Genomic DNA, 72,089 nt, shown 5'->3' with positions numbered 1-72,089 from the left:
ACTATCGTTTTCGAAGAATGCAGTTGTGGCCGTGAAGATGAGTTTACGGCCGTAAACTTCTAGAAACTTTGATTTCGACTGAAATAAATCCCTCTATACTGCTGTGAATGTCGATTTAGTTGAAAACGCAGCTGTTGAACGCCTTTGACACTGGTATTGCTCTGATACCAATTGTAAAGTCCCGAAAAATAGATCTACCAATGATCAAAGATAATAACAGATGCAAACACGAATTAATAAACAAATATAGAGCAAAAGACCAAGCTTGCATACGCTTTAATACTATAAAACGTCTTATACAACTTGGAAGTATACGAGAGCATCAACAACTCATAATGACTGACACAACTCGCTATTTAAAGACCTGACTAGAGACTGTAAGGTGTTTACGGCCGTAAAGAGTTTACGGCCGTAAACCCATTCTGACCGTAAACACAACACAAATCACGAACAATTACATATCTACTGCTATCTACGACTATGCCTAGACCAAACCATTGTACAGGGTCTTTCAGATTGCAAGCTATTCAAATCAACAGATCCAAGAAATATAGTTTCATTAGTAAAGTAAAATGAATAACCATTTTCTAAACTCACTTGGCCTCATGTATTATCATGTTTCTTGGTTAGATGTTTAGAAAACAATAGAAACATCACTCATAAATTCAATAACTGCTAGACCTAACAAAACACCATATATAATGCATTAGTTAGTCCACTACCAAAAAAAATTTAGTTACCTTTTAACCAGAAGACCAGAAGTATATTGCAAATTCTTGTTTAAACCATGTCTTTTTCAAGAACCTGTAGCCAATCATATCATAAAAAAAGCATTATTTGTTGCCTTAGGCCCTTAGCCATAATCAAATCTTGAAATAATAATATCAAGAAAGAATGACAATTACCTCTTTAATACGCTAGTGACATTTATTGTGAGTTTAGTTCCAATTCCTTTCAATTTAAAGGGTATTTTTGTAACTTTAAACCAAATACAATAGGAAATCATGCATATAAATTATAAATGTTGATACTTTTGTAAATTTAAACCGAATCATTGTTCACCATCTTCATTATCACAACTCATTCTCACAGAAAAACATGTTCTTCACACCTACAACATTATCAAAATCCCACAGATTATTTCACAAAAATAAAGATTTGTAAGCAAAAGTATACCTTATTTAGTAAGCAATAATATTGGTGGCATTTAACAACATCACAGAGATCAAGAGCTTGAGATATAGAATCCATGGCATGAACCTGCATCTTCAATAGCATATCTATAGAAACAGAAGATAAGATCCACAAGCAATTCCCAAAGAGAATACAATAGCATAAGAAAAATGAGGATATAAAATTGATGCTACAAACAATAACATACCATAAAATAACCTCTTATCAGCAACATAATGAGCTTACCTCACACTGTAAACCTGTATTTTCAAGAAGAAAAACAAACTAAGATTTTGTTAAAGAACTTACAAATAGGAAAAAAAAAAGGTTATGATTAAGAATTAGTTGGTTCCCTCATTTAAAGAAAAGATACTGAAATTATCAAATAGAAGAAGAAAAAGAGATTAAGAGAAAATGGGTGCATTTCTACCAAAAAAAGAAATTGAAAGAAGGGGGTCACCGGGAACTGATTTTGGGAAGGATAGTAGACAGTGGGTGGCTAAAATTGACAACACCTTTGTTTTTTGCTTCAAGCATCTTCTTTCTATAACCTGAAAAACAGATCCTATACATAAAAATCATTAAACAAACACACATAACCAAAGAAACGATAGAGAGAATGAGAGATAAATGTATTTTTGGTCATGAAGAGAAATAAAATACCTCTGATGTGATATTGTTTGCAGGTGTGTGTGCAGCGGAAGAGAAAGGGGCATATAAGTATATATCTAAGGTTTTTGAAGGTTTCTGGAAGGAGACGTGCAATACTGCAATGGTGGTATGCTAGTAGCAAAAAAAGGATGGTGTTGTGGTTGATGGCGGTTTTCCTCTAACACCCTGAAATATAAGCATATACTGACTGAACTTTCCAAAGACAATTGTAAGGAAGAAGAACAAATGTCAAAAAAAGAAACAAACCTGATATACCAGTGGTGAAGCGGTGGCAACGATGAACGTAATGGTTGGAAGACTTTGAAATTGTTTGAGGCAGTAGAGAGTGCAAGGGAGGTGAATTTGTGTTGTGCGATGGTGTTGATGTTTATGAGATTACTATGCATAAATATAGGCGCGGGAATAGGGGATAAGAGAAGAACGCAACAAGTTTTTTTGTAAACTATTGAATGATTCTTCCCATCGATCAGTAATTAAGGAACTTTGAAACTTTTTTTGACCTTTTCATTTGTTGAGGATTCGAAAAAAAGTTAAGTCGTTGACCACATAGATTTCATAAATCATAACAAATTACACTAATATAAGTAGATAATTCAACAAGATTGAGCAAAATAAATCAATACTTACTAGGGATTCGTTAAATGTGGTGGTAAAGGCTTTGATTAGGTTTCATACATCAAGATGGAAGCAACAACATTCGATCTAGTGTTATTGGAGAGAAAGTGCACGACTGTGTAATGCTTCAAAGTGAAGGCGATAGTGGTAGGTGAGAAATTTGAAGAAATCTACGAACCTAGATGGAGAGTTTGTATTTCAAATCTTGAATTCACATGAGAAATTAAGGGAGGCGTTTAGGATTTATTGGGATGAAGGTAGGCTATAGGAAACGGTGGTCGGCGTAGGGTTTCTGCATATCAATCTTATCTCCATCAATAGGAGACCTATTCAATTGATCGATTCAACTGACCAAACTCTGAGGAATATTGGGTCATATTTGACCCATTCAATTTGAAGACAAGCTTAGAAGACCTATTCAAAATCTGTCTTTGATCGGATAAGATTTATTATTCTCCGATGCATAAAGTTATTGTATATGATGCTTAAAAGGTTGTACCTCTTAAAATTCAGCAAAATCTAGTAAATGCTTTTTAAGATATATATATATATATATATATATATATATATATATATATATATAAACTTAAAATTATAATAGGGGTATAATGGTAAATTAATAAAAACAAATATTTAAAATGATTATATATAGTAGCAGGGTAAAATGGTTAATTTTTTATCGGTCAGTACATTCAGTCAAATGTATAATCAAACAATATGATTTCTTACTCAGTCAAAATTTATTACCCAGACAGACCTTTCTCAGTCAGCATTTTTGCGGTCAGCAACTATCAAGCGGGGCTTAATTATTTTCCTTTGTATTTTCATTATTTGATTCAATTCTCTTTTATCTATATCGAACACATCCTTGTGGCCCTCGTTGGATTTTGTTGATTTTCCCTTGATATATATATATATATATATATATATATATATATATATATATATATTAAAAAATAAATATATGATCTAATACATTACTAGAAAATCAAGCATTATGTACAGATACAACTGTTGTAAATCTATCCTTAAACATTACCGACCATGTGACATCCCCAAAATCTCGGCCAGAAAAGACCGGTTTCATTTATGCTTTTTAAACATTTTCAAAGTAAATCCTTTTGATTTTTAAAAGAGATGCGAAATTTGTTCCCAAAAACAAAACATGATAAAATAGATTTTTATCAAAACATTTCATAAAGAAATATGATTTCATTTCATAATCAAAAATCGAGATGTCATGTTCCGATACAGATCATAAAGCATAAACAATAACATTACAAGTCATTCAACAAATATATACATATACAAACTTGTAAACAAAACAACTTGATGATTCATCCATCTTATGCCCTTGCGCCACTTCCTGTAATACAAATAAACTGAGTGGGTCAGGCTTGGGAGCCTGGTGAGCATATAGGGTTTTCAACCCACAATAAATAATTATATTTAATTTCAACAATCAACAATAACACAATTACCCATTCCCGTTATCCTCACTTTACGTCCCTAAAACAACATCTATTATAAGGAACTTAATTTAGGATTTTCATCGGGACGAACATTACTGCAAAGGGGCTTCCTTAGCAATAAATATCCTAAAGGCAACCATGTGGGGGATAGAGTACACCGGTGAACACATCGTTCACAACACCTATAGGTTATGAGCCTGCTAGCGTTCCACAGGACTGTCTAGAATAGTCCGTGGTCGTCACCCATACTCTGCTGAATGACTAGAATAGCACCAACAATGAGGCCTCTCATCAATTTATTTCATTGCACACCAACTATCTACCCATGTTCTACCCAACATATTAGTAGATACAAATATACATGTTTTATACATAATTTAAAAGAAAACTGTATAGCATGCTCTTTCAATACTCCATCCAAATAGCAAGTAATACGTAAACACATAACAAGAAATTTCAAAGAGAGTCATATAAGTCTATGTGTTAGAAGGTAATAATAATAATACCCTCACACAACCCATATTCTTAAATACATTCAACGATTACTTGTATAATATCGTGTATTGTAAGGGACTATACACTCACTTGATCAGAAGATGATCGGGCAGCACTACAACTTGCAGAAGTAGTGTTTCTCCGTAGATCTGGAAGATCTTCACAAAAACCGAGCTCCTCGTGGGCAGGGCTTCGGCTCGGAAATCTCACTTCTCGCGATCCTCGGGGCTTCAGATCTTGCTTCGGGGCTCGGGAATGATACCGGGGCTTCGAGATATGGTTGGCACGCAAATCGAGGCAAAAACTAGAGAAAAGAAAGAGTTTGAACAAGAGAAAATGACTGATCTCGGTTTCTATTTATAGGCTGCTGGGTCTGGGATTACGTTGGGTGTAATTTCTAATTACGCTGGACGTAATCTCCAAGTACGATGGGCGTACTCAGTATGCTGGGCGTACTTCGATGTCACTGCATGCGTCATTTGGTTGCACTCGAGTATTGGTCAGACAAGTTGCACCCCTCTGAGTACGCTGGGCGTACTCAAGTTACGCTCGGCGTAATTTGACTCGTCAAACTTCTAAATTACGTAACTTTCGCATACGGGCTCCGTTTTCGACGTTCTTTATATCCACCCGTAGATCAGACCATACTCTACAACTTTAATTTAGACTTCGTCAGCTAATTTTGACTTTTATTTTTATTATTTATTTTTAGAAGGTCGGGATAGAAAAACTTCGTTATAAATTCATAACTTCTTCGTCCGACGTCCGTTCTCGCCTAACTTTTCACTGTTTCGCTACTAACAACAAGATCTTCGATTCTCGTTTAGATTGTTTCGGCTAAAAACCGCTCGATCTCAAATCGAGTATTCGGGTTGCATACTGTCAAGTCGAAACTTCAGAAAATCATAACTTCCTCATACGAAGTCAGATTTGGGCGCTCTATATATATTTGGAAACCTCGTTTCAACTACTACAACATTTTAGAATCAACATCCATAACTTGAGGACAAGTTATGGAGTCATAAAACCATTCAATGAGACAAGACTCTTCATTTTTGTAACCTTTCCCAACTTTTATGAGTTTATGAAACTTAAATGTGACTTTTCATATAACTTGAGGACAAGTTACAAAAACACATTTTAGAATCAACTCTTAGATTAATTTGGATTGAAAACACATAATCAATTAACTTTTCTATTAATCTAAGCAACTCATAAGAACAAGATAATTCAAATCAAACTTTTTCATGTAATTAGTCTAAACCTTAAACTAATACAAAACATGAATCTATTGACAATTATCTTTGAAATTGGATTAGCATGAACATTACCACATCAAAAACAAGTTTATAAGTCCAAAATCATCTTAGGGTAATGTTCCTAGTCCAATTCCAGCCAAAAAGGTCGAATTTATGCTGTCTGGGGGTCCAACTCGTCGAGTGCATGAACCAACTCGGCGAGTTGGATACATTTTGCCTTGGACTCGGCGAGTCCATTCATGGACTCGGCAAGTCTGCTGGGCAGACAGCATCACAACTCCATTTTCCAGCTTCTTTTGCAAGTATAACAAGAAAACAAGCCTAGACTCTAATACCACTGATGAGTTTTGAGCATTCTAACACTCCTAAGTGTGCATGCAACCCTATAAACCTTGGATCTATGTTTTTCTCTATTATACATGCAAATAAGAACTTTCCAAGGATTTAATCCTAACTAGCATATTATGAAGCTCTTAATCTACAAAGTACTAGTTAGATGACATACCTTTTGATGTAGCTTGATGTCTTCAAGCTTTAAGAGCTTAGCCCCAATAGTGTGGAAGCCTCAAATGGAATCACAAATCACCAAAACACCTTGGAAGACTTTAGAGAATATGAATACTTGGTTCTCTCTAGTGAAATCGGCTAGCCCTTCTTAGTGTACCCATACTAGTGCCAATTTAACCAACCAAGGACATCTTTATATAGTATGGAGACTAGGGTTAAACCCATGACCTTTCATTTCATATGATCCATGGGTTAAACACTCCATGGACTATCCATGAAGGCTTAGCCCAACCTAAATGAACTTGGCCCATTCCATATATATATATATATATATATATATATATATATATATATATATATATATATATATATATATATATATATAAGAGTCCATATTTAATTAGTTCATTTTGATCACTTAATTAATTATAAATTAATTCTTGATCAATACTAATTAAATAATATGATTCCATATTAATATATTAGAACTTATAATATATTAATATTAATCATAAATATACTATTCTTAAAAGACTATCCATATAAATTGTGTCGGTGAAGTGCAACCCAAATGGACCATGTCGGGTCGGGTCAAGTACATACCAAATATAGTTATGGACTTAGACATTAATCCAACAGTCTCCCACTTGGATAAGTCTAAACCTATTATTGAGTATGACTTCAAAACCTAACTGGCAATCGTAGCTCTTAAAGCCGTTGTCGAACTCTGATCTTTGTCAACAAACTTGTCCATTAGATAAGGGATCATATATTCCTCCATTCTAGATATCATATGGACTGAGACATGGATTATAGTCATTCTCTCTGTCCATTTGTTGTTTCCCGATTTCCGATTCATGACGAATGACTGATTGAACAAATCAAATCAGTCCTGGCTTGGCCAAGCACTCACATGTGTCATCATTAAATCATCGAGGGGCCCACATATATCGCTTTTATCTCGAAGGTAAAAGGAACGGATAAACTTCGATTCATATGGCTTGTTCTGCTACTTGTTGAATCATACACAAAGGCACGTTTTATAACACCGAGTTACCGAATGCGTTTTCGTGCAATCAATGTACAACCAACTCATATCTCTAGGTTTGAAGAGTATAAGATATTATCGTCTCATGATCACTTGTGATAAAATCCATGAAGTGATTCCAATGAGCGCGGGTTGAATCCAATACTCAGAACTTATGAGCATTCATGAGTGTTGTATCCCTTTGTCCAACATCTTAGACCTCCACAAGCCAACCCATGACAGTCTTAATTCATATCTACTTCCAACATATGACCGACTGTGGATGGTTTGAATAACTTAGTCATTCCGGAAGAATAACCTAGTTTATTCTGGAAGTCAAATCATGCAAAGTGAAACACAAGAATAAATGAATCAAATATGGTATTAAACCCTATGAATATAAATAAACACTTTTATTTATCACCATACTGATTACTCATTATTCATTGTTTCGGTTTTATCAACTTTATACTTGAATTAAAAACACTAGTTGTCCCATGCTCCAATCATGTACACTATGTTTTTCTTAAACAATAGCTTTGCCATACACCAAGTATGCACTCTATGTTTGTCTATGATCCTTACTTTGTGACTTAGATCGATTGAACATAACTCCAATGATCATCTTTTCATAGTCCCAAACCCTTACTGCAAATGCAAGAATTCCAAATTCATGCCATTTACCGAAATCTGTTAGATTCTAAACTTATATGCATTGATCCTCTTGTAATGATTATGCACAAATTCACTTGGCAACAATCATTATAGAGTATTCAAAGGAGATCAACTCCTTGGAAACATCCTTCTTACATTAAGTTTCTTAATCTTACACAGATTGATTGAACAACTTTCTATCTTTGAACAATTTCCATATTCCATTTTGACTATCACTTCTGAACAGTAGTTGCCTCCTTACAGATTATGTCAATATGGTCCTTCCAGAATTAATACTATACTTCCAACTGTCCTTGAGCAGCCAATCTTTGGTAAACCTTAGATTGTCCTCGACAATTGCTTAATCATTTTAGTCATATCCAATTCTAGACCTTTTCCCTTCTTAATGCCCCAGACATTTGGAAAATTTTGGAAAGGATAAATATAGCACATGTAATCGATCATATATCCAAAGCATATGGGACACGATCCATGATGTCTCAAATAAAGACTAAACCAGTCTTTTGCTATAATATTTCCATTTCTATTTGCCAAGTTCTCATAATTTAGATTATGAAAAGGGATGCCGTAATCATAATCGAATTTTAGAACGCAAATAATGAACTCATATATAGAATTTCCTTATGTTGAGCCATTCCAACATGAAATTCATATATATTCTTGACTAAATACGATTAAAACCTCAATCTAAGCTTTAGATTTGAGATGAAGTATAACTTCCTCTCCCTTAATTATAGCAAAACAACTTTTTCCCAATTGAGACCTTTTGTTTTTTTATAATTAACATTGCTAACTTGCAACCTTTATCATAATTATCATGCTCCCACTGACACGATGATTATTAGCATAACACTTATGCTCCCACTAGCTTTGACATGTACATAGAAATTAGCTGACTTTCTTACCAAAGTTCAGATTTTTGATACTAGATTGCTTTGATAAAACTTTATCAAAAACATACACCTTGCCTTAGATAGCACACTTGTATGTCTAAACAATTATGAAGAGGGATGCCGTAATCATAATGGTTAGACCTTTTTGCCACTTCTCACAAGTCTAGGTTAGTGTGCCGGTAAACCACACACGCTCCACTAACGACTTTGAGAATGCAAATATTACAATTGCTATCTAGCTAAAAATCTACTTAGTGAAAGTGTTTCCTCGCCATCATTTTCATGAATCGGAGAGAAACCTTATGACCCTTATATATACTGGTGTATGTGTTCTTATCCATGTGAATTGTCAAAACCATAGTCACAAGACGAGGGTAATGACCAATCCAAAGTTCTGAAATTGTTTAGACACAATCCTAACTCATATGGATTGAACTCAATCTCAATTTCTTGCCATCTGGCAGCTCAAGGGCCTGTCATTGCTTCCAAGTTGTTATGCAACCAATTGAGAACTCTAAGAACTCATATGCAAAGCCAACTTTAATTGGAATAGGCACAGAATATGTCAACACGATAGGTTATAAACCTCAAGTCGTGTGCTAGTGAAGAACTTTAGGTTTTATTCTTAATTAGTTCTTGAGGCTTTCAAGACCTTTAGGACTCCCACTGTCCTCTTGACATATAAGACTTTCTTGTCAGATATTCAAGAGATGGTGTGGATTCTAATCAAGACAAACACTTCACACAATTGACCTTAGTTGGTCTTTGTTTTATCCAAAACATCACAACTTACCAATTTCAAATGTACAAGAGTAGAAAACTTTTACTCTTACATTTGACATGTGTTTTAAACCTTCTCTAAGACATGTCACTCAAGTTACAATCTTGGAGTATGACTCTAAGACTTGTGTTGGAACGAAGTATGACTCATCTTCTTGATTTAACCATTTCAAAAATTCAAGTTCCTCTTCTTAGTCATAAGATTTCCTTAGAGAACTAATTTTGATATGGTTTCTTAATCATTAAGATGATCACAAACATGATACTAAAGTACTCTCCCATCTTTTCAGATTTGAGAAACTTTTATCTTTCTGCCTAAGTTGATTCTTCTTATTCGTTCTGCCTTACATTGGAACCTTTTTCCAATGTCTCAGAGTTACACTTAGGCTTGTAAGTATAACCATATTTACTGAACCTAAGTAAATCATGACGAATAATCTTATCGATCTTTTTGTGGTGGACTTGACCAGTGCACAAGAATGTGTACTCGATCCCTTAGTCCGTTACTTGACTCACACATCCATGTGAACAAATAATTAGTCTTAATTTTCCAATACATGAAAGTTCTCATTCATCATGCTATACAATTTGCGTGACTCCAAGTTCCGGTCCAATTGAAACTTGTGTGATGAGAATCTTTCCTTATTTGGTCAATTTAGACATTACCACAAATGAAAGAATCAATTTCATATTTCCAATATTGCTATCAATGGAATCATATAAGCAACATCTTTTCCTTTTTCTACAAATGCCATTGTAAGGATATTTTAAAATAAACAAAAATAAAACTTTTCTTTTATTTTAAAACTTTGCGGAAAAACTAATCCTTACAATGCAAATGTATATGAAAACTTGTTGTTATCTATTCCTAAGCAATCTATCATAACTCTTAAGCACATGCTCAAAATTCTGATCACCGAACCATGCGATCCATCTTCGCGATCAGAATCAGCATATACTTCCTTTAAGTTTCTTTACTTTTCTTTGATTCTTAAAACATCAACATGTGACCCAACCACATCATGTAATAAGAATCTCCAAGTAGGAACTTAATAGAGTTAGACAATGGAATTTACCTGAAATAAAGTCAAACTTATTGACTTTACCATCCTTAGGTAAGTTTGGCAGCTTCATAACCAAAGCCCCTTCCTTTGGCAATAGAAATATATGGACCCTTAGGTAATAGTACATGGGACTATCTCAGACTGAGCCTTTCTCTTTACCATTTGGTCAACCAAGTTGACTATGGCCAATCCCTTTCCATTGGGAAGAGAATGCATTTTTGGATTTCCTGTGTCGCTATTGTCTTTGTCCATAAAGTTTTGGGAAGTTGATCTCCTAATCAAATTTGATTTACTAGTACACTAAATCATTTCTGATTTAGCAGCACCAAGCAAATAGATAAGATCATTAAGGGTCTTGTCATAGTCTATTTCATAGGAGTCCCAAAGGAACTCACTATGTGAATTAGAAAGTCATTGAACCACTAACTTTCTCAAGACTTTGACACCCAACTCTCCCGGCTTGTCAATATGTGACTACATCTCCAAGATGTGACCACACATAGACCTTTACTTGCCAATAGGGCTTGAGTGACCTTAAACTTTTCAAGAACTTGTGGGTTAGGGAGAATAATTGGAGGAGGTGAAAGAAGTATGATTTCCAAGGGACATCATCTTCATTTAGGAAAGCTTGTTTCAAGAAATTTTGGAAGATCATAGATGTCTAAACCAGACATCTTTTGGGAGATATTCAAGATAGTTGATCTAAAGTCCTTAATATGACACCCAATATGAAATATTAAGGCTAGGACCCTACAAACAATTTTATAACTTAGAAGAGGGATGTCGTAATCCAAGCTATAAAATATTTGAAGGTAGGTGAATGACGATTCACCAATTTCCACCAAGATAAACGAAAAGTATTATTAGGTTTTAATTGGATTTGAAACTCCTAGATCTTTGAGATTCATTGAACTGTTCAATGGCATGTTTCAATCTCGAGTGTGCCCTTCAAGTTTTGTGACTGGGATGCCGAGGATCACAAAACAAGGTGTGAAGTAACCATGCAAATTACTTGGTACCCTTAAGTGTTTACCCCTCAATCGATGTGCCGTTTAACCACACACGCTCCATCGATCCTATGATAAACATTAAGTTACCCTTTGCCTACCTTGTTAAATATGAGTTAGTGTGTCGGTTAACCACACACGCTCCACTAACCGACTTAAACAAAATGCAAAGTGTAATTTCATGGATTAGCACCTTATTCACATTTTCCTAAGTAAATAAGATTGGGTATTTATAAAAGGTTTAGTTACTTAGTATTTATCATTAATACTTTTAATGAAGGGAGAATTATAGTCCTGTCAAACCCGATCGGCTAACGACCCTCCACCAGTCAAGGAAGCGGTGGGTGAGAGTGGACACCCATTAAACTGCCATTTTATAGGCAGTAACCTTATACCCCCCTTATAGACCGGCTTCGTGAATGAAGCCTACTAACGGTAAGACTGACTTTACTCTTATACAATATATATATATATATATATATATATATATATATATATATATATATATATTTAACTTATAATATTATAAAGTATAAGGGTTGAATTTTAACTTTTAAAATTCTAAGGGCTAACTTGGAATTAAAGTATTCCTAAGTGAAAACTTTTTTAAATTCCAAAACTTGAGGGCAAGTTTTGAAACTATTCAAAACTAATTAATTCCATAACTTATGTGTTTAAAGTAGTTTTAATCCAAAAACTCTTCAAGTTCCATAACTTGAGGACAAGTTATGGAAGACTTTAAACTAATAAAAGAATTAACTTTTCTTTATTTTATAACTTATGGAATTAATTAAGGTTACATATTTTATTACTTAATGAAGTGACTCTTGAACATCCATAACTTGAGGACAAGTTATGGAGTCATAAAACCATTCAATGAGACAAGACTCTTCATTTTTGTAACCTTTCCCAACTTTTATGAGTTTTATGAAACTTAAGTGTGACTTTTCATATAAATTGAGGACAAGTTACAAAAACACATTTTAGAATCAACTCTTAGATTAATTTGGATTGAAAACACATAATCAATTAACTTTTCTATTAATCTAAGCAACTCATAAGAACAAGATAATTCAAATCAAACTTTTTCATGTAATTAGTCTAAACCTTAAACTAATACAAAACATGAATCTATTGACAATTATCTTTGAAATTGGATTAGCATGAACATTACCACATCAAAAACAAGTTTATAAGTCCAAAATCATCTTAGGGTAATGTTCCTAGTCCAATTCCAGCCAAAAAGGTCGAATTTATGTTGTCTGGGGGTCCAACTCGTCAAGTGCACGAACCAACTCGGCGAGTTGGATGCATTTTCCCTTGGACTCGGCGAGTCCATTCATGGACTCGGCGAGTCTGCTGGGCAGACAACATCACAACTCGATTTTCCAGCTTCTTTTGCAAGTATAACAAGAAAACAAGCCTAGAATCTGATACCACTGATGGATTTTGAGCATTCTAACACTCCTAAGTGTGCATGCAATCCTATAAACCTTGGATCTATGTTTTTCTCTATTATACATGCAAATAAGAACTTTCCAAGGCTTTAATCCTAACTAGCATATTATGAAGCTCTTAATCTACAAAATACTAGTTAGATGACATACCTTTTGATGTAGCTTGATGTCTTCAAGCTTTAAGAGCTTAGCCCCACATGGACCATGCCGGGTCGGGTCAAGTACATACCAAATATAGTTATGGACTTAGACATTAATCCAACAGACTCCCACTTGGATAAGTCTAAAATTATTATTGAGTATGACTTCAAAACCTAACTGGCAATCGTAGCTCTTAAAGCCGTTGTCGAACTCTGATCTTTGTCAACAAACTTGTCCATTAGATAAGGGATCATATATTCCTCCATTCTAGATATCATATGGACTGAGACATGGATTATAGTCATTCTCTCTGTCCATTTGTTGTTTCCCGATTTCCGATTCATGACGAATGACTGATTGAACAAATCAAATCAGTCCTGGCTTGGCCAAGCACTCACATGTGTCATCATTAAATCATCGAGGGGCCCACATATATCGCTTTTATCTCGAAGGTAAAAGGAACGGATAAACTTCGATTCATATGGCTTGTTCTGCTACTTGTTGAATCATACACAAAGGCACGTTTTATAACACCGAGTTACCGAATGCGTTTTCGTGCAATCAATGTACAACCAACTCATATCTCTAGGTTTGAAGAATATAAGATATTATCGTCTCATGATCACTCGTGATAAAATCCATGAAGTGATTCCAATGAGCGCGGGTTGAATCCAATACTCACCTATTCTAGCGAAGACCAAATGAAGCAAAAGTACCCTCACCTATTCTAGCATTCTCAAATCTAGCTTTCAAAAGAATTTCGGGACGAAATTCCCTCTAACGGGGGGATGATGTCACAATTAGGAATTTTTGTGCCTTGTAACCACCATTTAGACCAATTTATGAATCAAAAACATAAGAGCATGTATGATGCATACTCTATGTCAGCAAAATTTCAATCAAACACCCCATGCAAGCAATTCAAATAGTCATTAAGCAATTGGAAGCCCTAGAAGTTCTTGTTTAAGTCCATTTTGGACTAGGACTTCCTTATTGGGCCCAATGGACCAATAAGCTTCCAATTTGGCTATCTTGGGCTTAGAGATCTTAAATGGGCTCTAATTGGACCCACTTCCATTTAATTCCATATTTTGGGCCATATTGGGCCTAGAATGAGATAGATTAATTATATGAACCATTTTGGACCATAATTAACCTAATCTAACCTAATGGGTCATAAAAATCATATTTATATTTTTTAGGGCCAAAAATCATCCAACCTAGCTATAATATGGGCTTAAGGGCAAAAAGCCCAAAAACCTCCTCTCACCCTCCCCATTCTCGGCCCAAGCCCAAAAGAAGAGGAGAGTTGACTTTGTGAGTGACACCTCACAATTTTTCAAGGGACATCCATGCATGAAGACTCAAACATCCATGCACTCACATACTTCCAAGTTTAGCTACTCTTTTTCTCCCTCTCTCTTGCTCTCGGCCGAGTTCAAGCACACACAACCACACACATTTCACTCACTTTTCTCTCAAGGAAACACTCTCATAACTCATCCATACTTCGAGATCTAAGAAGGAATCAAGGGGATTTTTGCACAAAAATCATCATCTAAGGTAAGAAATCTCTTAGATCCTTAATCTAGCTACTTCATTTCATCCAAAAATCACCTCTTAATTCATTCAAACTCATGATCTAGCACCTAAGAAGCATCCAAGTTCGAAATCTTCCAAGGAAGGTTGCTAAGGCCGAAATTCTTCTCATTTTCTTCCAAAAACCGAAATCACACCCAAAGGTGAGCTTCATACCCCCTCTTTTTCTGTTTTTATAAGTTTTGTGGGGGAGAATACAAGCAAATGTGTAGATCTATGAGTAAATGTATGCCTTGTGTGATTTTTATGCTTATATGTATGATCTTATGTGATTGTGATGTTTATACTAGCCAAAAAGAACCTAAAAACCGAGATCTACAATATGAAGAATGAAATAAGTATAACTTATACCATTTCACACTAATCAAGTCTAGAAAAATAATCTAGTTGGTTAATATGAACATTTTTGGACTTAAAACCCATTTTTGGGCTCAAAATGCCAAAAATACAAAACTAGGGGCCCAAAACGACAAAATATAAATTCTGAAGGTTGAGATGAGTCTAAACAGTTTCTGATATGTATTTTCTGAATATCAACACTTTTGAAGGGTTAATAATGTGAATTTTAAACATAAAGGGCCAAAATGGGCTTTTCGGCCCAATAAAGCCCCAAATTGCGAGATTTTTGAATTATAGGGGCTGAAACTGCACAATTCTGTAAAACAGGGGATTACTAGTATACTAAATCTATTTCAAGGGTCAAAAATGCTTTTCAAATTAAAAAGGGACCAAAGATGCAAAAAATTTCCATTTTGGGCCAAAATTGTAAAAGTTGCGAAAATAGAGGTTTCAACCGAGAACATTTCAGTTTTGAGAGACTTAAGCTGTTTATCATGTAAATTTGTGCTAAAAATGTCTTTCCAAAAGTTTTGATACTAAAGTGTCAAGAAAAATAGTTTAAGGACTAAAATGGAAATTCTTTTATACACAAAGGGTTAAAAGTGTAAATTTATTTCAAGAAGGGGCTTAAAAAGATAAACTCTAATTCTTAAAACAATAAATCCCTTAAAATAAAAATACGAGTACTACGTCTACTGGCGGAACGTAATAATAAACACACTCTCAACACCAATATCGTTACCAAACGAATTGATTCGGTCTCGAATCAATAACGAATCAAAAATCAATAAACAATGGTACTTCAATAAACACGCGGAAATTTACGAGAAGTCAATACACAATCTTTGGGCTCGAAAGTTTCAAATCGTGCTTGTTGGGCCTAGCTAGCCCAATAACATGATCTTTAGGCCCGAAGGGAACTCGCTTACATGTTATTGGGCCTTATATGACCTAATTCCGTGTAAAAGGACTTTCAATAGCTTTATTGTGATGTTGGGCCCCAAGGGTCCTTTGGTACTGCTAGCAAAGTCGAGAAGTCAAATGCGAGTCGGACCAAGTGCCTTTCGCATTCACGATAGCCTTGAACGACTTATGGAAATAACGGGGGCTTCGCACCCTCCTTTCTCCTCGGTTGTGGGGCTATGAGAAGTCAGGGTGGTTGGATTAAGTGAGTAATGCGGACGACGCCTAAGGGATCGTTTGTATTTGTTAGTTGTAAACTAGTCATTTTCATTAATGCGTGATTATAACGACTCACAACCCATAATTAATCCAATGTCACCTGGAATTATCGAAAACAACGTCGTATCGGAATAACATAAACTAAGCCACGTAATTTGATGTATTGGGAAAACATCAGGTTTTCCCCGGGGAATTCAACACTCTTAACTATGTGATGTGTACAAAGTCTATCAATTATTCACGTTTACAATAATCAACAAGCATACTTACGGATCTTCACACTTTTTCTCATATACAACACTTTTTTTTAGAAAATATCGGATTTTCTGTGGTTTTCAAATTTATACAAATCATTTCTTTTCAAACCTTACTTATGAAATCACCAACATTTCATATGTTGACGTTTTTCCAAAATACTTGTATTCTCAGGTAACAGGTAAATCGAAGAAAAATGTATCTAGTGATGTCAGGATGTTTGTTTAATTAATATCGAATGGCTTATGTTTTGGAAATGTAATGTTTTGAAACAATGTACTGAATGTAAACAATACCGGTTGTAATATTTCAATGCATGGTGATGAATGATGTTATGATTCATGTATATTCATTGTGATGGTATTCAATTGAGTCACAATAGCCCTCGGACGTTTCCACCGTCTGGTTCGGGGGTGTGACAGGTTGGTATCAGAGCTCTGTTTATAGTGAACTAGCATATCTAGCCACACATTGATATGCAACTATAAACCAAAATAGGGACTAACACAACTCTGAACAAAAAAAGTAAAACATAACAATAAAACACCCTTGCTTGTATTAGGAACGAGAACCTAACACTGAATCAAACAAGATAATGCTAGTATCTCGGTTAATACAGGATTGTTCTTAGTTGTATCAAGGAGCGGATGTAGCCTGATCAACTACATTCCTACCAAGGTATCACTACCACACGTCCTGAGGAGATCGTGATAGTTAGGGAACCTAAAAACATACCCTTTTATCACCAAAAAGAGAACGTTTGTTTAGTCTGTACAATAGTTGTAGCATCTTAGGAATAATGTTAGCATATTTACACACTCTCGCAGACAGCATGGCTGGTTTCCATCACCCCGGAGATCCTTACTTCCCTAACCAGGGAAATAACGGATGGATCGACGAAGAGCCTGAAGAAGAGCCTGAGGAAGACCCCGAGGAGGAATCTGACGGGGAACCGGAGGCAGGAGCCGAGGGCGAGCCTGCCGAACCAGAAGAAGATGAAGAAAACTTTGAGGAGCAACTCGACGATAGTGAAGGGGGTGATTCGGACGCGGAGTCTGAAGTCATCAACCCCCCTTACCCGATTAGGGTGCCTGCTTACCGGGTGGGCCCCACTGGTCCTACACCCCCCTGGGGTATTGATCTTTGGAGATGGAGCAGACAGCAGGGACAACGACCCCCGTTCGGCATGTCACGCGAGTTCTTTGACCTGAGGGACGAAGGACCGGCCGATCGAGCCCTTCCGGTCATGGTGAGACGGTTACGGAACACTGGCGACCTTGCTCAGAGCACCGCCGACCAGGTACACCAACTGTGGACTAGGGTCGAGCGTGCAGAGCAGGAGACACGAGACGTCCTCCGAGAGTTCCATATGAGGCAGGTGAGGTGGGAGTCTCGACTCCAGGACGCAAAACGACAGGTGGCTCGTCTTCAGGGAGCATCCACTTCCTCAGCACCACCCCCGGGCACAGCTCATCGCGATTAGGGATAGGTTTATCTGACTAGTCCATTAGGATCTATGCTATGTACCCCGACTCTATGTTTAAGTGACTACACTACTCATAGAGCCGTTATGCTGTCAAACTAATATCACTTATGTATGCTCTTTCGAGCAAAAATTTTCATGTATCAAATGCGGATAATACTAGTGAACTTTTACGTATTTTATTATGACATTACAAATTGCTATGTGTTGCGAATCCATGATTGTATGCTAATTCGTAGAAGTACTTAAGTTCGTACCATGCACCTAGTCAGTAGGATCACAACCTCACAGAAACCACATGCACTCAACATCTTTCCGTTTCATGACAGAAAGATGCCTCGCCGACCTACTCGCAGAAACCCTGGACCAACCCCACCCGAAGTTGACTCCACTGCATTCCAGGCAGCAGTATCTGCTGCGGTCACCGCAGCTATGGCACAAATTCACCAAGGGACCAATGGAGGAGGCAACGGGCAAGGGGCCGGGAGTTCGAACAATGGAATGAATCAAGGACCCACCAAAACATGTACCTACAAGGACTTCACAAACGCCAAACCACGAACCTTTAACGGCACCGGAGGAGTGATCACACTGAAACGATGGATCGAGAAGGTGGAATCGGTGTTCGAGATATGCAATTGCCCTGAAGAGATGAAAGTAAAGTTTGTTGCATGCACTTTTGTCAACCAATCGCTCACTTGGTGGAATAGGCACGTGGAAGCCATGACACTCCCCGTAGCCAATTCCATGCCATGGAAAGAAATGAAGGAAATGCTGATGGCCGAATACTGTCCTCGTTGTGAGATTCAGAAAATGGAGCAAGAGCTGTGGAACCTCACTGTACGGAATGCTGATATCAATTCCTACATATCAAGATTTAGTGAACTATCTCTGTTATGTCCGGGTATGATCACCTCGGAAGGAAAGAAGATCGAGCGATTCATCTGGGGACTAACCTCTCCGATCCAAGGAAACGTGATAGCTGCAAATCCTAAAACTTTCGACGGTGCTAAGAGATTGGCGAAGAAGTTGTATGACCACAACAACAAGAAGGGTGAGAAGCCAGCGGAGGCTGAAGGCAAGAAGGAAGGTGATGGCAAGAAGGGGAAGAACAACAAGAGGAAGGGGCGTCAAGGCCCCGAGACTTCTAAGAAGCAGCAGACAGTGGCAGTTAATGCTGCCACCGCACAAGTTCCGGCCACACCACATGCTCCAGCCTCAGCTGCTTCGAATGCTCCTAGACCTTATTCCGGTAATCTTCCCAAGTGCAACAAGTGCGGTTTCCATCACAATGGAGAGTGCAAGGAGCTGCAGTGCACCAGTTGCAATCGGGAGGGGCACACTGCAAGGTATTGCAGGACTGACCTTCCTCAGAATCAACAACAGGGAAACAGCAACAACAACAACAACAACAACAACAACCGCAACAACAACAACAACAACATCAACACCGGCGGCAACAATGCAGGGCCTAACCACACCTTCTATGGGTGTGGGAGGACTGGGCATTTCTGCCGAGATTGCCCTAACAGCAACAATCCCGGAAATGGAGGAATAGGAAGGGTGCTGACCATGGGTCAGGGGGAGGCGATTCAGGATCCCGCCGTTGTTACCGGTACGTTTCCCCTAAACCACACTTATGCATGCATCCTATTTGACACCGGAGCCGAGCGAAGTTTTGTGAGCAATAAGTTTAAACATTTATTAAAACAACAACCCCAGAAGCTCAATGAAACCTTTACGGTGGAAATGGCCAATGGGAAAACCGAATCCACTGGGGAAATCTACACCGGATGTACCCTAACCTTAAATCAAAACTTCTTTCGAATAGACTTAATGCATGTTTCCATTAAGAGTTTTGATGTGATTATTGGCATGGACTGGTTAAGCCCCCACCATGTTGAAATTATGTGTCACGAGAAGGCCGTTCACCTTCACCTTCCTAATCACGAAACCCTAGTTATTTACGGAGACAAACCTGGCACGAACCTTCGCATCATCTCGTGCATCCAGGCATAGAAGCATCTACGAAAGAACGATTTGACGTTTCTGGCTCACATAGTGGATAAAACCAAGGAAGAGGTTAACATTCAAGACATTCCCGTAGCACGTGAATTCCCAGACGTATTTCCTGAAGATCTTCCTGGAATACCACCAGAGAGACAAGTTGAGTTCCGAATTGACCTCGTTCCAGGAGCAACTCCTCTCGCTAAATCGCCCTACCGGCTAGCTCCTGCTGAAATGCATGAATTATCCAGCCAACTCAGCGAACTCCTGGGCAAGGGATTCATCCGACCTAGTTACTCGCCATGGGGAGCTCTAGTCCTCTTTGTCAAAAAGAAGGATGGATCTTTTAGAATGTGCATCGATTACAGGGAGTTAAATAAACTCACTGTCAAAAATCGCTATCCACTCCCACGAATCGAAGATCTATTTGACCAGATCCAAGGAGTTAGTTACTTCTCTAAGATAGATCTACGGTCCAGATACCATCAACTCAAAGTCCGGGAAGAGGATATTCCTAAAACCGCTTTCCGAACTCGTTACGGATATTATGAATTTGTCGTAATGCCCTTCGGTCTAACAAATGCCCCTACCGTATTTATGGATCTGATGAACCGAATCTGTCGACCATTCCTCGAAAACTGTGTCATCGTCTTCATTGATGAATGACGACATTCTCGTTTATTCCCGAAGTGAGGAAGAGCATGGCCAACATCTCCGACAAATCCTAGAAACTCTGCGACCGGAAAAGCTATATGCAAAACTCTCCAAGTGTGAGTTTTGGCTCGGTAGCATGAACTTCCTAGGTCATGTTGTTAGCCAAGATGGAATTCATGTGGATACCTCTAAGGTCAAAGCCGTTGAAGGATGGGTCGTTCCGATAACACCCACAGAAATTCGTTAATTCTTAGGCCTAGCGGGCTACTATAGGAGGTTCATTCAAAACTTCTCTAAGATCGCCAAGCCACTTCCCTCACTTACACAAAAGGGCGTACCATTCAAATGGACGGACAAACAAGAAGTTGCATTCCGAACCCTGAAGCAAATGCTTTGCAGCGCCCCGGTACTATCTCTACCAGAGGGAACGGAAGATTTCGTGGTCTACTGTGACGCGTCAAATCAGGGTTTAGGTTGTGTTCTCATGCAGCGTGGAAGAGTGATAGCTTACGCATCCCGCCAACTAAAAACGCACGAAGTGAATTATACAACCCATGACCTAGAATTGGGAGTCGTGGTCTTTGCTCTGAAGATTTGGAGGCATTACCTTTATGGTACAAAGTGCTCCATCTTCACAGACCACAAGAGTCTCCAACACATCTTGAATCAGAAAGAGCTGAATATGAGGCAACAAAGATGGGTGGAGTTATTAAATGATTACGAGTGTGAAATCAAGTATCACCCAGGCAAGGCCAATGTAGTAGCTGATGCATTGAGCCGGAAAGAGTACTCTAATCGTCGTGCAAAAACTCTCTCGATAACCATCCAATCTCACCTAACCACTCAGATCAGGGTAGCCCAGTCAGATGCCATGAAGACGGAAAACAGAGCAAGCTAAGCATTCCGCGGAATGGAAAAGAACCTAAAGGTGAGAGAGGACGGAGTATACCATTTCATGAACCGTATTTGGGTCCCTAAACTCGGAGGATTTAGGGAGGTAGTCATGAAGGAAGCCCACAAGACGTGATACTCCATCCATCCCGGCTCGGACAAGATGTATTTGGATATTAAACAACACTATTGGTGACCTAACATGAAGGCAGAAATTGCCACCTATGTCGGTAAGTGCCTTACTTGTGCCAAGGTAAAGGTGGAGTACCAGAAGCCCTCGGGATTATTATAGCAACTGGTGATTCCCGAGTGGAAGTGGGAAGGGATTTCTATGGATTTTGTGACCAAGCTACCCAAGACGTCGGACGGATTAGACACTATATGGGTAATAGTTGACCGACTGACGAAATCCGCCCATTTCCTGCCAATAAAGGAATCCTACAAGATGGAGAGACTGACGCGTTTATACATTCGAGAAATCGTGAGACTTCATGGAATACCAGTGTCTATCATCTCATATAGAGACAGTAGATTCACTTCACATTTTTGGCAATCACTTCAGAAAGCACTCGGAACCCATCTCGACATGAGCACCGCTTATCACCCACAAACGGACGGTCAAAGCGAACGAAACATTCAGGCGCTCGAAGACATGCTTCGCGCATGTGTGATAGACTTTGGGAAGTCTTGGGACATCCACTTACCCTTAGTTGAATTCTCTTATAACAACAGTTACCATTCGAGCATCAAAGTCGCTCCTTTCGAAGCACTATATGGATGTAAGTGTAGATCACCGTTGTGTTGGGCTGAGGTGGGTGACACCCAGCTAGCAAAGACACTAGCATCGAACAAGGCGCTAACAGGACCGGAGATCATTCGTGAAACCACGGAAAAGATAGTTCAAATCAGAGCTCGATTACAAGCATCGCGCGGCCGACAGAAGAGCTATGCCGATAAACGGCGAAAGCCCTTAGAGTTTCAGGTCGGGGATCGAGTGTTGTTAAAAGTCTCACCTTGGAAAGGAGTCATTCGTTTCGGAAAACGGGGAAAACTGAACCCACGATACATTGGACCTTCCGAGATCGTTGCCCGAATAGGTCCAGTGGCGTACAAACTGCAGCTACCCGTGGAGCTAAACAGTGTACACCCCGTGTTCCATGTCTCCAATCTAAAGAAGTGCCTATCAGATGAAACACTCGTCATTCCCCTTGACGAGATTGAAATCAACGATAATCTCCTGTTCGTTGAAGAACTGGTTGAAATCATGGACAGGGAGGTGAAGCGTACTAAGCAAAGCCGCATCCCGATTGTGAAAGTACGGTGGAACGCGAAGCGTGGGCCAGAATTCACGTGGGAATGCGAAGACCAAATGAAGAAAAAGTACCCTCACCTATTCTAGCATTCTCAAATCTAGCTTTCAAAAGAATTTCGGGACGAAATTCCCTCTAACGGGGGGATGATGTCACAATTAGGAATTTTTGTGCCTTGTAACCACCACTTAGACCAATTTATGAATCAAAAACATAAGAGCATGTATGATGCATACTCTATGTCAGCAAAATTTCAATCAAACACCCCATGCAAGCAATTCAAATAGTCATTAAGCAATTGGAAGCCCTATAAGTTCTTGTTTAAGTCCATTGTGGACTAGGACTTCCTTATTGGGCCCAATGGACCAATAAGCTTCCAATTTGGCTATCTTGGGCTTAAAACTCTTAAATGGACTCTAATTGGACCCACTTCCATTTAATTCCATATTTTGGGCCATATTGGGCCTAGAATGAGATAGATTAATTATATGAACCATTTTGGACCATAATTAACCTAATCTAATCTAATGGGTCATAAAACTCATATTTATATCTTTTTAGGGCCAAAAATCATCCAACCTAGCTATAATATGGGCTTAAGGGTAAAAAGCCCAAAAACCTCCTCTCACCCTCCCCATTCTCGGCCCAAGCCCAAAAGAAGAGGAGAGTTGACTTTGTGAGTGACACCTCACAATTTTTCAAGGGACATCCATGCATGAAGACTCAAACATCCATGCACTCACATACTTCCAAGTTTAGCTACTCTTTTTCTCCCTCTCTCTTGCTCTCGGCCGAGTTCAAGCACACACAACCACACACATTTCACTCACTTTTCTCTCAAGGAAACACTCTCATAACTCATCCATACTTCGAGATCTAAGAAGGAATCAAGGGGATTTTTGCATAAAAATCATCATCTAAGGTAAGAAATCTCTTAGATCCTTAATCTAGCTACTTCATTTCATCCAAAAATCACCTCTTAATTCATTCAAACTCATGATCTAGCACCTAAGAAGCATCCAAGTTCGAAATCTTCCAAGGAAGGTTGCTAAGGCCGAAATTCTTCTCATTTTCTTCCAAAAACCGAAATCACACCCAAAGGTGAGCTTCATACCCCTTCTTTTTCGGTTTTTATAAGTTTTGTGGGGGAGAATACAAGCAAATGTGTAGATCTATGAGTAAATGTATGCCTTGTGTGATTTTTATGCTTATATGTATGATCTTATGTGATTGTGATGTTTATACTAGCCAAAAAGAACCTAAAAACCGAGATCTACAATATGAAGAATGAAATAAGTATAACTTATACCATTTCACACTAATCAAGTCTAGAAAAATAATCTAGTTGGTTAATATGAACATTTTTGGACTTAAAACCCATTTTTGGGCTCAAAATGCCAAAAATACAAAACTAGGGGCCCAAAACGACAAAATATAAATTCTGAAGGTTGAGATGAGTCTAAACAGTTTCTAATATGTATTTTCTGAATATCAACACTTTTGAAGGGTTAATAATGTGAATTTTAAACATAAAGGGCCAAAATGGGCTTTTCGGCCCAATAAAGCCCCAAATTGCGAGATTTTTGAATTATAGGGGCTGAAACTGCACAATTCTGTAAAACAGGGGATTACTAGTATACTAAATCTATTTCAAGGGTCAAAAATGATTTTCAAATTAAAAAGGGACCAAAGATGCAAAAATTTTCCATTTTGGGCCAAAATTGTAAAAGTTGCGAAAATAGAGGTTTCAACCGAGAACATTTCATTTTTGAGAGACTTAAGCTGTTTATCATGTAAATTTGTGCTAAAAATGTCTTTCCAAAAGTTTTGATACTAAAGTGTCAAGAAAAATAGTTTAAGGACTAAAATGGAAATTCTTTTATACACAAAGGGTTAAAAGTGTAAATTTATTTCAAGAAGGGGCTTAAAAAGATAAACTCTAATTCTTAAAACAATAAATCCCTTAAAATAAAAATACGAGTACTACGTCTACTGGCGGAACGTAATAATAAACACACTCTCAACACCAATATCGTTACCAAACGAATTGATTCGGTCTCGAATCAATAACGAATCAAAAATCAATAAACAATGGTACTTCAATAAACACGTGGAAATTTACGAGAAGTCAATACACAATCTTTGGGCTCGAAAGTTTCAAATCGTGCTTGTTGGGCCTAGCTAGCCCAATAACATGATCTTTAGGCCCTAAGGGAACTCGCTTACATGTTATTGGGCCTTATATGACCTAATTCCGTGTAAAAGGACTTTCAATAGCTTTATTGTGATGTTGGGCCCCAAGGGTCCTTTGGTACTCTAGCAAAGTCGAGAAGTCAAATACGAGTCGGACCAAGTGCCTTTCGCATTCACGATAGCCTTGAACAACTTATGGAAATAACGGGGGCTTCGCACCCTCCTTTCTCCTCGGTTGTGGGGCTATGAGAAGTCAGGGAGGTTGGATTAAGTGGGTAGTACGGACGACGCCTAAGGGATCGTTTTTATTTTGTAGTTGTAAACTAGTCATTTTCATTAATGCGTGATTATAACGACTCACAACCCATAATTAATCCAATGTCACCTGGAATTATCGAAAACAACGTCTGTCACACCCCAAAACCGATAACGGCGGAAAACGTTTCGGGATGGATGACGTAGCGAACAGTATCATCACAATTGCATAATAGTAGAAACAAGAAACATACAACCATAGCATTACATAGTGAGTTTAATTACAAGTGTGTTTTGTAATATTTAACAATCACCCAAAAGTAAATCAAAAATAAGAGATGGGTCTTGTGTGCTCCACCTTCTCCAAAAATGTTGCGTCTGTACCTGTCTATCTTTGACCTGAAGATACAAGTTATTTTGAAAACGATTATCAGCATAAAGCTGGTGAGTTCATACCCCTTTAATGAACCTTTCAATTGTTTTACATGTTTTTGGGGGGAGATACAAGTTGCTTATAAATGTTTATGTAAAGTTTTACAGAACGATTTCCGAGTTACAAGGATTAATCACATGTGATTCACTACTTTTAGTTCAAATCACATGTGATTTGTCCTTATACCCTTCAGATGGGATTCACCTTTTACAAACTATTTTTAAGCGGTGAATCGGAATTTAAATGTTCTTTTGGAAAAATACAGTTATTTAAATAAATTTGTTTATAATATGTAACCACTATGATATATTTATATAAATAAGACTTGGAGGACTTAGGACCGATATCTCGCCTTATTTCCTGTTCTTGTTTGATTGTGGGCTTAGGGTAGTAGTTATCCGTCCGACTGTCGTTGATTTCTTACTTATATAGAATCTGTATATCAGTATGGGATACGAATATCACTGCTTTCACTTAATGCTAAAGTCACTAACGTGCTAATAAACATCCCCACTAAGATAACCATAATAGGTATGGTTAGGGTCGCTACCGCTACTACTCGCTGAAGTTATTACTATCTACACTATAATACTCACTATTACTAGACGATACACTAGTAAGAGAATACATTATGATCAATACTAAAAGATTACTACACTATAACCATAGAGAAAACACTAAACAAACAATAATACACTAACCCGCTACGAGATACTCTATTCGCTATTCACTACGCCCGGAGCGTTCCAGCAGGAGACGACTCTACATGTATAGATCTATACGGGGCAGACGCTATTACATCCCAACTGTTAATCTCAGTCCGCGCCGGACGGGCCCAGGGATGCCACTACTTCACTATACTATGCATGACCAGGAAGGTCATGGGATCCTCTATTATCCTCACTATTGGTAATATACAAGGAATACCCTACAACTACTCTAAAATACTACACTAAATGCTAAACAGTATCCCGAAGTAAGTAAGTAAGTATCTATCACTAAAGGAAGCTTGCACCTCTATCACTGATTTACAGGCTCAACCTATTCCATCACACTTGTTATTTGGAGATTGCCAATATATTTATAAAATAAATTGTTTTTCAAAGGAATAAAGAATGCATACTTTTCACAGATTGTCACTTACAATGTTTTCCTGGAAAATGTGGGATTTTTCTAAGTTTCTACTACTTATGAACGTAGTGATACATTTTTAACACTAATGCTTTGTATACAAAGACTCACACTAAACTCTTATGAACTCACCAGTTTTATGCTGATAATCGTTTTCAAAATAACTTGTATCTTCAGGTCAAAGATAGACAGGTACAGACGCAACATTTTTGGAGAAGGTGGAGCACACAAGACCCATCTCTTATTTTTGATTTACTTTTGGGTGATTGTTAAATATTACAAAACACACTTGTAATTAAACTCACTATGTAATGCTATGGTTGTATGTTTCTTGTTTCTACTATTATGCAATTGTGATGATACTGTTCGCTACGTCATCCATCCCGAAACGTTTTCCGCCGTTATCGGTTTTGGGGTGTGACAACGTCGTATCGGAATAACACAAACTAAGCCACGTAATTTGATGTATTGGGAAAACATCGGGTTTTCCCCGGGGAATTCAACACTCTTAACTATGTGATGTATACAAAGTCTATCAATTATTCACGTTTACAATAATCAACAAGCATACTTACGGATCTTCACACTTTTTCTCATATACAACACTTTTTTTAGAAAATATCGGATTTTCTGTGGTTTTCAAAATTATACAAATCATTTCTTTTCAAACCTTACTTATGATCTCACCAACATTTCATATGTTGACGTTTTTTCAAAATACTTGTATTCTCAAATAACAGGTAAATCGAAGAAAAATGTATCCAGTGATGTAATGATGTTTGTTTAATTAATATCGAATGGCTTATGTTTTGGAAATGTAATATTTTGAAACAATGTACTAAATGTAAACAATATTGGCTGTAATATTTCAATGCATGGTGATTAATGATGTTATGATTCATGTATATTCATTGTGATGGTATTCAATTGAGTCACAATAGCCCTCGGACGTTTCCGCCGTCTGGTTCGGGGGTGTGACATAATCCAAGCTATAAAATATTTGAAGGTAGGTGAATGACGATTCACCAATTTCCACCAAGATAAACGAAATGTATTATTAGGTTTTAATTGGATTTGAAACTCCTAGATCTTTGAGATTCATTGAACTGTTCAATGGCATGTTTCAATCTCGAGTGTGCCCTTCAAGTTTTGTGACTGGGATGCCGAGGATCACAAAACAAGGTGTGAAGTAACCAAGCAAATTACTTGGTACCCTTAAGTGTTTACCCCGCAATCGATGTGCCGGTTAACCACACACGCTCCATCGATACTATGATAAACATTAAGTTACCCTTTGCCTACCTTGTTAAATACGAGTTAGTGTGCCAGTTAACCACACACGCTCCACTAACCGACTTAAACAAAGTGCAAAGTGTAATTTCATGGATTAGCACCTTATTCACATTTTCCTAAGTAAATAAGATTGGGTATTTATAAAAGGTTTACTTACTTAGTATTTATCATTAATACTTTTAATGAAGGGAGAATTATAGTCCTGTCAGACCCGTTCGGCTAACGACCCTCCACCAGTCAAGGAAGCGGTGGGTGAGAGTGGACACCCATTAAACTGCCATTTTATAGGCAGTAACCTTATACCCCCCTTATAGACCGGCTTCGTGAATGAGGCCTACTAACGGTAAGACTGACTTTACTCTTATACATATATATATATATATATATATATATATATATATATATATATATATATATATATATATATATATATATATATTAACTTATAATATTATAAAGTATAAGGGTTGAATTTTAACTTTTAAAATTCTAAGGGCTAACTTGGAATTAAAGTATTCCTAAGTGAAAACTTTTTTAAATTCCAAAACTTGAGGGCAAGTTTTGAAACTATTCAAAACTAATTAATTCCATAACTTATGTGTTTAAAGTAGTTTTAATCCAAAAACTCTTCAAGTTCCATAACTTGAGGACAAGTTATGGAAGACTTTAAACTAATAAAAGAATTAACTTTTCTTTATTTTATAACTTATGGAATTAATTAAGGTTACATATTTTATTACTTAATGAAGTGACTCTTGAACATCCATAACTTGAGGACAAGTTATGGAGTCATAAAACCATTCAATGAGACAAGACTCTTCATTTTTGTAACCTTTCCCAACTTTTATGAGTTTTATGAAACTTAAGTGTGACTTTTCATATAAATTGAGGACAAGTTACAAAAACACATTTTAGAATCAACTCTTAGATTAATTTGGATTGAAAACACATAATCAATTAACTTTTCTATTAATCTAAGCAACTCATAAGAACAAGATAATTCAAATCAAACTTTTTCATGTAATTAGTCTAAACCTTAAACTAATACAAAACATGAATCTATTGACAATTATCTTTGAAATTGGATTAGCATGAACATTACCACATCAAAAACAAGTTTATAAGTCCAAAATCATCTTAGGGTAATGTTCCTAGTCCAATTCCAGCCAAAAAGGTCGAATTTATGTTGTCTGGGGGTCCAACTCGTCGAGTGCACGAACCAACTCGGCGAGTTGGATGCATTTTGCCTTGGACTCGGCGAGTCCATTCATGGACTCGGCGAGTCTGTTGGGCAGACAGCATCACAACTCGATTTTCCAGCTTCTTTTGCAAGTATAACAAGAAAACAAGCCTAGGCTCTGATACCACTGATGGGTTTTGAGCATTCTAACACTCCTAAGTGTGCATGCAATCCTATAAACCTTGGATCTATGTTTTTCTCTATTATACATGCAAATAAGAACTTTCCAAGGCTTTAATCCTAGCTAGCATATTATGAAGCTCTTAATCTACAAAGTACTAGTTAGATGACATACCTTTTGATGTAGCTTGATGTCTTCAAGCTTTAAGAGCTTAGCCCCAATAGTGTGGAAGCCTCAAATGGAATCACAAATCACCAAAACACCTTGGAAGACTTTAGAGAATATGAATACTTGGTTCTCTCTAGTGAAATCGGCTAGCCCTTCTTATTGTACCCACATTAGTGCCAATTTCACCAACCAAGGACATCTTTATATAGTATGCAGACTAGGATTAAACCCATGACCTTTCATTTCATATGATCCATGGTTTAAACACTCCATGGACTATCCATGAAGGCTTAGCCCAACCTAAATGAACTTGGCCCATTCCATATATATAAGAGTTCATATTTAATTAGTTCATTTTGATCACTTAATTAATTATAAATTAATTCTTGATAAATACTAATTAAATAATATGATTCCATATTAATATATTAGAACTTATAATATATTAATATTAATCATAAATATACTATTCTCAAAAGACTATCCATATAAATTGTGTCGGTGAAGTGCAACCCAAATGGACCATGCCGGGTCGGGTCAAGTACATACCAAATATAGTTATGGACTTAACTTTCCCCTTTTACCAAATCTTATAAGTCCCTTCCATGGCGAGACTTTAAGCAAAACCGAATCTACAACTTCAAAAGGCATCGATCTTTGCTTTTTGTCAGCATAGCTCTTTTGACGGTCCTGAGCTGCTAACATTCTCTCCCTAATTATTTTCAATTTTTCAGCAGTCTGATTGACTATCTCTGGCCCCATAAACTGCTTTTCCCCAACCTCAAGCCAACAAGACGACGTACGACACTTCTGCCCGTACAAAGCTTGATAAGGTGCCATCTTAATGCTCGAGTGGAAACTATTATTATAGGAAAATTCTACCAATGGTAAATGTTCATCCCAGTTACCTTGGAATTCTAAGGTACATGCTCTTAGCATATCTTCAAGTGTTTGTATCGTCTGTTCGCTCTGACCATCAGTCTGCAGATGGTAAGTTGTACTTAAACACAACTTGGTACCCAATTCCTCTTGTAGACTTTTCCAAAATCGTGAGGTGAAACGACTGTCACGATCTGACACAATCGTTAACGGAGCACCGTGAAGCCTCACAATTTCCTTCACGTAAGAATTCGCAAGCTTTTCCATAGACCATTTCTCATTGGCTGCTATGAAATGCGCACTCTTAGTGAATCGATCAACGACCACCCAAATCATGTCGTGACCACTTTTTGTTCTAGGCAGTTTAGTGACAAAATCCATAGCAATGTCTTCCCACTTACCCATAGGTACAGGTAAAGGTTCTAAACTCCCATATGGTTTCTGATGTTGTGTCTTGACTCTCGCACAAGTCACACACTCTGCCACATACTTCGCAATGTCGACCTTCATTGTCGGCCACCAGTAATAGGGTTTCAGGTCCCTATACATCTTTGTGCTACCGGGATGAATGGAGAACATGGTTTTGTGAGCTTCTTCCATCAGAAGATCTCTTATTCCTCCTGACTTAGGTACCCAAATCCGATCTTGGAACACCTTTAGTCCATGAATGTTTATACCGAACACCAACGTTTTCCCCAAACGTTCCCCTTTTCGGTCATTCTTCTCAGAAGCTTCCTCTTGAGCTTTCTTAATACTTTCCACGATGTTCGAGACAACTTCAATTCTCAACGCTCTTGGCCATTTTCTTTCAAGATTGACTTTCTGACTGAGAGCATCAGCAACAACATTTGCTTTACCGGGGTGGTAATGTATCTCACAGTCGTAGTCTGTAAGTAACTCTAGCCAGCGTCGTTGTCTCATATTCAACTCCTTCTGACTAAAGAGATATTGGAGACTCTTATGATCAGTGAAAAGTTTGCACTTCGTGCCATAGAGGTAATGCCTCCATATTTTCAGAGCGAAAACTACCGCTGCCAACTCCAAATCATGAGTCGGGTAGTTCTTTTCATGCTTTTTTAGCTGTCGAGATGCATACGCGATCACCTTTTCTCTTTGGGTCAAAACGCAACCCAATCCAAAACCAAACGCATCGCTATAAACAGCGAAGTCTTCAACCCCATCGGGTAGAGAAAGAATCGGTGCCTCGCATAGCTTCTTCTTCGGTTTCTCGAATGCTTCTTTATGCTTATCACTCCAAGCATAAGTAGCTCCTTTGTGGGTCAAAACTGTCAATAGACTAGCGATCGAAGAAAAGACTTTGATAAACCTTCGGTAATACCCGGCTAATCCTAAAAAGCTTCGGTTCTCCGTGGGACTTTTTGGTTGTTCCCACTTCATTACAGCTTCAATCTTTGCTGGATCAACCATTATCCCTTCTTGGTTGACCACGTGACCCAAGAATTGGACTTCTCGAATCCAAAAATCACATTTGGAGAACTTAGCATACAGCTTCTCCTTCTTCAAGACTTTTAACACTTCTCGCAAGTGTCTGCCATGCTCCTCTTGGCTCTTTGAGTAAATCAGAATGTCATCTATGAACACTATCACAGACTTATCTAGGAACGGATTACAAACCCTGTTCATTAAATCCATGAATGCTGCTGGAGCATTGGTTAGTCCAAACGACATAACCAAAAACTCGTAGTGTCCATATCGTGTTCTGAATGTAGTCTTCTCTATATCCTGCTCTCTTACTTTTAGCTGATGATATCCTGACCTCAGGTCGATCTTTGAAAAATAACTTGAACCTTGTAATTGATCGAACAGGTCATCAATCCACGGCAACGAATATCTATTCTTTATCGTTGTCTTGTTCACCTCTCTGTAATCGATGCACATTCTCATACTTCCATATTTCTTCTTCACGAATAACACCGGAGCTCCCCAAGGCGATGAACTAGGTCTAATGAAACCTTTCTCCAATAACTCCTGAAGCTGCATCATCAGCTCCTTCATCTCCGCCGGTGCTAATCGATAAAGTGATTTTGCTATAGGCGTCGTTCCTGGTAACAAGTCGATACGAAATTCTACTTGCCGATCAAGCGGTAATCCAGGAAGATCTTCGGTAAATACTTCCGGATAATCACATACGACAGGAATATTCTGCATCACCTTCTTTTCCTTCTTAGCATCAATCACGAATGTTAAATATGATGTACACCCCTTGGTTAAACACTTTCTGGCTTTCATTATAGAAATGATCCCAGAACTTACTTTGCGTTTATCCCCATACCCCATAAATGTCTCTTTCCATGGCGGGTTTACCTTGACTATCTTCTTTTTGCACAATATCTCGGTGTCATTGACGCTAAGCCAATCCATTCCCAACACGACGTCGAAACCATTAAGTTCTATAGGCAATAATTCCTCGTGGAACTTATTCCCATTCAAGTCAATTAAGATGTTTTTTCATACGATGGCTAACAGGTACAAACTTGCCACTAGCAACTTCGACTAATAAAGAATTATCTAGTCTATCGACATGCAAAGCTAGTTTTCTACCAAATTCATGCGATATAAAGGAGTAGTTGGCTCCAGAATCAAATAAAATTTGAGCAGACAATTTGTTAACGAGAAAGGTACCTGAAGCGACATCAGCTTCATCTTTAGCAGCATCCAGTGTCATATGGAATGCTCTCGCCTTCGACTTTGGCGGAATGTTGGGTTTTGCTGCCTCCTTCTTCTTTGACAATCTCTCGAGCTGTGCCCTTCCTCACCAAAACTATAAGAAACATTCTTGGTGAGGGTGCAGTTGTTGGCATAATGCCCTGGCTTTCCACTTGTGAAGCATGTGGCTTCCCCGCCGCACTTCCCATGATGCTTCTTCTTGCATTTGTCGCACCATTTCGCTTCGCCTCCTCCACCTCCTCTCGAACTAGACTTCAAGAATTTACCCTTTTTGCTGGACCCTGAAGATCCCTCAAACTTCCTCTTTTCACCAACCTCTAACCTGTCCAGACCTTTTTCCCTGATCTGGGTCTCAACATTTCTAGCAGCCCAGATGGCGGCTTTCAATGTGGTTGCTTGCTTAACCATTGGACCATAGTCCGCTGGTAGTCCGAGGGCAAACTTGTTGACCTTAGAGAGTTATGTTGGTACTAAATATAGGATAAACTTCATCTTTTCTGTGAAACTAGCAGCGTATTCAGTAACGCTCAATTTCCCCTTCTTCAAATTCTGAAACTCATTACTGATTTCTAGAAGGTCCTGCTCGGAGCAGTATTGCAGTTTTAGTTGTTCCACAAAGTCTTCCCAAGACATTTTTCTTGCTTCTCCCTTGGGCATAGAGTCAGCTAACAGCTTCCACCAACTCAACACGCCAAATTTTAGCAAAGGGATCGCAAGAGCGGTTTTCTGCCTGTTGTTGCATTTGCAACTTTCAAACATTGTCTCCATTTCGGAGATCTAATCCATAACTTGCACCGGCGTCGGGCTTCCGGATAGACATGGTGGTTTGGATGCCATGAAATCCTTATACTTGCACCCACGCCCATCATTTCCTCCATACTGGTTGTTGTGTCTAACCACCGGTTGGTCGTCTTGACCAACGATCCCACTGAAGTTTCCTCCTTCAGACTGCCCTCCATTCTCCTTGGGCTCTTCCACTTGAATTGACGATTCTTCACCATTCTGCCTAAGCAAACGTCTTGTTTCTTCCATCTGATGATCCAACATCGTTTGAATCATCATTTGTATGCCAGCCATTGTTATCGGCTCAGGTGCTGCTGCTAAGATAGGTATTTGCTCAATCACTGGTGGTTGATTCCTGTTTTCATCCGTGTTTCCAACTCCACTTCTTGTTCTCACCATTTTTGATCTATACACCGAATAAGGTGAAATTAGATCCTCATTCACGATAGATTCAAATCATCCTTATCACTCCGAAACGTTTACATGCTAGATCTAATAACGTAGACATATGGTTAGAATCCTACACACATAAGGTTTCCAAATTCGGTCGGCAACAAACCATAGATCCGAACAAATAATATCATATATGGAAACATATAACATTTAGCACATAAAAGCATTTTAGGCAACTTTCCTAAAATAAACTAGTGCTCGTGTCTGAAATATAACAGACATACATCTAACAACCTTCACTTAGCATTCTAAGTTTAAGTCTAGAAATCCTACAAATTCCTAGTTCGCTTAAACTAATGATCTGATACCAACTGTGACATCCCCAAAATCTCGGCCAGAAAAGACCGGTTTCATTTATGCTTTTTAAACATTTTCAAAGTAAATCCTTTTGATTTTTAAAAGAGATGCGGAATTTTTCCAAAAAACAAAACATGATAAAATAGATTTTTATCAAAACATTTCATAAAGAAATATGATTTCATTTCATAATCAAAAATCGGGATGTCATGTTCCGATACAGATCATAAAGCATAAACAATAACATTACAAGTCATTCAACAAATATATACATATACAGACTTGTAAACAAAACAACTTGATGATTCATCCATCTTATGCCCTTGCGCCACTTCCTGTAATACAAATAAACTGAGTGGGTCAGGCTTGGGAGCCTGGTGAGCATATAGGGTTTTCAACCCACAATAAATAATTATATTTAATTTCAACAATCAACAATAACCCGATTACCCATTCCCGTTATCATCACTTTACGTCCCTAAAACAACATCTATTATAAGGAACTTAATTTAGGATTTTCATCGGGACGGACATTACTGCAAAGGGGCTTCCTTAGCAATAAATATCCTAAAGGCAACCATGTGGGGGATAGAGTACACCGGTGAACACATCGTTCACAACACCTACAGGTTATGAGCCTGCTAGCGTTCCACAGGACTGTCTAGAATAGTCTGTGGTCGTCATCCATACTCTGCTGAATGACTAGAATAACACCAACAACGAGGCCTCTCATCAATTTATTTCATTGCACACCAACTATCTACCCATGTTCTACCCAACATATTAGTAGATACAAATATACATGTTTTATACATAATTTAAAAGAAAACTGTATAGCATGCTCTTTCAATACTCCATCCAAATAGCAAGTAATACGTAAACACATAACAAGCAATTTCAAAGAGAGTCATATAAGTCTATGTGTTAGAATGTAATAATAATAATACCCTCACACAACCCGTATTCTTAAATACATTCAACGATTACTTGTATAATATCGTGTATTGAAAGGGACTATACACTCACTTGATCAGAAGATGATCGGGCAGCACTACAACTTGCAGAAGTAGTGTTTCTCCGTAGATCTGGAAGATCTTCACTAAAATCGGGCTCCTCGCGGGCATGGCTTCGGCTCGGAAATCTCACTTCTCGGGATCCTCGGGGCTCGGGAATGATACCGGGTCTTCGGGATATGGTTGGCACGCAAATCGAGGCAAACACTAGAGAGAAGAAAGAGTTTGAACAAGAGAAAATGGTTGATCTCGGTTTCTATTTATAGGCTGTTGGGTCTGGGATTACGTTGGGCGTGATTTCTAATTACGCTGGGCGTACTCAGTACGTTGCACGTAATCTCCAAGTACGATGGGCGTAATTTGGTTACGCTAGGCGTACTTCAACGTCACTGCATGCGTCATTTGGTGGCACTCGAGTATTGGTCAGACAAGTTGCACCCCTCTGAGTACGCTGGGCGTACTCAAATTACGCTCGACGTAATTTGACTCGTCAAACTTCTAAATTGTGTAACTTTCGCATACGAGCTCCGTTTTCGACGTTCTTTATATCCACGCGTAGGTCAGACTATACTCTACAACTTTCATTTAGACTCCGTCGGCTAATTTTGACTTTTATTTTTATTATTTATTTTTAGAAGGTCGGGACAGAAAAACTTCGTTATAAATTCATAACTTCTTCGTCCGACATCCGTTCTCGCCTAACTTTTCATCGTTTCGCTACTAACAACAAGATCTTCGATTCTCGTTTAGATTGTTTCGGCTAAAAACCGATTGATCTCAAATCGAGTATTCGGGCTGCATACTGCCAAGTCGAAACTTCAGAAAATCATAACTTCCTCATACGAAGTCAGATTTGGGCGTTCTATATATATTTGGAAACCTCGTTTCAACTACTACAACGTTATCCAAAGATATCGAGTTTATTTTACACTTAAATTTTAACGCTCATTTTATTCTTAATTCATTAAATTATAATAATTAAGAAAATACACACATAATTCACATAATTCACATAATTCACAAATAATACATATTTATTATTTCAAATTGGGTTACAAAGGCTAACCTAGACTATTACATTGCTAAAAAAAATGGCAAGCCTAGAAACACGGGCGTTACAGACCAATTGTCCATCGAGTCTATCTATTAGAAAAAATAAGTCTCATTGATGCCTTGGCATCGATGATTTTTTTTTGGAACAAACTATATGTTGCCAATTAGTTAAATCCATCGTAAAAGGGCATCATTTATGAATAAAAATTCTACAATATAGCATTAATAATGTTCATCACTATTATTCAAAATAATTCAACGCTAATGCAAACAATCACTAAATTTGCCCAGACAGTAGCGTTTTACGATTGTTTCTTCTGTCATCATTTTTGTAGAACAATTTTAAAATGGAGATCTAGATGACTACAAGATAAGTTTTAAGCTTTATACCAGAAAATTGTCGTGGATGATGCAAGGATTCTGGATCTAGATGCTCCTTCTTGTGTCTCCAAGTTCTTCCTTCTTCTAGTAGCTCCAACACTCACCAAAAGCACTCAAAATATCTAACAAACTCACAAAATAACTTTAGGGTTTCGAGATTTAGGGTTAGAGACTTGGAGGCAGGAAATGAGGTCGAACCCTAGGGCTTAAGTTGTTTAAATAGGGTGCAAAGTCTCGATTTTAGGGTTTTCCCAAACCCTGTCCAACTCGTCGAGTTGGTCCTCCCCAACTCGTCGAGTTATTTTTTTTTTTAATTTCCACGTACCTAATTATTCCAACACGTCGAGTTCTCACCCTTGAACTTGACGAGTTGGCCTCTTAATTGAAGATTTATTTTCCTTAATTAACCTTCTGGATTTCAGGTGTTACACCCGACTTGATAGCAGCGCATCCACTTATGTTTCCGCAACTTTATGATTTTAGGATTGTACTCTGATAACTATTTTTACTCTGATATACTTTTGAATAAATGAAAATGATAAACGGTGTTTATGGGTGATTTAAAAATGAAATTTTTACCTTATGATTTTTAGGATGTTACACCATTCAGCCTACTCCCATCCATTTAAGTCTTTATCCCCTTCCCCTTAGGTTAAATACTGATAGAAGAGTCTTGATGGTTGTTCTAAGGGCGGTGACAAACACCATTTTCCACTGCCAACAACCAAAACGGAGCAATCCCTTATGAATTCACCTTCATTTTGAACATGCATTTTGTTTTGTTTGTGGCCTTCTTCTTCATCGGCATAATTGAACATGCATCTTGTTTAAGATATTTCAAGCTCAAATCTATAACTTACTATGTTGCTTCTCCGTCAAAGTATAATTCCTTATCGGATCTCACTATCTTAAGAGCCTCTCTTACACTCATCGAAAATCCAACCAAAGAAAATGCATTAAGGGGAAATCAAATTCTATGTCTACATTGAAATAGAAACCATCAATGAATGGATGGATCGATTAAACAAAGACAAAATTAAAAAAAATGGTCCCTGTGGTATGCAAATTTTTGGGGTTTTAGTCCCTGAGTTTTTTGGATTCATGGTCCTTTTGGAGTGGTTTGTATGTAAAAATAGTCCCTCCAAAAATTGAAATGACTATAATACCCTTTGGGTATTCATTTTTCATTTTTCTTTCATTTTTTTAATTTAACATTTATTTATTTATTTTAACAATTAAAAAAATAATAGAGGGCCTCTCTCTCTCTCTCTCTCTCTCTCTATCTTCACTCCCACCTTTGTGAGCCTTTTTCATGCAGGTAAAATATTTGAATATCAAAGGCACTCGATTTTTACTCTCTGTTGCATATGTTTGTGTTTATATAAAGTGGGTATCTTGATTTCTCCTCTCTATTGAATAATAACTTGAAATGGGTGGTGTTACCGAACTCGTGAGCTACTGGGTTTGATGTTTTCTTTCAACTTTGAATGCATTATGTGTGAAATTAGACACTTTCAGTTTTGTGAAGGTACATTTCTTTCAGGTGTTTCATTGAGCACCTGGAGTGCATTGTTCTCCTCCTTCATTTTCTGATTTATTTATTAGGAGATATCACCATTGGAAGCATACAATTCCAATTTTTTGTCCAGAGACATCCAATTCAACAAATAGATAAACATTTATAGAGATAAGAGTACGAAATTAAGGAGTTGCAATTAAAATAAGGGAAAATTGTAAGAGACTTAGATACATGCATGAGGAATCGTAGGTGCTTTGCTTATCTATTATCATTCCCTTCACCTGATCCCACTCCTCACATTCTTGTGCTTCCTATTCCTCTACTAGTCCTCCCACGATCCTTCCTAAAAAGGTAATTTTGCATTGTAAAAGGTGGTGGTGGTGGCTAGAATCACGGTGGCAGCAGCAGATGGCGGCTGTAGTGGTGGCCGGAGGTTGCTCCGATTGCCTTTCTTTCTTCGTTCTTGCTTCTGCTCAGCGGGGATGACGAGGGGGAAGAACGACAGACGATGTCAGATGGTATATGGTTGGAGTAGGGGCGTTCAAACAGTCACAACGGTGGTGGGTGGTGAAGTGGGTTTTGCCAACAGTAGATGGCAGTTCTGCTGCCCGGTTATTTTGGCATCTGGCGGTTCACGACGAGAAGGAAGGGGAAGGCTGCAATGTTGATGGCAGTGGAGGTGGGTTAATATGGTGGTGGCAGTCGACGTGTTCACAGTCGACTCTTCCTCTCGTCATTGCACAGATTCGAAGGGGTGTTTGGCTCGGGGGGGAGAGAGAGAGAGAGGGTGGGTCCTCTATTATTATTTTAAATTGTTAAAATAAGTAAATAAATATTAAATTTAAAAAGATGAAAGAAAAATAAAAAATAAATACCCCAAGGGTATTATAGTCATTTTAATTTTTGGAGGGACTATTTTTACATACAAACCACTCTAAAATGACCATGAATCCAAAAAATTTGGGATTTGGACTAAAACCTCAAAAATTTGCATAACACAGGGACCACTTTTGCAATTTTGTCTTAAAAAAAATCTTTCTTCGATTTCTTCATTTTCTTAACTTTTTGGACCCTAAATTGTTTGTGATAAAATGATTGCTCTCCTTCGATTTCAATGGGTTCTTCATGACGTTAAGAAAGTATTAAGGGGTAAAATTCTTGCGACGAGGTTGATTGAGCATGTTTTTGTAGACTCTCAAGTTCTAGTTTTTATTTAGACATTGTCCTTAGAAATTCGTCGATGGATTTAAGAGGAAAACAAATTAGAGGATGATGTGAGTGTTGGAATTAAAGTCTTTGAACTTCTATTTTTTATTTAGACTTTTGTGTTCAAGTTTCTACTTTTATGAACTACAAATAATTTCAGTTGCCATGATGGCAACAAGGGTATGATATTAGCCATGGATTAATTGTTAGGTTGAAGAATTGTTTTTTTTTACATTACAAAAAGTACGGTTGGAGAAGTAAAATGATCAAATTTTCACACATAATGAATAGCTAGATAGATAACCTTAAAAATATATATATATAAAAGTGGTAGTGATTGTTGGTTGTGTTTCAACAGAGAAGATGACCGGAAAAAAAAGATAGTGGACAAAAATACAAATGATAAAAATACTCTCAGGGTGCAAGGTATGTGTCTAGCATAAAAAGATGACGGAGGGTTAATACACGTAGGTATGACCACCAAAATTGAATACCCACTTCCAGAATCGGAATCGTCAATTCTGGTTCTTATTTTTACGGAACCGCTACCCGTTGGGTATCCGTCATAACTGATATATATATATATATATATATATATATATATATATATATATATATATATATAGAGAGAGAGAGAGAGAGAGAAAGAGAGTTAGGTTCAAATGTGGATTGACATCTATTGTGTGGACGTGTGGATAATATTATTATGTGAGAATTACAAAGAAAATATGTTGTTTGATAATATGAATACGTTCAATCTTATATAATTATTTTAATTATTAAGCATTTTCACTAATTAAATCGTCTATAAGGTTATTATACATTTTTTTAGAGTAAATTGCACGAATGGTCCCTATGGTTTAAGGTAATTTGCACGTTTGGTCCCTAACTTATTTTTTTAACTCAGAAGGTCCCTACTGTTTGTTTTTGTTACACGCTTGGTCCCTGTCTTACCTAAAAAATATATTTTGCCCTTGATTTTTTAAAATATTTAAATAAACACACCCCAACCCCAACCCCCATCACCTTACCTTACTTATCCTACCATTTTTTCCTATTTAAATAATAGTTTTTTTTATGTAAAACAGGGACTAATCGTGTAACAAAAACAAAAAGTAGGGACCAAGCGCACAACAAAAACAAATATTAGGGACTTTACGAGTTAAAAAAACAAGTTAGGACCAAGCGCGCAAATTACCCCAGACCATAGGGACCATTCGTGTAATTTACTCTTTTTTTTAATTATTCTCATTCTGTCAGAATGCTATCAAGATGTAAATTGAGTCGTATTCTGTAATAATTAAAATAAATAAAAAACAATGAATTAGAACAAAAATGAATTAGAATTTGTGAGAATCCATTAAAATAACAATAGTTCAGTGAGATTGAACGTATTCACATTACTAAACAACATATCTCTTAGTAATTTTCATAAAATAGCATTATCCACACGTCCACACAATAGTTGTCCATTCACATTATAACCTATATATATATATATATATATATATATATATATATATATATATATATATATATATATATATATATATATATATATATATATATATATATATATATATATATATATTCAATGGAAAACGCATAAACCTAAAAAAAACTCTAGAAATACATAAAAAATACTCTAAGATATCTATTTTTTTGACTTTATAAACATTAAAATCACATATATATATATATATATATATATATATATATATATATATATATATATATATATATATATATATATATATATATATATATATATATATATATATATATATATACACACACGAATTTGATGTTTCTTTATTTTTTATTTAAGCTATTGGTATTTTATAATCTTTATTACTAATACATGGCGAATTACATATTGATGTTATCAATAATTTATTGCAAGTTTATGACTGATATATTTTATAAGTTTCAAAAATTCAACAAATATAATGAACCGGATACCCGATATTAGAACCGTTATCCGTTGGATCCAGATCCGGTTCCGGTTTCAGATAGGGTGGATATCCACCTATACTCATCCCTAAATATAGGGACCAAACATGTATTGAAATTATAAATTGAGTACAACACAAGTTAAAAGTATAAGTAATAGCACCAGAACACAAGGACCATTTGTGTAATTTAGTTGCTTCAAGTAATTGTCAATTCCCTCTTCTTATTCCTCTGTTTCGTTTCTTTCTTCCTCCCATTTCTCGGATTTTCCAGTGATCAGAGCAAGATTCCAGCACTTGCAAACTTACAATCAACATACTCTGATACTCATGTAAGATTGTTGATATTGGTCTACAAGTTCTTGAATGAACTGGTTCCCGAAACTTCAAGGATGTCATTTGTTCGCTTCAACATGGGTTAGAATGAATAGAATGTAGATGTTGTCTTGTCAAGAAACAATATTATTCTACATTTTGGAATCTTTCACCAATGAAATCATGTTTAGAGATTTGTTTTTTTTGCAAGAAAAGTCCTTATATTTTAATTGTTTAGATGAACTTGTTGGATTTTCCGATCAACATAGAGAATTGAGAAAAGGTATATAATTAATGGTTCATGGGGAAGAAAATATAAGTTAATAGCTGGATGGAGACTTCATGATGCTTGACGATTAATGCGTCATCCTGTGAATATCAAATTTAATGTCATTACCAACCATTATCGTCTCTATATAAATGAAGATGTATACACTATAACTTTATGTCACAAATTTAGGTGGACAAGATTACAATCTGAGTCAAGAAGGTCATGATTACAGATGTGTTAAAACATAGTCTGTATTTTTATTAAAGTTTATTTATTTATTTATTTGCCAATCGCCTTTTTGATCAGATTAAAGTTTATTTATTTGTTTATTTATATTTTTGCCAATCGCCTTTTCGATCATTTGGTCAGATAGAAATCACAAACCATTTCCGTTACAAAAAAGTATGGATGAATTAACAAAAAAAAAAAAAAACTAACTAACATTTCACCACATTCATCAATTGGGTCTAAGACTCAAAAAGAAAAAAGACTCTTAAAATACATAAATTTCATCAATTGTTTTTATATTAAATTAATAATTAAAAAAATATTTTTATACTAGTTTTTAAATATAACATTTTCGATTATAAAAACTCATATAGTTAAAGAAAAATAATTCTTCTAACTTTTTGAGATTCAAAATCACTAATAATATCTTTAAAATCAATAATGTTTAACATTATATTAATAAAGTCTGTAAAAATTTTGGACCCCTTTAAAATATGGGTCATGGACGGCAGAGTGCCGCCCCTATCGTCTACCATCTAAGACGGGTTTGCATATATGTACTTATTTCATCAAAAACTTAATACCAAATCTCTCGAAAGTAAATACTCAATTGCAAGGTTTGTTTACTTTTTAATTATTTAAGTAAAAACTGTATCATGATTTTTTTGTTTGGTCTTCGTTAAATTTCACAATAATATACTATAACATATAACTAAGAAACAAAAATAGTACCAAATTAGTTAAGATAATATAGTACTAATCTTTCAAAGTTTAGTCAACCAAATGTATCATAACAACAAAATATAAAATTGGAGAACGTAATCGTTAGGAAAAAAAAGTCATTAAATACAACTTTTGGACAACTATAATTAAACACCATTTTTATTATTTAGTCTTATTAATTCTTCTACTTAAATAATTGATTTATCGACATAAAATATATAATATATATGTGTGTATTTATTGTATATATCAGTGATACATATGATTAAATTTAAGGGCCAACGGGGAGCTGAAGAAACAAACAAGAGATTACAAAGGAAAAGAGAAAACAACCAAAGCCTATACAAGACATCAAGAAACCAAAGTAAACAAAACAATAGAGGAACTACAAAAAATTCCATAAAAAGGATACCAAGCATAAGAAGCACCTAGAAAAAGCAAGACAAACCATCAAATCCATCCCATGAACTATTAAACATTCTCTGTGAAGATTAACAATAACCACTCTCAACATAAGCATGCAAGAAACAAGGGCAAAACTGTCTATGAGGTCAAAAAACAGATCACCAACAAGGGAAGAGAGCATCCCGAATACCAAAGCTCAAAATAAGCCCAATATCACCCACCATAAAACACTAAATTAACAGGAAAGAGAAAACCATTACATTCGGCCATACCTATGAGCGGAGGAAAGGTTCAAGTTAATTTTCGCAACATTTGCTTATGTAACCCGCTAAGGTGAATTGACACTTGTGATAAAACTAGAAGGTAAAAATAAAAGTTTTTAGGAGACATATTAAATCTTAATGAGTTTTAGATAATTTAGCTATAATAACCAAGTATTTTTTATATGTATTTGAGCTATATCGAATTCAATGGACACGTAATGTTTTCCTTACAAAGAAAAAAAGCATGAATTTCGAAAAATATATAACCATAAAAATTGTACTTTCAACATTGTTTTCTTTACAAAAAGCAAATTCAGAAAAAAGTAGTTTGAAATTTCAAATTCAATTTTTTCATTAGGTTGGAAATCCATATATAATTAGAAAAATAAGAACTTGTTCAAGATTTTCAAACTTGTTTTTCATGGTTTTTCCTTAGAATATGTTTTCTAATTTGTTCACTAGTTTCAAACTAATTATTCATATTATAATGGAAATCTTTCTATACTAATAAAAAAATAATTATTAATATTACCTCTCATTTGTTCATAATTTATGTTTTCTTTCCAAATTCTCTACAAAAATGGCACTTGCCATTTTGTCATCATCTTTTTTTTTAAAGTATTGATCTTGATAATAAGTTAGACAATTATTTATTTGATCCCTGATTTTAGGAGAAATTTAAATTCGTTTTGAATAAGTATCGGTTATGATTGTCGATAATTAATTGTACTTTTATGTTGAAAATCCTATAAAATCATGTTTAATTAATAATTTATTGAAAATAATTGATTAATAGTTATGAGTTTTTATTATAAAATTTTAATTACTTTTGTAACCGTGGTTCCCTACATGCTATAAGCTAGTGATAAAATAAAAATAAAAATAAACCCTATATTCATTAAAAGCTAAGATTTTGGACGAAGATGATATGGAAGAAAATAATTAAATAAGAGAGAACAAGAGAAATTAAAAGCATTTTGAAAATAAAACAAATAGTTAGAAAATCCAAATTTTCTAAAAATATGGTCGTTTAGGAAAAAAAAACGAAAAAAAAAAGTGATTATTGTTTCGATTTTCGAACATATATAAACATCTGGTCAATGGATCATGACATGATCAATACCTCTTTATTTATTGTCCTTTAAAAAATATAAAACTCTAGAGTTGTTAAAGGAGGTAGAGCAGAGCAAAAGCCTTAACCAAAGAATATCAAAAGAGACAAGAATCTTAAAGTGCCTTGCCTTGAACTCGATGACACCCCAATCCTTTCACCTTTACACCTTAAAGCAACCACCTTCAACAAGAAAAGAACCCAATAACCAATTTAACCACATCTTTAAAAACACCCCATAAATCATAATACAACACAAAGCTAGCTAGTTACATTAATTCTTGTATCCAACACGTACGTACAATGGCTGCTAATGATATGAGATCAGTTGCAACTCTCCTTATGTTCCTCAATATCTCCATGTACGTCGTGCTTCTAGGCCTTGGTGGTTGGGCCATGAACCGAGCCATCGATCATGGTTTCATCATTGGTATATATATATGCATGTCTCTCTAATTAAGCCCTAAATCTTTCTAAATTATGTGGCTTTCGTTGATGGGGTGTACGTAGGGTTAATTAATTATGTGTTGTAAACAGGTCAAGGGTTCGATTTGCCTGCTCATTTCTCGCCTATATACTTCCCAATTGGAAACGCAGCCACTGGTTTCTTTGTGACGTTTTCATTAATTGCTGGTGTTGTTGGTGTTGCATCCTCCATTGCTGGCTTTGACTATATTCGTTCTTGGAATCCTGATTCTCGACCTGCAGCAACTTCTGCTGCCGTTATTGCATGGGGACTTACTCTGCTTTCCATGGGGTATTCAACACCTCATTATAACGATTTAATTTTATTCAAAAATTAACATGATCTTTGTGTTATATATTCCTGAATATTTTCATTTCTTTTACAAAAAATTGAAATATGGTACACGAAAAAGCTTAAGAAATTTATTGTATTAACGCATGCACATGCATGGCAGGTTTGCATGGAAGGAAATCGAGCTTGAAGGCAGAAATGCGACACTGGTAAGTTTACATTGAAAAAAAAAACCATAGTTCATATCATAAAGTTGATCATGACATATTATTATGCATTTAATTGTGTTTAATTTTTTTCGCTTAATTTTTGTTGTGCATTTTCCAGAGAACAATGGAGGCATTCTCGATTATCCTCTCCGTTACTCAATTCCTATATACAATTGTTCTTTACGGATGATGATCAAGGCAATTATATCCATGAGTTTGAATCATATACATGTGTTGCAGAGTATTCATGTTTAAAGTCACATTTTCTTATTAATTTCTTTCATATTTTTTGTGATTATATATGATTGATTGTATTTATAAGATTCTAAATAGAATTCGGTTGAAGATAAATCTCGTAGTTGTCAAACATTCGTTTCCTACACTAGCGACTTGAATTTTTCATTTTCACATTCGATGTTTGTTTGTAAATTGATAAATCTTTGTACTTTTAATACTACAATTTAAGAAAATGATAAGAAACAATATCAAACATATATTTTACTGATGCACAAAAATTGTAACAAACGTAAAACAAGGGACGCCTACCAAAATGACGCCACAAACTTGATGCATGATTCCCCGTTTCCGTATCAGATTGCAAACATGCATGCCCACTCTGCCTACCACCTTCAAATTCATGCATTCTCTATAACAACAACAACAAAATCACCATATACTTATATACATAATAGATTCATAGATTTTGATTCCAAAAGAGTGGAACAAGAGGAGACAATAACAACAACAACAACAACCCATTTGATAATCATACATCAACCATGTCACCTGGTCCCAACAAGCGAAAATCTACCAAGAAGAAGAAAAAGAAGGCTAAACCTTCAAAAAGCTCCGCTTCCACACCCGAACATTCCCCTAGTGATGGTATGAACGCACACGTTTCTCTCTCAATTCTTACCAATTGTTAATTCGATGCTTTTCTTCGTTTCTATGTATGGGTTTTTAATTTCTCTTAAGTTTGATCTTTTCCCTAAAAGAGTTATACATTCGATTTGGTGTTCGATGAAGAATTTGGCATTGGGTATATCATATTTGAAATCTTGAAGTTCAATTACTTTCTATTTTGCGATTTGTTATTTGGATTCGTTAGGAGAGAGTGATGATGGGGAATTTAGCTCTTCAACGTCAAACAGTCAACATACATCTCCCCTTCCACCAGTCAAGCTGGAAACAAGCGAAGACAAAAAAACCGACGAGAAAGAAAGCAAAATTGAGATCGATAAAAGGTCACAAGAGAAAAGTTTGATTCCTAGAAGTAGCTCAGCAAACAAATCTCGCGATAAAAAGAAAGCGGTGGCAAACGAACCTGCTAACTCTTCGCCTGAAAAGGGGATTCTTAATCCAGTAAATAACAAAACAAAGCGTCAACAGAAAAACACCAAATCGCCATTGAAACAAACAGGTGTGGATGAGAATTCTTCAAATCTTATTCATCCAAAAGAAACGGGACTTGCGGAACTGGTTGAGAAATTAGTTTCAGTAGACGAGAAAGCTTCTCCAAAATCGAAGGACTGTTTAACAGCTTCAACGTTAAACTGCCCGTTTTGTGGAAGGGGTGGTGCTGATCGTTTGAAAGAACACGATACGCCTGAATGCCCTGAAAAATATGTATGCCCTTCCTCTTAACACTTGTATCTTGATTTTGTTTTCTTATGTTTCTACAATCATATGCAGCCATTGTTATCTCCAAATCCTTTTTCTCAAGCACCTGAAAGAACTTCTTGGAAGAGTTGCTGTGGATTATTTGAGTTGTGCTCAGGCTCCAGTAAGTAAATAGCAGAAGGTCGGTTATCTAGTTATCTTCCTTGCAATCTCAAAAAGAGTCTCTTTCTTTATGCTAATTTTTTTTTATCATTTACGTTCAGTTTTTATATTAATTCATGGTTGACACATTTGTATTTTCACTTATCTTTCTTTCTTGATTTCTTTATAACAGAAGTTGATCATATCATATGAGACAAGGAATTGAGGGTAGAACCTCAGAGTGGTCATAGCCAAAGCCCTTTAACTTCATTTTATTTTATTTTTTTGGAGGAGATAGTGTTGTAATATCTAATCTAACTATATTCTATATAGAAATACAAGTAGTTTAGAGTTTAGACATGATTTTGAATTTTGGCATTTTTTAAACTTACACCTGTAAAAAACGGATGCATCTTTTATAAAAAACCGAACATGTGTGATGTGCCTATAGAAGTATCGAGGATTAGATCATAAATATGGGTGTAATGACAGAGGAGGATGTTGAAGGGTCGGGGAAACCAACATACAAACTCCGGTCAAGGAATTCGACCATACTGGTCATGCCACGCGAATACATGTAGTTTTGATCCTTTATTAGGCTTCGTTTAAAACGGATATGGATGTTTTTTCTAAGATTTTTCATACCTGTTTAAGTAATTGTTTGCATTTTTTACGATAGAATTTCTATTATTAGACTATTAGATGTAGTTTCACGTTCACTTTCACTGCACCTTTCATTTTTTTTCCTTAACGTTATGTTATTTTCTCTACACTCTCCCCAAACCTACGAAATATTAACATCTTACTACCATTTAGTTTTTAGATTAAAAAAATATATATTAGTAAATATAATTTATTCATAAACAAATTCAAAACTAATAAAAAACAAAAAATTTCATTAATTCAAAAATAGAATAATAAAAATTAAAACAAAACTAAAACATAACAATATTAAAAAAAAGTACATCCCTCTGGATCCTCATCCTAATCCTCGTTGATATCTCGTTCGAATTATTGCATGAATCCTTGTCCGGAGCCGAGTTCTAATATGTTTCACCAAATCATCATGAAGATTGTGATGTATATAGGGATGGTAAAATTTTGTTTTCATCATTGTGGCATATCGCCTTTCATTCATTTTCTTAGACAATATCATGTAATATGATACATGCATACAATAAACATTGTATTTTTATGTGGTCTCATGAATATGTCATGTTTTGTATTATCTGCCAGCGATCTTATGGACACAAGACGCTCATTCAACATTCTTCCCAGCTCTTTCTTTAAGTTGTCATAAAATTTAACTGTTTTTTGTCATCAGGACACAAATATAGAATACTCAAGATATATCTTTTCGGTAATCTAGTACCCCCACTTGCATGATACTCTATTCACTTCAAACGACAAGTCTTGCGCCTTCTCAAGATAGATGACGTTGAATAAAACTGATTGCTAAGAACGTTGATGTCATTATTGGCACTTGCGAACCAAAGAATGCATACCAAATTCATATATCAAATGATACCACTTCTTCAAGAATTATTGACGGCTCTCAACGATCACCTCGCATGAATTGACCACACAATGCATTAAGGCATATTGCCCATGGCCAGTATAGACTATCAATGCATCCTAGAATTATAGGGTAGAAAAGAATTCACACACACACACACTTACATATATATATATATATATATATATATATATATATATATATATATATATATATATATATATATAGGTTTAGGTTATTTTGTTTCTAGTAACTATTGTGTCTCAGAATGCATAGATCTGGATCATCAGTTGGAATATAATCAGAGGTCATGATCTGAGGGTCTGTGATATTAGAATATGATAACATGTACCATATAATCACACAAAGTTTAGCATAAGGGCATTTTAGTCAATTAACCTATATTAAAAAAGGAAATTTTCAGATTTACAGGGATAATTAATTCCTTTATTTTTAAATTTTTGAATATTTTAAATTAATTTGAATTTAAAAATCCGATTTTATTCTGTCAGAATGATAGAATGCCAACCATAAACTAGTAAATATATTTTTCGATTTTATTCTGTTAGAATGACAGAATGTCAACCATAAACTAGTAAATACATTCTGAAAGAATACACAAAATCAATTCTTGAACTAATAATATACCAAATAATTACATTGTATGATTGTGATTCATTGAATAATAACAACATTCTGAAAGAAAAAAGAAAAAAAAACATCAAAATCTAACAAAAACACTAATCTATTCTGAAAGAATATTATTTTAAGCAACACTTTATACATTGTAGCATAACACATTCTGGTATAATACACTCTCATTCTCTATGTTTTCTTCCTTCTCCACATCAATGTTAGCCTCTTCAAAACCTAAATCCACAAAGAAAACATAATCAAGTTTCAAAAATTAAAAAATTCAATGCATTCTAAGAGAATGAAAACTATAAATTCTGACAGAATGTATTAAAGACTAAAATGTTTGACAGAATATAGTAGAAAATAAAAACTATAAATTCTGACAGAATGTAGTAGAGACTATAAAGTCAACCATAAAGTATCACAAATTCATTACCAGTTAAACAAATATACTTGTTGTTAACAATTATTCTCAGACATTCTAACATAATACATTTATATAACTAAATTCTAACAGAATACATTACAGAATTCAAGACCTGGGATTGAATCATCAACACATATTTGCATTCATTCCCAGTCATGAATTCAAGAAACAAACACGCATGGATTCCCTAGTCAAATACAGAAACCCAAACAACCATGAGTTATATCCCATCCATTATCATAATTTTTTTTAGGAAAACCTAAACATCCAAATTTCCATGGATTCAAATCAAAATAAGATGAAGAAGAATATCACATGTCGGCCATGGATGCTTTCATTAACTTCCTCTTCCTTCAATTAGTCAAGAATCGAGACCCTTGTCCCCTTCAAACTTGTTGTTTTGCTACTTCGTTTCTCTCTTCTGTGTCAATGGCCAACAACCCCATTTTCGTGTTTTTCCTATCCTGACAAACAAAGAAAAACAAACACTTCCCAATTTCAGTCTTTTGTTGTCATTCTCTCCCCCTAGTTGTTGGATTACCGGACTAGAGGAAGAAGAATAGGAGGCTATCGGAGCATACCTCCGTCCACGTACCTGCAATCTCCGGGAGTGATGCTCTCCTCTACCTCTTCCCCATCAAAAGACATCGCCAAACACCAACCATCACAAACACCACCGGATTCCCTCCCTGTTTTCTCCTCGCTTCTCACTCGCGTTCACGGACCCCACAGCAGCGCCACTGCTCCTCCGCATCCCCTTCTTCAGCCTCATCAAACTCCAGAGTCCATCATCAATTGCGAGATGAGAGTCTGTCCTCCCTTTTGGATCCGTCGATTGTAGAAGAAGAAGCATAAGCGGTGGATCAGATTTAATTTATTATTTATCATTGTCCCTTGTCCCTTGCATGATATCAAGAATATTAATTATCTATCATAATTAATTATAAAAAGATTACTATAATACCCTTTTTGATTTAAATCATTATTTAATTATTTGCTAAATTGTGATTGGTGCATTTAGGAACAATAGTTGCTAAAAACATTTGAACTTAGCTATCTCTCTCTCTCTCTCTCTCTATATATATATATATATATATATATATATATATATATATATATATATATGTGTGTGTGTGTGTGTGTGTGTTAAATAAATGCAATGAATATAAAAGTAATAGGAAAAAGAGGAGAGAGGCGGGGTGGTATTCTTCTGTGGTCACCTTCACCACTTGGTATCAGGTGGTGAGTGTTCCTGGAACCATTTTTATACTAAGTCAGCACCACCATACCTAGGACAATCCTAACAAAAGACGAGTTGGGTGATGGCCCATGGCTTCCAACATATATAAGGCCCCAAAATTTAATTACCTAGTATACCTAGTATGATTATTATAAGTTGATAAGCACTTTTTAGTTTTTGGCAAAATAAAAACAAAAAAAATGCTTCCAAAAGGTGTAGGATAGCTATAAGTTATAAGAAGTTTTTGATAAGATTGGGAAAGTAATTTATCAAAAATGACTTATTTGATGTATAGGACAACTATAAGTTATTTTAAAAGGATGTTTATCAAATTGTGGAAAAAAAACTCTTTTTTAATCTTACCAAACACCCAAACGACCAATTATTTTGCAACGCCACCATTGGGCCTCTCCCCGCTCAGGGGCGGAACTTCAATATTTGATTTTGGGGGGGAGGGGGCATAGCCAATTTTTTATACTTTTGGGCCTAATATGTATAAAATTAAAGTAGAGGGATTATTTCTAACAAAAAAACCAGGAGGGTGGCTGTAACAAAATTTAATTTCCGATTCTCTTTAAACTGTAACTTATGATTTATGAATGTCTTTCTCGTTTCTCATCTCTAAGGCTCCTCTCCCGAGTTCACTAAAGGAAAGGAAAGAAAAAAAAAGGAATGATCTTCTTTTCCTTTCTCTCCAATTCCTCTAGATTTAGGAAGAGAATTTCTAAGAAAGATTAACATAAATCTTTCTTTTCTTTTTCTCCTCTTCCGTCCAATAAATAAACTTACTTGGAAGCAATGAAATTTTTCTCAATCCTCCTGCTTCCTTTCCTTTCTCTCTTTAAATGAAAGTCCAGAGCAATGCATAAAATCACAAAGAAGATAAGACTCAAAATCGCACAACCAAAATTTTAGATTTGAACTCATATATTCTAAATCTCTCATGGTTTCACCATGTTCACTCTTGCAAACAATTTTGATTTTGATTGAATGATTATCTACTATAACTAATTTTTGACACTTTCTTTATTGGAATGGTGAAACCTAGATTATATATGTATAGGTAATTTGACTTATTCACTTATTCAGCCAATTGATAATTTCAAGTGCTTTTCTGTGTTCTTGTGTTCTTACTTCTTCAAAGACTCCGAATAAATATTCAAGTGGTAAATGATTATAAAAAATATTTAATTATAGAAAAATATTCAGTTATCGATGTTGTCGCTTGTTTGATTGTAAATTTGCTATTTGTAAATTCGATTTCTTATTTTGAATATGGACATGTGTTTTTAAAATTTTCAAACATGGATATTGAGGTTGAAAGATTTTATGTAATCCTATTTGAATGTATATGTTTTCCTACTTAGGTTTTGATGTTTGAGGATTCAAGTTTGTTAAGGTGTTGTTTGGTTCGTAGAATGTTTCTGAAAGAAATGCAATTAAAATTGGAAAAAGAATCTATCAGGAATTTGAATTCAATTTATTATCTTGTTTGGTTGGCCTGAAATATAATTGGAATTAATTTCAAATTTTGTTTGGTTTGCAGGAAATAGAATTATAATCCATGTAAAATGTAAATTACCCTTGTCTCTTTTTTCTTAATTTTATCTTGTTTTCTAACTTATATGTAAAAATACATTATATAAGTTATAAAAATAATAAAATTTTGGCGGTGACGGATGGTGGCGACGACGTGGTGGCAAAGACGGTGGTGGTGGTGGTGACAAATGATGGTAGTGGTGGTGACGGTGGTAGTAGGTGATGGTAGTGGTGGTGGTGACGGTGGCGGCGGTGGTTTTTAGTGGTGACAGTGATGGTGGTGACAGCGGCAGGTGTAGCGGTGGTAGGGGCGGCGACAATGGTAAGTGATGGTAGTGGCAGTCGTGGTGGTAGTGTTAGCAGTGGCAATGGTGGTGGCGGATTATTGTGTAGGGATGAGCGTGAGACGGAACCGGTATCGACCGATATCGTTCCCGATTTCTTGAATACTGAATTTGATCGAAAGTGAATTTCGAATATCTTACAGAATTAATGTTACCGGTACCGGTACCGAGAATGTAACATCCCAAAAATACGAGCCAAAAATTTCATTTTTTTTAAAACATATTCTTAGTGAACCTTAGAAATAAAACGTTCACTGATCATATCATTTCATAAAAGTTATCGCATGTATTCAAAAGCATTTCATAAATACATAATAAAGTCAGAGTACAAATTCCCAGGAGGATCTCATAGTGCGGAATACAAGGCGTGTGTGTGATGGACCGCTACCGCGCCAACTCCTTCCCCTTCGAAGAAGAGGTACCTGAAACCAAAACTGAAAACTATAAGCACGAAGCTTAGTGAGTTCCCCCAACATACCACATACCATACAATCACATAACATACATATAATGTCAGGCATATATGGGTGCCCGACCTACCCCTTCGGTCCTCTCGACCGGATACTGTCTAGTATATCTGGGAGTTGGCCTCCCCTTCGGTCCTCTCGATCAGATACTGACCAGTATACCTGGGAGCTTGCCTCCCCTTCAGTCCTCTCGACCGGATTCTGACTAGCATATCTGGGTGTTGGTCTCCCCTTCGGTCCTCTCGACCGGGTACTGGGGACTATTTCGCCCCCTACTACTACCACATAGCACATATATCATATAATCTATCTAGCATGGTTGGGCATGACTACCCCTTCGACCCTATCGACCGGTAATCTAGGGGACTATCTCCCCCCTACTGTCACTAGCACATAGCATCGTATCATACTAGCACAATAACATAACACAAGTAGTGGAAACCCTAGATGAATATCACAGAGACAATCATCCATCATACAACTCCTACTGGTGGGTCGGCATTATGGCCGTAGACCCACCGCTACTGGAAGGTAACTCACCTCAAAATAGCTGCTGATCGGTGTGGGAACTGACTGTCTTCTGCTGTTGCTGCTCCAGAAATCCTCCGGCTATAATTCCCACAAAGCACTTAGTCAAATACTGCTAACCGACTTCATGGTAAAATGACCATTTACCCCTAACCAAACCAAGAGTCAAAGTCAAAGTCAACTGCCAGTTGACCCGACTCGTCGAGTTGGCTTGCCAACTCGCCGAGTCTTTATCCCTTTGTCTGACCATAAACCCGTCTCTACTCGTCGATTTAGGCATTGACTTGACAAGTTTTCCTTCTAAACCAAAGTCTAATAGTCCTTCATCCTACTCGCCGAGTTGTATGAACAACTCGTCGAGTTCATCTTCATCCGAAGAACACTCTATGCTGAGACTCGCCGAGTTGTATGAACAACTCGCCGAGTCTGTTCTTGAGGCAAGAAGATTGCCTTGAACTCGCCGAGTCATGGCATCGACTCGCCGAGTTACTTCATGAGTGAGTCTGGCTTCCGACCCACTGAGTCACACCCCGTGACTCACTACTCCAACCCGAAAACACGAAAAAGGGGGAAACTCGGGGACTCGCGACTCGACTCGACGAGTCCGATGAACGACTCGCCGAGTCTGCCACATGCAAATACTATATACTCAATTTTGCTCTAATCCAGCTCATGTCATTCATAAATCTGGGTTTCTAGGGCTTGATTAACACGTAAAGTTTCCAACTTTACGTGTAAATAAACACTAATGAAGGTTTTAGGGCTCAAAATGCACCAAAAGAGTAGATCTAGGGCTTTCATGAAATATGGCTCCATAAAGGCAGTAGATCCAAGCTCCTAGAGCTCAATCATGCCTAGATCTAGAGGCTAAACAGCTTATTACAAACCCTAATACACAATCAAGCTTGGGGAAAGGCTCAAGAAGGACTTTCATGGAGCTATAAGGGACTATAAGCATGAAAACAGAGGGAAACTGAGTTATACCTCAAGGAAATCACTGAGATAACACAAGGATGCCTGGCCTCCATCTTCTCTTCTTGATCTACTCCCCTTCCCTCACAAAATCTTCAAGAAAACACACCAAAATGCTTCAATCTCACAAGGAACAAGGCTTGGACGAAGTAGAGAGCTCTGAGGGTGAAGGGGGCGAGCTTGGGGGCGGATAAGAGGGTTTAAATAGGGTGCAAACCCTTGAAAATTAGGGTTTCATCAGACAGTTAGGACTCGCCGAGTCCAGAATGTGGACTCGCCGAGTCGCCAACTTAAACGTGCTCCCAAACCCGTCTCCACTCGGCGAGTCGGGCCTACAACTCGCCGAGTCCAAGGCTAAAAATGTAAAATACTTAGATAAATTTTACGTACCAGGAACCATGTGCTACAGAGAATGGTACATCTTTTCGGTACTAGTGTTGGTACCGACAATACCTAATCTTGAGTTTCGTGATTTTTGAGTATCGAGTACCATCCCATATTTTTAAATGCGGTACGGTACCGATACGGAATCGAAATTTGGTACTAACTATTCGTCCCTATTGTTGGTGGTAGCAGCGGTGGTGAATGGTGGTGGCGGTGACGGTGGCGAATGAATGTATGTGTAGGGTTTAAACCGATAAAGTGTTTGATAAGGGCAAAATAATGATTTTTCACTTTCCATCCTACAAAGGAATTAATTCTTTCGATATCTTTGGTGGAAACAACTTTCAGTTAAGAATTATATCACGCCTTTAAAGTTGAATCAAACATGTAAATTTGAGGGAATTGAAATCAATCCCTCATCTTCACTCCGTCTTCAAAATCGCGAGACAAAGAAGTCTTGGCGTTAGAAACTATTGTTCTGCCAATTTGACCGTTTTAGCCCTTAAGTCTAAATTCTCTTCAAACAGCACCAAAAGACCTCAACTATTTGTCTATTTTAACGTTTCTAGATTAAACTCTATTTCAATTAAATCTTTACAACTTTTGACCCCAACTTAGTTGAGTCAAAGCAAACTTAAGTTTTTAGGAATTATCAAGTTTAATCCTCCACTTAAGTTTTTTTATTTAATCCTAATTTAACTTTTTATTAACTTTGAAATTTTTAAATTTAGTAATATTACTTTATTCTATTAATTTCATCAATTTATTTTATTTTTTATATTTAATTTAATTTTCTAAAAAAAATACTTCTACAGTAAACATTTGATAATATGAACTAGGTCTGACAGTAAATACTTCTGCAATAAAAAAAAATACCGCTCAACATTCTCTAAACCTAAGTTCATATCCGACGAAGAGGATCTAGAACGAACAACACCGCTAATGTATGATTTTGATTTCACCTTCAATTTCTAGAACCAATTTTAGTTTCTTTTTCATTTTGGTTTGGTTTGGTGTTCATATCACTATATCACTAAGTCTAACAGTTGAGTTGGCTTCGGGTTGACGGGTCATAGTTTGGAGGGTTAGAATACATTGACCTAACCCAACCCATATAATATATAGGTTGGCGTTTTGAAAACTTCAACCCAACCTAAGTATATGGGTTTACGTGTCAGTGGGTCGATTTCGGGTCAAAGAGTCGACGGATCATTTTTAGGTAATTTTTCACATGTTAAATTTATACGAACTATACATGTCTCTAAATTAATTAACAATTACCATTTTACATTGACTAGAATGATCGAGAAATATAATTGGAATGGATCAAGAAATAGAATTGGATTTGGGGTTAGAATGTTTCCGCATGATGTATAGTGTATTTCATTAATTCATAAATAATTTTTTTAATATAATATATAGTCGAATTGGAGGGTTGACCCGCGAATCCAAAAAGATAACCCAACTCAACCCATGAAATAAACAGGGTGACGAGATAGCAGGTTGGCGAGTAAAAAATCTTAACCCGAACCCATTTATTTTTGTGTTGGGTTACGGATTGGGTTGAGAATTTGTCACCCCTACATATCGCTACTATCGAGGAACCTTAAATCGGTTTCCTTTTCCAATCTCGTTTGATGCAAGATAGACAGAGAGACCATCGTTGTTGGAACTGCAATAGAAGGTTACTAGGGGTGGCAAATCGGGTCATCGTATCGTGTTTTTGTCTGACACGACACGACACGACAAGGTTTTAAATAACACGAACATGACACGACACGATGTCGTGTTTTTTTAACTAACACAAAATCGAACCGATTAAAAAACGACAAACACGACATGACACGATAAAGATAAAATAAAATAAAAATCACTTTATTTAATTAATACTTAATCATATATAACACGAAAAACATGAAAAACACGATAGACAAATGCTAAATCATGTCAATTTCGTTTCGAATTTTGAACACGAACACGACACGACACGATTTCGTGTTTTTTACACTTGACACGAACACGACACGAATTCGAATTTCAGTTTCGTCCCATCATTTTGTGTCGTGTATTTTTTTCGTGTCGGGTCATCAATTGTCACCCCTAAAGGTTACAAATTTGCAATCCGGCGAGAAACCCTAGCCCAAAACCATCTGCTGTCGAGGAACCTCAGATCAGTAGCGGTCACTAACGGTGTTCTAAGAGAAAAGAGAAACATAATAGGTAGTCGGAGGTGAAGAAGAGACATTTTCTTAAGAGGAGTCAGTGGTGATCACTAACGGTGGTGGTCAGCGGCGGTGGTAGATCGGTGGTGGTGATGAGGATGGTTATGTTTTCAATTAAGATGAAAAGGGGAATATGATATATGGGTTGCAATTTTTCTTCTTTTTTAATATAAAATGAATTATAGATAAAATAAAAATAAAATAATAGAGTAGTATAGTCATTTTATATATGGTAGTGATTAAGTATGCAAATTTAAACAAATGAAGAAGGGTGCCAAATTAATTTTTAAAAATAAAGACAGAACATGTTTTTTGATATTTATACAAAAGACGATAATTTATTCTGAAAATAAAAATGTCTTTATGAAAATCCCATTTTGCAAGGCCAAAGCTCATTTAACATGGCAAAGTCGTATTTGCTAGTGTGGACTAGAGATGGACACCAAGAACCAATTATTTTAGAAACCAAAAAAGTTGGACCGATTTTTGAGTAATCGAATTAGTTACAATAGAATCGTCGGATTTGGACTGTACGATTATTTAAAACCGAATTTTAAAGCAAAAAAAAATGAACTTGGACGAATTTCTCAAATTTGAATTAAAAAATCAGTTTTAATAGGTTAAATCAAGATTGTAGAACACGTTAGTCGTTACCTGTTCGGCCGACTACCGAGTAGCGAGTACTCGGGGAGTACTCGGATTTGATAATTCATGTAGAAATTATATATGTCAAAATCATAAGTTAAAATCAAAAGTTGATTGAAATATATAACAAAATTAGATACATGTGAATACACTAAAACAGAAAAACACATAATGGTCTCACTTCGTGAATAATTGTTGAAAATTTAAGATATATATTTAGTAATAATCACAAGTATGTGTGTTAAATAATAAATCATTAAGTGTATTATACATATTAATCACCGATTTGATCGGGTTTTACAACACTGCTCAATTCAGTAAGGGGCCGATCTGGTAGTACTCAGGATTCTGCAACTCGCCTCAGTAAAGGGCCGAGTAGCGAGTAATCGGAGGAGTAATCGGACAAATCGGTGAGTTTTACAAAACTAGGTTAAATCAAAACCGGCTTTTAAAAAACCTGATTATCCAAAACCTAAACCAGTTATACCGAATATCCGTCTCGCTCATTAAAAAAAAAAAAAAGTTCGGATATTACCAAAACTGATCAACCAAAAAACCGATCCGAACTGAACCAGTTTCTTTAAAATCGTTTGATTTATATCCGGGTTTTATGAACCTCTTCTAGGGACCTATGCTTACTACTTAGGTAGTTTTTTAGTCAGGTCTGGCTTTTTCAAATTTAACTTCTGTTGTCCCTCAAACGTTTATTTGCCATCCTCTAGGTATCTTGGCTGTTAATCTTAACAATGGGACTGTTAAAGACCATATAAAAATGATCGATTTGCCCTATACTCTTCATCTTCTAAGACATTCTTCTTTATGTTTAAAAACTTCAAAACTAAGAATCAAACGTATAACCAATCAAAATCAAATCTAAATCATAACAACTCAAAACAATTCCCAAAACAACCTAACCACTAAGACAAAAACTGTTTTTAGTCTAATAACTATAAAAGGGTTATCATTTAAATCTGACAAGTTAGAAACAAAAATTACACATTAAATTATTTTTGGTGTTAAAAACGGTGCAATGGATTCAAGATTAATCACCTCTAGCACTAAAAAGCACACCTTTAATCACAAAAAGTTAAAAATTACACAAACTTATCAAATATCTAAACAAAAACCAAATGCAGGGTGTTAAAAAAGAGAGTTGCTACAAGTTTTTGTTACTCATTTCAATTCCCAAATGTTCAAACTCCTCATCACTACAAATCTTTTCTTTTAATATCATAACACCCAAAAAAAACTAACAGTAGGATAGAATAAACTCCTTGCAGAATTGTAGCATAAATCGGGAATGAAAATAGTCAAGATTCATCAATACAAAAGATATTCATTCCATATTAGGCACTAAGCAAACATAACCACACCTCATACTGTGTATTTGTTTTTAGCACTTCTATCAAGAGTCTTCGCGTCTTCCTGCAAAATAAACACAAAACATAACTCAAAAAAAAAATCCCCAAATATTAAGATCAGAAAATGAGAACTATATCACTTACATGAAATATAAAGCCTATGGTATCATTGTAATCAATAAACTCCTTCCATTGTTTCCCAATGCTTAGCTGCAAACAACCCCAATATATCTTACATTCAGATACTCCCATCACAAGAATAACACAGAGACAAGATTATAGTCTAAAAATAATATACCTGAGCACTCTCATTCGCAGCATTTTTGGTCCACAAAGCTATTTTTTCTTGCCTTGCTCTAACATTTACAACTGCTCCACATATATCATCTCCATGATCAAACTGTTCTCCAATCATTGCTAGCAACTATTTCACATCAAGAAAGAGGTCAAACAGAGTATGAATTGGTCAAACTCATGGATGATGAAAGAAGAAAGAGCAATGGGGAAATACCGTATACAGCCAACAGGTGTCGGATTTTGCTTTGGTAAAGGTCATAGTCCACTTTCCACCATTAGCACAAACAGGGTCTTCCCACTTAGGCTCGATTTTATTCTTGAAACAATAGAAGTCAGCTCCTTGAGCCAACTTGCTTGGTCGATGTATGTTGTTGTAAAGACTGCATTTAGATCAACATTCAAAGATATCATTAAACAGAATGTATAGAATCAAATGACCATTTGAATCGTATGGTTCATAGCATCCATAGGAATTATACAGATGAGCACAAATTTGTTCATGAAACCCTAAGTCAAGAATCGTGTCGTACTGATTCATTTCATATTTCAAACTTTCTTGAAACATTAGAAAGGGATTATTATTTATATTATTGTTATTATAAACATTGCAATCGAAAAGAGCGCATGAAATGAAACACGCTAAGAGTCGAAGAGATGAAGTTAAAACCCTAGTTCAAAAACTCTTTCAGAAATTGGTTGCAGTTTCCGTTTTAAATTTTATTCGTGATATAATAGAGATAACGTAATTAATCGTGTCAAGAAACGTCAATGAGATTTAGAATGATACCTCCAGAACTCTTCAACGGAGGAGAAAGTGTAGATAGGGCGCATGGAACTACCCCAAGCGACTTGCTTGGACTTAGCAGAGGGAGTATCGAACCAGAAAGTCCAAGAATGCTCGAGCGGATGCTGAGCTATGGCCGTACCAGGCCTGGAAGAAGAGGAAGACGATAGGGTATCCGCGTCGCCACCGACAATCTCTCCCTCTTCCAGTTGTTCATCTTCTTCTCCGTCTGATCGAACACCTCTGTGCTTGTTGACATCGATCAACTTCTGCTCCTCCGATTTCATTATTTCTTCCACCATCTTTCTCTAGAATTCTGTTTCTCTCTCTAGAACTCAGTTGATCTGCAATTACCGATGAAGAGTGAACAGAAAATTTGTATCTCCCTTTCGCCTGGGCAGGTTGGGCTTAGTAGGAGGCATAACTCAACCCAAGGGTGAGCCCAAGGCTTCCTTTGGCTTGCCAATGCCAATAAGCCATGCCTCATTTAGGCTCATTATGTGTTTAGATTTCTTTTTGCAACCTATTCTTTAATTATATTGATATGAAATTTGGAATTTATCATAAATCATAATCATTAATTGTTAATATTTGAAAATTTTGTATACATGATATTAGGCTCCAAAACTATTGTAGGATGAAATGTTCCGGATTAAAACTTTATACATTTACAATGACAATAAACTTTACATAACATTATAACCTTATATTTTCGGACTGATGTCGGGCAGCGCTAGAGTCAATGTTATTGCTAAAATTGTGAAGTTTAGTGGCATCACACGAGTGATGTTGATTTGGGGCCCTTTTTGAAACATCTCAAAAACACCGTCTGGAAATTTCGTTTAACTTAATAATAAAAACCTTAGTCGATAAAACCTCATATAAAAATCATAAGCAATGTGTCTCAAAATATTATAACAACTGTCAAGTATTTCAGAGTATAAACATCCCAGGCTGGACAAATGGTGTGTGCACTGCAATCTTCCCGAGCTTCTCTTTTGAAAATTGAGTACCTGAAACCAAAACTGAAAACTGTAAGCACAAAGCTTAGTGAGCTCCCCCAAACTACCACATACAATACAATAACATATAAAGCACATATTGGGCCTTGCCCACTGCATCAGACCGAAACCCGGACTAACTGGGGCCTTGCCCCATGCATCGGACCAAAATCCGGACTAACTAGGGTCTTGCCCCCTACATCGGACCGAAGTCCGGACTAACTGAACATAGCATAACATGATCATAGCATATAACATAAGCACATATACTGCATGTTGCATCAGACCGAGGTCTGAACTAACTAACACACAAACATGCCCAAATCACAAAGACATCAAGCATACTGAACTACTACATCGGACCGAAATCTGGAAATACTGCTATCTAAACGGGTCGGCATTGTGGTCGTAGACCCGTTCCTACTGGAGGTAAACTCACATGAACTGCTGACTTGGCTGATATCCCTCTGGATGCTAACCGACAATTCTCCAAAATGTTACTCTTCTAGCTCCCTGAGCTACTAATACCAATAATAACACGTAGCCTAAACTGTCCTCCCCGAGGTCAACTAAGTCAGCTCTGGTTAAGGTCCTGGTCAAAGTCAACCTTTCAGTTGACTCGACTCGCCGAGTCCATGCTCCTCCAATCCCAAACAATCCCCGACTCCTCTCGTCGAGTCTAGCGAGAACTCGACGAGTTCTCCTTCATCTGACACTTCGGGACTATCTTCAACCGACTCGCCGAGTTGCTCTACAACTTGATGGGTTTTGGGTAAAACAAATAAACTAGAAAAACAATTTCTAAGTTCACATGCAACCTACTTTGGATCTATGTTTTAACTATTGAACATATAACTTTGAATTGCAAAATAAGAACCCTAGAGGAGAGAAGCTATTTTCGAAAAATAACAAACTAGGGTTTAGGAGTTACATACCTTTCAATTTTTATAGCAAACAATTGATAATCCTCTTGATCTTTGGAAGCTTAGCACCACAAATATAATGCCTCTAGTGGAATCACACCCAAGAACTAGCAAGAAGGAAAATAAAAGGGGAGAGAGGGAGGGAGTATGCAATTCTCGGCCTAGGGTTTCTTCAAAAGAAGGAGTGCCCAAAATGTGAACCAGGAGGCTCCTTATATAGCTGAGGGATTTAGGGTTTAGGGAAAAACCCTAATGCTCCTTACTTAGGGCCTAAGCAAACCCAAGGGCCTTATCCAAGCCCCCATGGACGAAATCATTAGGCTTTCCCCTATAGATTACGTCCACCCTCTTCTAAGGGGGTTCTGGAGCCTTCCACTCAACTATTAGATAATTGCAAACTAGTCCCTGCTCTTTATAATTAATACAGTTAACCCCAAAATTAATTCTAATTAATTTCTGGCTAACTGTTAATTAAACATTATGATTTCTAATCAATATATTAATATTTTAACATATTAATAAATCATTTATATTAATTTATTAATCATATAATAAATCAATGTCTCTCATTTCATAATTTCCTTGTCTGGTTGCTAGGTTTGAGGGCAACCCAAAAGGATTGTGCTGCTATCAATTCAAGTACATACCAATTATAGTTATGGGCTTAGACACCTAATCCAACAATCCCCCACTTGGATAAGTCTGTAACTATAATTGCTAGTATGACTTCTAAATTTGACCAGCAAATTGTAGCTTCCAAAAGCTGCTGCCGAACTCTGACCCAGTCAGTTACGTGTCCTAAGATAAGTGATCACATGACCCTTCGTTCTACTAGATATCCCTAGACATAAGACATGGAATAAAATCAATCTCTTTGTCCAGAATCTATGTTTCCTGATTTCTGATTCGTGATGATATAAGACTTCTAATCGAACACATCAACTTAGTCCTAGCTAGGCCCATCACAAAAATCAACACCAAATCATTGAGGGGCCCATAGATATCGCTTTTCCCGTTAGGGCAAAAGGAACGAATAAACATTGACTCATATGCTTGTATCTTTTACTCATCAAACCATACATGACAATACATTTTATAACACCAAGTTACTGATGTGTTTTCGTATCACCAATGTATAGCCGACTTGCAAATTACAACTCATATATCTTTGTTTCAAGATCATAGATATTATCGTCTCAGTATTACTCGTGATGAATTCCATGAAGTAATACTCTGAGCGTGGGTTTATCCAATACTCAAATCTCACTCTCTAAGTACTCATGAGCATTGCAGCAATTCTATTGCTATGTCTATCCTTAGACAATCTGCAATCCAATTCATGACAGTCTTAATTCACTACTTACTTCCAAAAGTGCGAGCGACTGTGGAGTTTGAACAATCATATTATTCGGGAAGTAAAACATGCAAAATATGAAACACAATAATAATCGAATCCAATATGGCCTCAAACTTTTGAGTGTAAATAAAACTTCTTTTATTTAGTCACCATATTAATTACACATTATTCATTGTATAATGTTTCGAGTAATCAACCTATCACTTGAATTATAATAATAATTGTCCCATGCTCCAAGCATGCACACTTTGTTTCCCATGGTCCTTACTTTGTGAAATAGATCAATTGAAAAACTTTTCCAATGATGCTCATTTCACAATTTCCAATCCTTTTTATTAGTGTTAGAACACAAGGTTCTTGCTACTACTAGAATATGCTAGATTCTAACATTTTATGCAACGATCCTTTCGCAAAGTCATAGCACAAAAGTCACCAAGACTTGGCCAATGAAATTACAAAGTACTCTATCGGAAATTGTTACAAGATAATTCCATAGACGTGAAGTCTCACATTCAAAGTACATTCCTTTGAACATCCTTCTTGCATAAAAGTTTCTAATCTAGGCATAGACTCTCAACACCCAACTCCCAATATGAAAACATTTCCATATTTGCCATATGACAACTTATTCTTAATAGAATTTTATCTATTCATAATAATTTCGATATGGTCCATCCAATACCATACTTCCAACTACTCACAAGCGACCAATCCTCGGCGAACTTTGAATTGTCCTTTGATAGTTGTTTAATTATTTTAGTCAAAACCGATTCTAGTCCTTTTTCCCTCTTAATGCGCTAGACATTTGGAAAATTTTAGAATGGTCAAATATTATAGCATTTGCAATCGATCCTATACCCGAAGCGTATGGGACACGATGCATAATGTCTTACATAAAGATATGATACTTTATCAATCTTCTCTCCCTTAATTATAGCAAAAATAACTTTTCAACTCATGCAACTTTGCAAATTGAGACTTTTGTTTTTCTATAATTAATATTGCTAACTTGCAATACTTAAAATAATAATAATCATGCTCCCACTAACATGATGATTATATCTATCCTATCATAACATTTATGCTCCCGCTAGCTTTGACACGTATTCATAAATTAGTTGGACTTCTAGAAACCAATTACTTATTGACTTTCTTTTCCAAAGTTCAGATTTTTGAAACCGAGACGCTTTGATAAGCCTTTATTTAAGCTTCTCAAACTCATACACATTTCCTTAGATAACCCATATGTGTGTTTAAACATTTCTAGAATAAGTCTAAAATGTACAGACCCATTTGCCATTTCCCACAATTCGAACTATGAAGAGGGATGCCGTAATCATAATTGAATTTGAGAAATACAAATTACATAATGCTATCTTCAAAATCTTTCTTAGTGAAAGCATTTCCTCACAACCATTTTCATGAAGGAGAGAAACCTTATAACACACAGTTTTTGTGGTGTATGTGTTCCTATCCATGTGAATTTGTCATAACCATAATCATAAGACAACAATTGTGACAAATCCAAACTCTCATAGATCGAACTTGTCCATTCTTAATTTCTTGCCATCAAGGGTCCCACCTTTGCTTCCAAGTTATTTAGCAACTCACCCCTACCTTTCATTGTACTTTCCATTGATCAAGGTGCCTTGCCCCTATGCAACCCATTGAGATCTCATAGAACTCACATGCATAGTTAACTAATCTGGAATGGCACAGAAACAATAATATGTGAACACGATAGGTTAGAAACCTCAAGTCGTGTGCTAGTGATTAACTATCGGTTTATTCTTTATTTGTTCTTGAAACTTTTCAAGACAATTGCGACTCCCACTGACCTCTTGACATATATGATTCTCTCGTCAGGAGCCTTTCCTAGACAAAACAAATATTCAAGAGTTAGTGTAGTTCTTATCAAGACAAAACACTTCTCATAATGGATCCTAGTTGGTCTTTGTCTTATCCAAGACAGCACAACTTACCAATTTCAAATGTGCAAGAATAAGAAAGCCTTTTCCAAACTCCACATTTGATGAGTGTTATAAACCTACTTAAAACTTGTCACTCAATTCACAATCTTGGAATATAACTCTAAGACTTGATATTGGAACGAAGTATGATTGACTTCTTGATTTTAACCATTTCTACAATTCTCGATTCCTCTTCTTGGTCATACAAATGCACTAAGACTCACTTGGAGGATCAATTAAGATGTGGTTTTTTAATCATTAAGACTTAACATAAAATACAATAAAAGGTACTCTCCCTTCTTCTTAGAATAGAGAAACTTTTATCTTTCTGCCTTCTTGATTCTTCTTGCTATTGATTTAAACTCTTTCAATCAACTCATAATTATATTTAATCTTATAAGTATAACCATATTCACTAAACTTTATTAAATCATTACGAATATATTTATCACTCTTGTGGTGGACTTGATCAAGGCACAACCTAGTGTACTCGATCTCCTAGTCCTTCTCTTGACACTTTGTCAAAGAATTAGTCTAATTTCCAAATATGGATTTTCTCATTCATCACGCAATCAAGTTGCATGACTCCAAGTTTCTATCCAACTGAAACTTAGGCGATGAGAATCTCCTTTATTTGACAAACTCTCAACATTTCCACAAATGACATAATTAAGAATCAAATCCATTATTGATAACAATACACAAACATCAATTTTTCATAACGATTTCATTGCAAGGATATATAAAATTATTCAAGCCAAAAAATTTATTTTATTCATAAAAGCAGCGGAAAACATGTTCTTACAATGCAAAATCAATTGAAAAACTATGTTATTATCAATCTATTATAACTCCAAGTAGTAGCTTAAGAACCCAATCTTCAAGCAATGCGATCGAAATCCATTTCTTCAAGATTAGATTCAACTTACTTCTTCCCTTAAGCTTCCTCTCTTTTCTTCGATCCTACAAAACATCAAAATGTAATCTTATCACATCATGAATTAAGAATCTGGAATAGGAACTTAAAAGAGCTAGATAGTGGATTTCATACCTGAAGAGTAGTCATAACACTAGACTCTCCCATCTCTTAGATCTCTCAGGTAGATAGGGCAGCTTCGTCTCCAATGCCCCTTCTCTTGGCAATAAAAACAAATGGACTCTTTTGGAATGACACAAGGAACTATCTCAAAGTTTAACTTTTCTAGATCTCCAATGTCATCATTTTCAATGTCCGTTGAAGTTTGGGAGTTTGATTCACCAGACAAATTTATGCCAAATCATTGCTGATTCAGCAGTTATAAGCAAATAGGTGAGATCAATGAGGGTTACGTCGTGATCCATCATATAGTACTCTCTAACGAACTCACTATATGATTCAAGAAGTGACTGAAGAACCCAGTCAACAACCAACTCACTTGAAATCTCGACACTAAACATGCTTAACCTATCAATGTGTGACTTCATCTCTAAGACGTGTGCACACACAGGTTTCCCATCTTCGTGTTTACTTGCCAAAAAGGCTTGAGTGATATTGAACTTTTCAATCCTTCGGTCTTGTGGGTTTGGGAGAACAAAGGGAGGAGGTGGAGGAAGTGAAATCAAGCTAGTCCACATGGCAGGGATTGATCTTTCACCTTCATTGTGGAACAAACTTTCACTTTGAGCGGGAATATCTTTTCCTTTGGATTCGGGAATACCATGGTTAGATTCAGACATCTACACAACGGGAGAAATCAAGTTAGTTGATTGAATCCTTAATAAAACACCCAAAAGAGATGTTAAGGCTAGGATCCAACACAACATTCCACAAATTGGAAGAGGGATACCGTAATCCAATTTGCAGAATATTTGAAGGTAGGTAAATGACGATTTACCAATTTCCACCATAAAAAACAAAAAAGAAGGTTAAGTTTTAAATGTATTGGAAACTCCTAGATCTTTTGAGATACATTGAAACTATTCAATGGCGTGTTTTAATCTCAGATTATGCTCTTCTATTTGTGACTGGGATGCCGAGGATCACAAACAAGATGTGAATAACCATGCAAATGTGCTTGGTAACCTCATTGTCTTTATCATTAACTATTGATGTGTCGGTAAACCACACACGCTCCATAAAAATGATAATCATGAGATACCCGTTACTACTCTTTATTAGTGTCTTTTAGTGTGCCGGTTAACCACACACGCTCTACTAACGACCAATAAAGCATAATGTGCAATTTCATGGATTAGCATACTTTTTCACATTTTTTTCTAAAGTAACTAGAGTTGGGATTTTGTAAAATAATGTTCTAGTACTTTCTTTAATAACATTATACTTTTAATGAGATGTAGTTGTCCTATCAAATCCGTTCTGCTAACGACCCTCCACTAATCAAGGAAGCGGGGGGTGAGAGTGGACACCCATTCAACTACCATTTTATAGGTAGTTTCCTTATACCCCCTTATAGATTAGCTTCGTGAATGAGGCATACTAGCGATTTGACTGACCATATTCTTATACATATATAATATTTAACTTTTAATTATAATATATATAAGGTGTGTTTTAAACTTTTGAAACTTTAGGGTTTATATATAAATTTCGAAAATTAAGCCATTAATTTTAAATTTAAAATAAACCAAATAACTAGATTTAATATTTATCTATCAATTAACTTTTAATTAATTTATTAAATCTTGTAAGGATTATCTAATCAAATTAAACAATTAATTTAATCCTAATCCTTATCCCTCTAAATTTCGAAAATATGGGGATAGGATAACTTCCTTATTTTTCTCAATCAAATAACTAGATTTAATATTTATCTATTAATTAACTATTAATTAATTAATTAATCTTGTAAGGATTATCTAATTAAATTAAACAATTAATTTAATCCTAATCCTTATCCTTCTAAATTTCGAAAAATAGGGTAAAGGATAATTTCCTTATTCTTCTCAATTATCTAATTAGGCAATAATTATCCAATCAAGTAATAATTATCCAAAATAAGATAAAACCCTAAAATAACTAGCAAATTTCAAAATTAAGGGGAGGAGGCTAGGGTTATCCAAAACTCTAACCCTAATTTCGATTAGGGTTCAAGGAGGCTAGGGTTTTCGAAAAACCCTTTGAACGAAAACCCTAAAATCGAAAATCTTGGCCTTTAGGGTTTAATAGCTACAAACCCTAATTTACAATTCAACTATTAGAGCAATTCAATTTAAAACAAACAATGGCTCTGATACCACTGATGGGTTTTGGGTAAAACAAACAAACTAGAAAAAACAATTCCTAAGTTCACATGCAACCTACTTTGGATCTATGTTTTAACTATTGAACATATAACTTTGAATTGCAAAACAAGAACCCTAAAGGAGAGAGGCTATTTTCGAAAATAACAAACTAGGGTTTAGGAGTTACATACCTTTCAATTGTTATAGCAAACAATTGACAATCCTCTTGATCTTGATTTTGATCTTCTTGGAAGTTTAGCACCACAAATGTAATGTCTCTAATGGAATCACACCCAAGAACTAGCAAGAAGGAAACTAGAAGGAGAGAGAGGGAGGGAGTATGCAATTCTCGACCTAGGGTTTCTTCAAAAGAAGGAGTGCCCAAAATGTGAGCCAAGAGGCTCCTTATATAGCTGAGGGATCTAGGATTTAGGGAAAAACCCTAATGCTCCTTGCTTAGGGCCTAAGCAAACCCAAGGGCCTTATCCAAGCCCCCATGGACGAAATCATTAGGCTTTCCCCTATAGATTTCGTCCACCCTCTTCTAAGGGAGTTCTGGAGCCTTCCACTCAACTATTAGATAATTGCAAACTAGTCCCTACACTTTATAATTAATATAGTTAACCCCAAAATTAATTCTAATTAATTTCTGGCTAACTATTAATTAAACATTATTATTTATAATCAATATATTAATCTTTTAACATATTAATAAATCATTTATATTAATTTATTAATCTTATAATAAATCAATATCTCTCCTTTCATAATTTCCTTGTCCGGTTGCTAGGTTTGAGGGCAACCCAAAAGGAATGTGCTGCTATAAATTCAAGTACATACCAATTATAATTATAGGCTTAGACACCTCATCCAACACAACTCGCCGAGTCCATCTTCATCAACTAAGGAGATTGCCTTGGACTCTCCGAGTTCCTCCTCGAACTCGCCAAGTACCATGATCTTCATATCCAACACGGATACAGACTGGTTGAGTCCTTCTCTAACCTCACTCACTAATCCGACTCATAAAAGAAGGGTTTGGGTTTGCGACCCGACTCGTCGAGTCCATGAACTGACTCGTCGAGTCCTCCTAGTGACAACTCTAATCTGTCGATTTCAGTCTATACCACACTTCCAACTCATAGATCACTACTAGAAAATAGACCTTTAATGACACGCTTTTTACGACACGCACTGATTAATGATACGCAACATGGTGTGCCCTAAAAATAATGTTAGATCTTTAGAAATTTGAAGAATTTAGGACACGCATTTTTGCGTACCCTAAAATTAGCGTCCAATAAAAAATAAATTACAAAGACGGAGGGCGCTTATCTTAAATGTGCGCCCTCTGCAAATGTCGCTTTATAATTTTTTTACTTAAACACACGTTTTTAAAGGGGGAAATGAAATCCTTAAAATTTCTAAAATTTTGAAGTACCCCGCTTTCCACTCTCTTCTGTAGATCTCCCTTCATTCTCTCCCCCCTTCTCTCTGCAAACCCTAAGGCATTTCGTTACCACCACCAAACCCTAAAAACTCACCTTATATTAGGGATAAACCACCCTGATTAAAGGAAAAATATCATATCGAGGGTTAATCTTAATATTGCTGACAATAACTTTTTGGAGTCTAAAAGCCCTAATATCAGGTCAAACTATGGGTTATGTACAATCAGAGCTTGATGCTAAGGAAAGAGAAAGCGACCCAGCCTACCACGAAACCTAAATCTAGGAATGAAGCTATGGAGGAGAAAGGGTTTGCTCTTCTTCTGATTAGCTCAAATACGGTTCAGGGGTTTAATTCATCCGATTAGCTCAAAAAAAACCCTAGAGAAATCCAAAACATCATCAACAATAAACCGACATCTTCTGCTAAATCTCGCATACGAAGCTTCGATGGTTCCCGATTATCTCTATTGAAAACCTCGATATGTCCACGTTATCATTATTTGGTGATGATGGTTCCCGATCGCCTGTGAAATTGAAGCTTCGGGAGAATCCATTGGATGGATAAGAAGAGGCGAAGACATGGATTAAGGTATGCTTCTACATCACAAGTGATTCACATATGTGGTTATTTTTCCTGAAATTCTCAATTCTTCTGCTCTTTTCAATAGTAGGGGAAGCTTTGGGGTTTTAATTTATGTTCACTTCATTGGATGGATAAGAAGAGGCGATGCAGATTTTATGCGAC

The 72,089-nt window shown here is 36.2% G+C and overlaps 2 protein-coding genes and 1 long non-coding RNA gene across 3 annotated transcripts in view; 2 read left to right on the top strand and 1 right to left on the bottom strand.

Annotated features, from left to right (window-relative positions):
• The first annotated feature begins 45,588 nt into the window (after nt 1–45,588).
• Nucleotides 45,589–46,648, top strand: LOC111914695 (membrane protein PM19L). The gene is made up of 4 exons (XM_023910396.3): nt 45,589–45,761; nt 45,869–46,088; nt 46,252–46,297; nt 46,416–46,648. The coding sequence occupies exons 1-4, from the start codon at nt 45,635–45,637 to the stop codon at nt 46,485–46,487; spliced, it is 465 nt and encodes a 154-aa protein (XP_023766164.1). The 5' UTR covers nt 45,589–45,634; the 3' UTR covers nt 46,488–46,648.
• A 13,483-nt stretch (nt 46,649–60,131) lies between these two features.
• On the bottom strand, nt 60,132–61,809 carry LOC111914694 (eukaryotic translation initiation factor 4E-1-like). Its single transcript, XM_023910395.3, has 5 exons — nt 61,424–61,809; nt 60,851–61,016; nt 60,638–60,763; nt 60,484–60,549; nt 60,132–60,403 (listed from the first exon to the last, which is right to left on the bottom strand). Exons 1-5 carry the CDS (start codon nt 61,720–61,722, stop codon nt 60,353–60,355), a joined length of 708 nt encoding a protein of 235 aa, XP_023766163.1. The 5' UTR covers nt 61,723–61,809; the 3' UTR covers nt 60,132–60,352.
• Nucleotides 61,810–71,339: 9,530 nt separating this feature from the next.
• Nucleotides 71,340–72,089, top strand: part of LOC128133815 (uncharacterized) — a 2,267-nt gene continuing 1,517 nt past the window's right edge. Inside the window, exons 1-2 of the long non-coding RNA XR_008232113.1 lie at nt 71,340–71,933; nt 72,013–72,089. The exon at nt 72,013–72,089 is cut by the window's right edge and continues 360 nt beyond it. This is a non-coding gene — a long non-coding RNA (uncharacterized LOC128133815). The remainder of the gene's footprint in view (nt 71,934–72,012) is intronic.

The sequence above is a fragment of the Lactuca sativa genome, chromosome 4, assembly GCF_002870075.4.
Source record: "Lactuca sativa cultivar Salinas chromosome 4, Lsat_Salinas_v11, whole genome shotgun sequence".
Taxonomy (NCBI): domain Eukaryota; kingdom Viridiplantae; phylum Streptophyta; class Magnoliopsida; order Asterales; family Asteraceae; genus Lactuca; species Lactuca sativa.
This window is presented reverse-complemented; position numbering and strand designations above follow the sequence as displayed.

Excerpts from the sequence above, each read along its gene's own strand:
- LOC111914695 (XM_023910396.3), top strand. The coding sequence starts at position 45,635 with ATGGCTGCTAATGATATGAGATCAGTTGCAACTCTCCTTATGTTCCTC. Across the intron at positions 46,089-46,251 it reads CTTACTCTGCTTTCCATGGG|GTTTGCATGGAAGGAAATCG; the intron begins GTATTCAACACC and ends CATGCATGGCAG. Across the intron at positions 46,298-46,415 it reads AAGGCAGAAATGCGACACTG|AGAACAATGGAGGCATTCTC; the intron begins GTAAGTTTACAT and ends TGCATTTTCCAG.
- LOC111914694 (XM_023910395.3), bottom strand. The coding sequence starts at position 61,722 with ATGGTGGAAGAAATAATGAAATCGGAGGAGCAGAAGTTGATCGATGTC. Across the intron at positions 61,017-61,423 it reads TCCGTTGAAGAGTTCTGGAG|TCTTTACAACAACATACATC; the intron begins GTATCATTCTAA and ends ATCTAAATGCAG. Across the intron at positions 60,550-60,637 it reads CTGCGAATGAGAGTGCTCAG|CTAAGCATTGGGAAACAATG; the intron begins GTATATTATTTT and ends GGTTGTTTGCAG.